Source organism: Salmo salar, chromosome 27 (genome assembly GCF_965601325.2).
Source record: "Salmo salar chromosome 27, fSalSal1, whole genome shotgun sequence".
NCBI classification, from domain to species: Eukaryota; Metazoa; Chordata; class Actinopteri; order Salmoniformes; family Salmonidae; genus Salmo; species Salmo salar.
Window position 1 is genome coordinate 17,696,542 of NC_138317.1, and position 60,948 is coordinate 17,757,489.

General features: G+C 43.5%; 1 protein-coding gene across 2 annotated transcripts; it reads right to left on the reverse strand.

The window, feature by feature from the left end:
• Positions 1–22,691: 22,691 nt before the first annotated feature.
• On the reverse strand, positions 22,692–60,239 carry LOC106588558 (immunoglobulin superfamily DCC subclass member 3). Of its 2 annotated transcripts, none has more exons than XM_014177689.3 (14): positions 59,869–60,239; positions 49,677–49,988; positions 46,342–46,486; positions 45,951–46,081; positions 45,442–45,579; positions 44,638–44,796; positions 33,436–33,601; positions 32,551–32,801; positions 32,072–32,236; positions 29,862–30,050; positions 24,387–24,500; positions 24,047–24,176; positions 23,692–23,815; positions 22,692–22,902 (listed from the first exon to the last, which is right to left on the reverse strand). In XM_014177689.3, exons 1-14 carry the CDS (start codon positions 59,918–59,920, stop codon positions 22,798–22,800), a joined length of 2,181 nt encoding a protein of 726 aa, XP_014033164.1. In that variant the 5' UTR covers positions 59,921–60,239; the 3' UTR covers positions 22,692–22,797. The 2 variants fall into 2 exon arrangements, with proteins under 2 accessions (XP_014033164.1, XP_014033163.1); XM_014177688.3 differs by having other exon boundaries at positions 23,692–23,827; positions 59,869–60,238.
• Positions 60,240–60,948: the final 709 nt, after the last annotated feature.

The window sequence follows — 60,948 nt, forward strand, 5'->3', positions numbered from 1 at the left end:
CATTTAATAGGTTTTTAAACACCTGCTTTGATCTGATCTGAGAAAAACAGGATGGCTGTTCAATTCAGGAGCACAAAAACGTACAAGGTCATTATTCTCCATATGTTAGCAGACTCCCACCTTCACTTACAATAAAATAACTTTTGAAAACAATTTGGGGTAGAAGAAAATCAATACAGTACGCTAGGGAACTCTACCTTTTAGAATATAAAACGGACTCACATCCAAGGACTAACAGCTCTTAGATAAATAGTACATTTTATAGTCTCTCTCTGTCCTCACTGGACTGGTTACATATAACCCCAAAAATTTAAAATGTTCCACAACATTTACAGAACAATTGTGAAAAACCACTTGCAGGAGATAGTGTACAACTCCTCTAGTAGCTTTTGTCACAGGCTTTCACTTCACTTTTAGTGAAGCTTATTTAAAGCAAGTCTGTTTAGTTGATGATCAATACCCAATCCTCGATTTGTTTCAACCAGGGTGTAGGGTACCATCACAACTAGAAAAATATTGTGCAAAAATAGCTGTGCTTTGTTATGACATGTCTCGGTCTCTGACAGCTTGAAAAGGGGCTTTCAGGTTCACTGACTGGAGAATTTAAATATCACATGTTGTTGGCGGGCCTTTCTCTCTGCCGATATATTAATGCCTGATATTTGCTGGTGACAGACACTAAACCCATTTGCAGATAATTGGATCCACACATAGTCGAATAATTCTGTCTGGGTGACATTCTACATCATCCGCAAATTGGCAGCGTAGCATTGATTACATTGCATTACTTACAACAAAACTAACGAGAGGAGTAGGAGAGACTGGTCAATTGTAAATGGGGGCTATGGTAACACCTTCAATTACTCCAAACAGAAACAAGCTAGAGTGATGAAAAGAATCAAGTATCTAACAAACATGAGAGGAAGATAAATTCTAAAACCTGCCTGACCTAACATTCAGTCACTTAACTTGAATGATTCTGGGTGAAAATTGACATACTGTGCCATTGATTCAAGAAGAATCTGATTGAATTAAAGTTGTTTTTGAAGCTGGGTAGAAAGCAAAAGAATCCCACCTCTAAGTTGCCATCATTGATCAAACCGTTATTGAAGCATGCTTTAGTCAGGCAATGTCTGAGATGACATTTCCTTTTCCCCAGAGATGCCTCAAGCTGCCCATCAATGGAAAAAGAGGGAGACATTCTTGCTTGTCTACAACAAAGTTGATAAATACATACATTCATTGAAGAGAAAGCTCAAACATCAGAGATGTTATAACGATTATTTACAAAGGGTTACAGTGGACAGCTTGTTTCAAGGCTTGACACAGGTGACTACAGACCTGTTCATATATGTAAAAAATCCATGAATAGTTAAAAATGTGTTTCCTTGAGGTAATCACAGATCCTAAGTGACTAGATCGGTTGCCACCCAATTGCTTTCCCCAATCAAACCAATTTAGATATGAATACTTCAAGGGAGGGGAAGAGGAAAATATGAATTTTCTCATTATTAGGACCCTGGCTTCCACAAATTAAGAGATCAGAATCTGTAGGAGAACTTAAAATGAAGACAGAGTAATTTCTTGTGACAGATTGTTCACATAAATGCTAACATCTGTCGCCATTTATGACTGAATCTGAGATATGGGGAAGGACCAGGTGGGAGAAGAATACATGTGAGACACCAGCTATTCAGACGGATCACTGTGAGATGATCAGCCCGGTGCCTCATCAAGTACTGTAGCTCTGGTAAGAACTTGTTTACGGCTTCACATGACAGCCTGTCCAATGCATTTTTTGTGTGTGTTTTATTAAGATCTACATTAGCTCCTGCCTTGGCAAAGCTACTCTTCCTGGGGTCTAATACTGTCAGAAGCTATGGAGGTGTTTTTGACATTGCCTCTGGTGTGAATTTTGGCATTTGAGGTGGCCATTAAACTCCTTTGCTTCTTCTGGGGATCTTTGATTCATCTCAGCGGGCTACAGACATGTCCGGTTGAATAGCTATGATTCTGGCACGTATTAACTTTGGTATCAAATACAAATGACATGTACAATTTCTACATAAAAGATTTATCAACAGCAGTCCTGGGGTTTGTCAATGTCTATGAACAGTATAGTCAATGGCCATGACTAGAATTTTGTTATCCTCCCTCCATATTGCATCTTCAGCTTTGTTGAAAAAAAAAGGTAAAGTGTCTGCACTGTTTCTTTCCTACACCCTTCTGCTTTCCTACGCTGTGGTACTCCTACGCTGTGGTACTCCTACGCTGTGGTACGTATACTACTCTGTGACAGGAAGGTTCAGAGACAGTCTCGACTTTACTGCACTTCACAGGATCATATCCCTAACTCAGACAAGTGTTGCACTCAGCTGTCTGTGACCGAGCTGTTCATCACTGTGACCCCATGGTGACAACCTTGTGGTACAGTGTCCATTTCAGCACATTCCTCCTAAAATGAGCACTGCACATAACATTGGTGTCTTTGAAAAAACCTTGTTTTTACATTTTTGTCAAGTTAGATTTTCCCCCGATTAAATTGTAAGTAGTCATTCCCCTGAATGTTGCATGACTCCAAGTTATTCAAAACAACTATTTTCTTGACTATGGCAATGGAGACTGCCAACTCCAAATCCTCTTTGCCAAAGCCAGGCAGAGAAGAGGGATGGCAGTGCCAATGAGGAGTGAACTAGCAAACCGAGAAAGATGATAAACTCATGCTATGTAGGATGACTGATGGAAAATGGCAAAACAAATGTATCTGGGAGGCTGAAAGAAACAACGTTAGGAATGGGTGTACTTGCTCTAACATAGCTATACCTGGGCGAATACCTGTGTAAACAGGTTGGTAACTAAAAAGCAGGGCCTCATTATAGTACACTGTGGACATGCTCCACTGATATGGGAGAGAAGTGAGGATAGGGAGAGAAGAGAGCAAGAAGCAGGGAGGGGGTAAGGGCCAAGACGAGACGACAGGACTGGAGCTGCATCACAATACTTTACAGAAGCTGTATACAGCGTACAATCTAACTTGCCTTCTTCTGCACATCTGAGTGTGTGCATCTTCTACTTGCAACAGCATTTAAATATACAGTGGGAATTGACAGAGGAGAGGAGGTGAAGTACTGTAATGAAATATTGAAATGTGCAAGGACACCTCTGAGGACATCCGTAATGATCAAATCAACCTGTTGATTGGAACAGTTGAGTCCCACATTAAGGTCTTATTATAGCCTACTTCCGCACGTAAGATCATTAATGATGCCCTCATTCTGTCATAGTGTTAACAAATACGTCCATTATTGCCACCCATTACCATATCACCACTTATTAGCTTGACTGTTAAGTTAACTGTTAATGAGATTTGCCATGTGATGAAGGAAGGAAAGATGTATACATTTCCAAATTAATTATGATGACCTCTTTCAAGATCTTCCTTACTGTGATCTCTGACAGCCCCTGTTATGGTTTCACCCAAAGCTGGTTTATTATCCACATCTGCAGGTGTGATTTGTGACTGAATAACTCACTATACTGTATGACAGCTCCCACACTAGAGGACCACAAGCCTCCTCTAACCCCTCCACCACTTTTTCCCCCCCTCCGACTGGAGCACTCTCTCTTTTGACTGAGTGGTGGAGCCACCTCATCTACAGAATGTCACAGCTCAGATGCCGAATGGTCTGACTGTGAATGCACAGCCACTATAAATAACTGCAGGTTATTGTAGACTGTATACCTCACTGTCTTTCTTTGTAGCTGTGTTTCTTTCCCTGTCCAACACTGTCAACAATAACTGCCAGATTCAATAGGGCTGTACCTAATCTCTGATTCAGGCTTGATCCTATCTACAGTCCAGGTTTTATCTTAAGACCTCAGCTTAATGACAGAGAGGAGAAAGACAATTGAGATTGCCTCAACCGGTGAAGCAGGGTAGGCAAACATGTCATGGCTAAATGCCAAAACAAAGTGGTGTATGAGGTGGCATGTGCGTTATGGCCCTAGGTTACAATCCTGGACCCGTTCTAATAAAAAAATAAGCAAGGAAAGTTTCCCACTATTTTAATACATCTTGACAATTAGTGTTTAGAAATGCTTCTGTATCTATTATCAAAATTGTTAGTTGTGTAGTGACATTCAGTTCAGTTCTGTTTTGTGTGATCAAAATGGAACCAAAATACTTTCTGTGGAGCCACACAAACTGAATGAAAGCCATGATTTAAAATCTACTGTATATTCTCAGTGACATATCTTCAGATAAACTGAATAAGAATTTTTGTTGTTGTTGTTAATATTAGTACATTAATATTTCAAAGATAGTATAACCTTGTTGCCCCATTAAGAAGATGCATGGACAAGGTGGTATTCCCATGATTTATCTTCATGATTTATGTTGATGGATTTGAGGACTGGAAAGTCATGGATGTTGCTCTATAGTCATTAATTTCCCAGTGAGGCTTATTCATGCTTTCAAATTTCATCTTCAGGCCTTGAAATGCCGAGTACATTGACATCTCCTAATTTCACCAAACGCAAACGAGTCCTTGAGCTGCACTGAACCAATATTTTACCAAAATGTTATTTAACGCTATTGTTCACTATTGCATCGTATTAAAAATGCATAGGAAGTTAATCTGTGTGAATGAGTCATAAATTATTTATATGATTGTCGCAATCAGTAATAAGAAGATTTGGTGCAGCAGCAGTGAAAGAGGTTGACATTAAGGCTTTGTGTACTTTTGTGAACTGGCTTCAATGTCAGAGATTTGGGACGGGATTCAATCCAAGGAGCATTGTTGAAGCGCGCTGCACTTGACATTTAACATTAAGGTAATTTATGCTTTAGCTGACATCCGCAGTATTTACAATGAATTCGATCTCTGAGAACGTTAGGGAAATTACCTTTTTTAAGGCGCATTGCAGTGCACTTGTCAACAATGCGGTTTTGATTGAATCCCTGCCTCAGTCCAGAAATGCATTATTGTTGAGTATGTTTAGAGGAACATGACACAGGAAGGCTTCTCTACACTTTACATTTATAAGCAGCTTTTATAAGACTATCATGTCACATTCCGATCATGGTTCAGTGCATTTAAACATTAAAATGTGTGTCCTGTGTCTACATTGTGTACGGATTTCCATTTCTAATTTAATAGAGTTCATTACTGGGGTGGCTGTCATTTTCATTATTCATTTCATAATGTTTTTCATCATTCCAAATAAGAATGAAAACATCATCATCCTCCCATGGGTAACCTGGTGGTGGAAACAGGAGAAACAACCAATCAATCAGATAACTCATGACGTGAGGCAAACTCAGCAGTGCCTGAAGTACACATTGCCTTCAGAGAACAAATACAACAATTAGCCATGCACATCTGTCATTTCTTTTTGATGGAGTGAAAGGTAGGTTGACACACGTGAAACATCCTCTGAATGAATATGAGTGTTAATCGCGCAACGTTTCACAAAAAAATACAGTATATAGTACCTTTTGGACTTTTTGATTCATTTTAATGTATACAGTATTGTGTGTGTCAGATTAATGAGCTACTGTGACTGCCAGACACTATCATTTGAATGAGGCTATTATAGAATATCAAATAATTACTCGATTTCGTCACCATTTCAGAAGAGCTTGTCTGCTTCTCTTCATGAATAGCTGGTCATGAGATGTGACTACCGTGCAATATATGATAGGCTACCAAACAACTCAGAATAACATTTTGTACTTATATTACTCTCTGAATGGTAGGCAACAGATAAGTCACAGTGGCTGTCACACTAAAATCTTAATTTGGACCTAAATCATGAGGCATTACCTCTGCATATAGAGTTCATCTCACTTTGGATTGCCTTCTAGCAGTTGAAACGTGTGCGCAAAGTTAGAATTTACAAATTCTCACACAACTGACTTCGAAAGTGGTGATATACGCACTGAAACGTCTGTGCAAGTGTTTCTTCCCCTGCCTGCTGTAAAAAAAACATGACCATTATTTTAAACAAAAACATTTACTTTTGTTTGCTAACCACTCATAACTTGTAGGTTTACCAAAAGCCTTGTAGCTTACGTCTGTCATCTCTCTCGACAATCCAGACCTACTCCACTATCCATTGGTTACTCATGGGTTGTCAAAAAAAATAAAGCGGCAGTTTTCCTATGAGGCTATTGGGAACTCACCTCATTTCATTTTACAGTTCTCCTCCCATGAAATAAGTAGGACTTATTGTAAAGAGGTTCCAGGTTAATGACGGTGGCATGCTTTACATGAGGTGGCATAAAAATTTGACATATAGAAAGCTTTTGCTTAGTTCTCTCCCCTAACATTGTAATCTGTGATTAAACACCCCAATCTAAATATTTGTGTGACTTTAATATCCCTGATAAGGACAAGCTTATTACATAAACACCCATTGCACTGTCGCTGATGTTCTCTACATCTGGAGCTGTGACAATTTTTTTCATATCCTTTTGCAAAACCTTTTTTTGCCACATCAAGATATTTGCTAATGAATAATTCTGAATAATTCTGAATAATTTATATAGGACTTTAAGGGGCTTTGTGAAGGCTTCCGCTCTATGTTTATATTGTCATCTTGGAGGTGCTATATTGTATTTTGCTAACAAATTCAACCTGAAACATGAGCTTTATGCCTTAAACGTAATGTCTCGTTAAGAGTGGTATGTAGTGCTTTGGCTAAAGGAAAGATGAGGCAGGAGAGTGCTGTACTAGCAAATAAAATAAAAAACGTGGAGAGATGTGGCGCTATTGTATCTTCCATACCTCCGGCTGCCACAGCCAATAGATGTGCTGCTGCGTCTGCTCCATACTGCAGCACTGCGGCAGCAGACACCTCTCCCCCCTCCTCTTTTTGTTTCCTTGAGCAGAGGGTGGATAGAGCGGTTAGGCAAGGGACTGAGATTCAGAAGATAAAAGACCAATGGAAATGAAACATTCAAATGTATGGTTCCTTCAGAAAGTATTCACACACCTTGACTTTTCCAAATTTTGTTGTGTTACAAAGTGGGATAAAAAATGTATTTAATTGTGTACAAAATACTCTAATGTCAAAGTGGAAGGAAAATAACATAAAAAATATATATACAGTGACCTTGGAAAGTATTCAGACCGCTTGACTTTTTCCATATTTGATAGGTTAAAGCATTATTCTAAAATTCATTGAATAGTTTTTTCCCTTGTCAATCTACACATAATACCCCATAATGACAAAGCAATAACAGGATTTTAGAATTTTTGTTAATTTATTTAAAAAAATAACTGAAATATCACATTTACGGTGGTATTCTGGTCCTTTACTCAGTACTTTGTTGAAGCACATTTGTCAGCGATTAGAGCCTTGAGTTTTCTTGGGAATGACGCTACATGCTTGGCACACCTGTATTTGGGGAGTTTCTCCTATTCTTCTCTGCAGATCCTCTCAAGCTCTGTCTCCCTGGGAAGATGGCGCCAAAGAACTTGGCTGACGTTTTACATGCTCCCAACCAATTGTGCTATTATGTTAGTTTTTTTGCATTTTGTGTAACTTATTTTTTTACTTATTGTGTACATAATGTTGCTGCTACCGTCTCTTATGACCGAAAATAACTTCTGGACATCAGAACAGCGATCACTCATCGCATACTGGAATAAACTTTTTCCTTTAACGAGTCCAACGAGAAGGATATCCTGCTTTCACTGGAACAGGCCCAGATCCCCGCCTTTTGCGTGAAGAAAAGACGCAGGAAAAGGGGCCGCAGATCGGGCAGCCTTCTGAGAATCCATAGGGAAGCGAGTAAACTCCCACTGCCATCCGTTCTTCTTGCTAACGTGCAATCATTGGAAAATAAAATTGATGACCCATGATTTAAGATTATCCTAACAACGGGACATTAAAAACTGTAACATTATGTTTCACCCAGACGTGGCTGAACGGATAATATAGAGCTAGCGGGATTTTCCATGCACCGGCAGAACAGAGACGCTACCTCTGGTAAGACGAGGGATGGGTGTGTGTGTCTATTTGTCTATAACAGCTGGTTGCGATGTCTAATATTAAGAAGTCTCGAGGTAATTCTCGCCTGAGGTAGAGTACCTCATGATAAGCTGTAGACCACACTATCTACCAAGAGTTCTTATATATTATTCGTAGCCATCTATTTACCACCACAGAACGAAGCTGGTACTAAGACCGCTCTCAACCAACTCTATAAGGCCATAAGCAAAGAAGAAAATGCTCACCCAGAAGCGGCGCTCCTAGTGGCCCGGGGACTTTAATGCAGGCAAACTTAAATCAGTTTTACCACATTTTTTACCAGCATGTCACATGTGCAACCAGAAGAAAAAAATCCTAGACCACCTTTACTCCACACACAGAGATGCATACAAAGATCTCCCCCACCCTCCATTTGGCAAATCTGACAATAATTCTATCCTCCTGATTCCTGCTTACAAGCAAAAACTAAAGCAGGAGTGTCACGTTGTTTATAAAGGAATTGGAGACAAGCGCAGGAACACACAATAGGGTTTTTTAATACTCCCAAAACAAACAAGTATACAAAAACACTGGGCTGTACCAAACAAAAGAGCGAGGGTAAACCTCGTTGAACGACACAGGACGATACCCGTAATACACAATATATAAAGCACGCAGCATAACAGCTGCACCAACGCATAGGTACTCACACGACCAACGGACATGGGAAAAATAACCGACAAAGACAGAGGGAACAGAGCGCACATATATAACATACTAATCAGGGGAAATGGGAACCAGGTGTGTGTAATCAGACAAGACAGTCCGGGGTTGATGATAATGAATCCCGTTCAGTGAAGCCTAGAAAGCCAGTGACGTAGACCTCTAGAACTGGTGAACAGAATGAGCATCAGTACCGGGGGGATCCGTGAAAAGGAAGTACCAATGACTCACTCAATACGGAAGTGGTTAGATGTTGTGAATGCTACACTACAGGACTGTTTTGTTAGCACAGGCTGGAGTATGTTCCGGGATTCATCCAATGGCATTGAGGAGTACACCACCTCAGTCATCGGCTACATCAATAAGTGCATCGACGGCGTCGTCCCCACAGTGACTGTACGTACAGTAGGTAGGGGTAAAGTGACTATGCATAGATAATAAACAGTGAGTAGCAGCAGTAAAATCAAGAGGGGGAGGGGGGGGGGGGGGTCAATATAAATAGTCCAGGTGGCCATTTGATTAATTGTTCAGCGGTCTTATGGCTTGGCGGTAGAAGCTGTTAAGGAGTCTTTTGGACCTAGTCTTAGCACTCCAGTACCGCTTGCCATGCAGTAGCAGAGAGAACAGTCTATGACTTGGTTTACTGGACTCTTTGACCATTTTTGGGGCCTTCCTCTGACAACGCCTAGTATATAGGTCCTGGATGGTAGGAACCTTGGCCCTGGTGATGTACTGGGCTGTGCGCACTATCAATCAATCAAAGGTATTTATAAAGCCCTTTTTACATCAGCTGATGTCACAAAGGGAAGTACAGAAACCCAGCCTAAAACCCCAAACAGCAAGCAATGCAGGTGTAGAAGCACCCTCTGTAGCGCCTTACGGTCGAATGCCGAGCAGTTGCCATACCAGGCAGTGATGCAACCGGTCAGCATGCACTCGCTGGTGCAGCTGTAGAACGTTTTGGGGACCCATGACAAATCTTTTCAGTCTCCTGAGGGGGAAAATGTGTTCTCGTGCCCTTTTCAGGACTGTCTTGGTGTGTTTGGACCATTCCAGTTTGTTGGTGATGTGGACACCAAGGAACTTGAAACTTTTTGATCCATTCCACTACAGCCCCGTCGATGTTAATTGGGGACTGTTCGGCACTCCTCTTCCTATAGTCCACGATCAGCTCCTTTGTCTTGCTCACATAGAGGGGGAGATTGTTGTCCTGGCACCACACTGCCAGGTCCCTGACCTCCTCCGTGTAGGCTGTCTCGTCGTTGTCGGTGATAAGGCATCAGCAAACTTAATGATGGTGTTGGAGTCGTGCTTGGGCACGCAGTCTTGGGTGAACAGGGAGTACAGGAGTTGACTGAGCACGCATCCCTGAGTGTCCCCAGTGTTGAGGATCAGCGTGGCAGTGTGGAGTGCGATTGAGATTGTGTCATCTGTGGATCTGTTGGGGCGGTTTGCGAATTGGAGTGGGTCTAGGTTTTCCAGAATGATAGTGTTGATATGAGTCATGACCAGCCTTTCAAAGCACTTCATGGCTACCGACGTGAGTGCTATTGGGCGGTGATCATTTAGGCAGGTTAACTTCACTTTCTTGGTTACAGAGACTATGGAAATCTGCTTGAAACATGTAGGTATTACAGACTCGGTCAGGGAGAGGTTGAAAATGTCAGTGAAGACACTTGCCAGTTGGTCCGCGAATGCTCTGAGTACATGTCTTGGTAATCCGTCTGGCCCCCGGCCTTGTGAATGTTGACCTGTTTAAAGGTCTTGCTCATATCGGCTACGGAGAGCGTGATCACACAGTGATCCAGAACAGCTGGTGTCGTGGAAAATTGTCTTAAAAGTATCACTCTTACAAGAACTTGTAAATTCAATATAGACTTTAATACAAAGTAGCAAAGCCGAGCTGGTCCGCGGAACAACTGACTTTCTCAGGCCCCAGCTCTGCTTTTATGCACATACAATACATAGGTCCATCCTTTATGTAAATGAAGAAAAACCTTTTGTGCTTTCTGCCACCATTATCTTTCAACCCTATGGATAACGCCCATATCTGAGGATAACGCCCACATCTGCTCTTGTTTCTAACATAATGGTGGCCAAACTTTCCTTATATGGACATAAAATTAATGCATGCATCGCATGCTTACCCTTACTTATTTGTCCTTGTTATCTTTACTTATGGTTAGGTGTTTATCTCCTCCTCCCTTCATTAATGTATCTCTGCTTTTCCTTCCCTCAGCACATTCTCTTTTCTCCCACACTGGTGCTCTCATGCATGCTTCAGTGTTGCTTGCCTCGAAGAGAGCATTAAAGGCATTTAGCTCGTCTGTTAGGCTCACGTCACTGGGCAGCTTGTGGCTGGGTTTCCCTTTGTAGTCAGTAATAGTTTGCAAGCCCCGCCACATCTGACGAGTGTCAGAGCCGGTGTAGTAGAATTCAATCTTAGTTCTGTATTGACACATTGCCTGTTTGATGGTTCGTCTGAGGGCATAGTGGGGTTTCTTATAAGCGTCCAGATTTGGCCTTGTGTTTTAGGTTATTGTCCTGCTGAAAGGTGAATTAATCTCCCAGTGTCTGGTGGAAAGGAGACTGAACCAGATTTTCCTCTTGGATTTCACCTGTGCTTAGCTCCATTCCATTTCTTTTTTATCCTGAAAAATTCCCCAGTCCTTAGCTATTATAAGTATTCCCATAACATGATGCAGCCACCACAATGCTAGAAAATATTGAGAGTGGTACTCAGTAATGTGTTGTATTGGATTTTCCCAAAACATTCAGTATTACTTTAATGACTGGTTGCAAACAGGATGCATGTTTTGGAATACTTTAATTCTGTACAGGCTTCATTCTTATCACTCTGTCAATTAGGTTAGGTTTGTGGAATAACTACAGTCTTGTTGATCCATCTTCAGTTCTCCTATCACAGCCATTATACTCCGTAACTGTTTTAAAGTCACCATTTGCCTCATGGTGAAGTCCCGGAGCGGTTTCCTTCCTCTCTGGCAACTGAGTTAGGAAGTATGCAGGTATCTTTGTAGTGACTGCGTGTATTGATACACCATCCAAAGTGTAATTAATAAGTTCACCACGCTCAAAGCGATATTCTATGTCTGCTTTTTAATTTTTATCCATCTACCAATAGGCGCCCTTCTTTGCGAGGCATTGGAAAACTTCCCTGGTCTTTGTGGTTGAATCTGTGTTCGAAATTAACTGCTTGACTGAGGGACCTTACAGATAATTGTATGTGTGGGGTACAGAGATGAAGTAGTCATTCAAAAATCATGTTAAAAACTCTAAGAGTCCACACAACTTATTATGTGACTTGTTAAGCTATTTTTTACTCCTGAACTTATTTAGGCTTGCCATAACAAAGAGGTTGAAAACGTATTGCTCAAGACATTTTAGTTTTTCATTTTTTATTAATTTGTGAGAATTTAAAAAAAACGAAAAAACAATTTCACTTTGACATTATGTGATATTGTGTGTAGGCCAGTGACAAAAAATCGACACGTAATCAATTTTAAATTCAGACCGTAACACAACAAAATGTGGAAATAGTCAAGGGGGGTGAATACTTTCTGAAGGCACTGTACCATGAATGAACTGGCATCAGATTTATGCTATTCTCAAGGACAGGAGACATGAAATGGACATAAAAGTGCACAGATAAAGAACTTTCACTCACAATGATGTCAGACTCGTGACCCGTTTCTCCTTGAACTCTTGGACAGACAAACCCCTGAGTGCTGTAAGAGTGAACTGTCAACACTAACAAATCTGCAGGGATTCTCAGAAATGGTTTCTCTGAAATTGTAGTCAGCGTTTTGTTGGTTTTATGACACTGTAGGCACTCAAAGCGCTATGACGCAAAGTGCAGAGAGCTGGAGTAATAGCTTGGACTTGGTAGTTTGTAGATGGTCCATTTTCTCCTGTCCTTGCTAGAGACTTTATGTTATCCCACTCCTCTGTGCTTATGAGACTTCTTCCACATAGTCCAGTGGATTCCACCTCCGGTCACAGTGGGAGACACAGTGGGAGACAACTACTCTTTCAAAAACCTTTCTCTCCATGCTGCAGACAGCTGTATCGGTCTGCTAATACAGGAGTAATAAAGGCCCAGTGCACTATTTTTGTCATACATACAGTACAAGTCAATAGTTTGGACACACCTACTCATTCAAGGGTTTTTCTTTATTTTTTTTTACTATTTTCTACGTTTTAGAATAATAATAAAGACATCAAAACTATGAAATAACACATATGGAATCATGTTGTAACCAAAAAAGGGTTAAACAAAACCAAATATATTTTAGATTTTAGATTCTTCAAACATTCTCTCATCCAGCTTCACTTGGAATGCTTTTCCAACAGTCTTGAAGGAGTTTGCATATATGCTGAGCACTTGTTGGCTGCTTTTCCTTCACTCTACGGTCCAACTCATCCCAAACCATCTCAATTGGGTTGAGGTCGGGTGATTGTGGAGGCCAGATCATCTGATGCAGCACTCCATCACCCTCCTTCCTGGTCAAATAGCCCTTACACAGCCTGGAGGTGTGTTGGGTCATTGTCCTGTAGAAAAACACATGTATAGTCCCACTAGCGTGAACCAGATGGGATGGCATATTCCTTCCAGAGAGACATCAGGGATTGTAAGACACTCTGTTTCACTGAAACATGGCTCTCTCAGGATATACTGTCTGAGTCCTTACAGCCATTTGGGTTCTCAGTTCATCCCGCAGACAGGAATATATATCTCTCTGGGAAGAAGAAGAGCGGGTGTGATTGTTGTAACATGGTGTGATTGTTGTTGTTTCTGGTCTCACACAGATTTTTACCAGGATAGGAAATGAAACTTCTACTGCTTATAGACATGAATAAAGATGTCTAAATCAAACAGATGTCACTTTGCATTTAAAAAATTTCAAGCCAAAAATAATTTACAAACTTTCATGTCAAGTTCATGGTTCGCAAATCACAATATTGGTGTGGATGTTGGTGTATGCTTAATGTACAATTTACGATCAAATCTAAAAACGTTTATAAATGATGTACCTGGATCCACAGCCCATGGGCTATGCACTTAGAGGGATGCAGGGAATGGATGGAAATAAACCAAGCATGACTGGTGGCCCAATGAAATTACATCCTCAGCTCACCGCAACACCAATCCATCAAACGTACTGCTCTCGCACTGCTTGCTGTCTGGGATCATTCACAATGTTAATTTGCACTTTACAGTCTAACTTTTAATAATCTCAAAGGAATGCATAGAATACAGAAGGTAGATGTTTTCAAGTGTAATGAAAATAAATGTACCCAGCCCCAGAAGATTAAATATGATTGAGAGATAGGAAGTGTTGGGTATTAGTCATTGACAGCAAATGCAGCCTTTTACTAACATGATGTTTAATAACTTTTAGGGCTAGGCGTCCCACTAGCGGGACAACTTCCGGTGAAACTGGAGGGCGCGCAATTCAAATAAATAATCATAAAAATTATGGATATTAAACATTTAGGTACATATAAGTGTTTTATATCGGTTGAAAACATAAATTCTTGTTAATCTAACTGCACTGTCCGATTTACAGTAGCTTTTACAGCGAAAACATGCCATGCGATTGTTTGAGGACGGCGCCCCACATCAAAATATTTTTTCACCGGCACAGCTTTCATAAATTCACAAACAGCGATTAAATGTTCACTTACTTTTTGAAAATCTTCTTCTGATTTGTCATCCAAAGGGTCCCAGCTATAACATGTAGTATCATTTTGTTAGATAAAATCCTTCTTTATATCCCAAAAAGTCTGTTTAGTTGGCGCCATCGATTTTGAGTAATCCACTCGTTCAACATGCAGAGAAAGGAATCCAAAAATCTACCCCTAAACTTTGTTTCAACAAGTCAAAATACGTTTCTATTTACTCCTCAGATACCCTAAAATGTAATCAAACTATAATATTTATTTAGGAAAGAAAGTATGTTCAATAGGAAACCGATTTTAGCAGGTGCGTCCTGTCTTCATGGCGCGAGCAGACACGAATTTCCAAGACTGTGTCCCTGTACTAAAACCGATATTTCTTATTCGTTTTTGAAGTTACCAGCCTGACACCTTGAACATAGACTGCTGACATGCTGTGGAAGCCATAGGAATTGCATCCAGGGAGCTAATTTTCAGTATGACCTTATACTTGCCATTCTAAGAGGATGGTCTCTCAAAAAGAAAACATTTCCGGTTGTTTTTTCTTTGGATTTTCTCCTACCATATTATTGTGTTATAGTCTCCTACATTATTTTAACATTTCTACAAACTTCAAAGTGTTTTCATTCCAATGGTACCAATTATATGCATATCCTGGCTTCAGGGCCTGAGCAACAGGCAGTTTACTTTGGGCACGTCATTCAGGCGGAAATTAAGAAAAAAGGGGCCTAACCTTAAGAAGTTTTTTAAAATGCATCATAATTTGATAACATCTTAACCTCCTTGCAAACATGCCCCTACTCAAATAAGCTTGAGAGTGACTCCCTATCTATCTACGCCTGTCTAGCTTTGGTGATATGCACTATATCACTCTTGCCATGTCAGATGCTATAACACAAAGGCAGGATTCTGATCTATAAGGACAAATATGATCAAGTGAGCCAAGGACATTAAATATTTTATCATTCCCAATAAATGGGAGTCAGTGGAATGTGCTAGGCAATGAATTCTCCGCAATGTTTCTCTTGGGCACAAAACACAATTCCTCATGCAATTAGGAGCTATTAATGTGTCAGTAAAATGTTTCACATGAATCATAGGCTACCACTTTATTTTCCACTTTATTATTGAGATGACTTAGGCTATTTATAAAATATCACTGTAAAATGTGTGGCTTGATGTTTCAACAAATCTGTATTTAGAAGCACTCAGCAAATAGGCATAATTTAAATTATATAATAATTAAAAAGCTGATACAATGGGCCTACGGGATACATAGGAGATTGTGTTGGATATGGTTTTAGAACAATCTGGAACAGAACAACACTATTTCATAGCCTAATTTCCACAAGTCTCACACAGGCAGGCACCAAAGCACCTGCATTGCGCTCACCTGGCTCTCCAAGGTCCCACACTGACTCGGCAGTAGCCTGGTCTAGTCTGAGGCATAAATTGATGGGTTTTGTCGTCAGCTCTCCGGCTCTCTCTCTTAGAACATAATTGTGTTGATATGGTAGGGTTAAAATTGTAAATTTGTTGTATTAGCCCAGGGATGGGTGGACCATGCGCCACGCCACCCTTTTGAAGGCCCTCAGTCAGGGTCTCAACTTACTGTTGCAAGTTAGAATGGTAAAATACACAAGGTGCATTTTCTAAATTTGGTTGTGCATCAGCCGTTTGTCTCTTGTTATGTCAGTCACTGATAGCCAGTCAATTAGCCCATGTCAGCTAACATTTTTTAGATCACTAAGTTAGTTTAGCACCCAGCTATCTAAACTTGTTATCATGGTCAAATTACCAGCTGGGGGGCCCCACATTGATTTTGTAAGTCAGTCTCACTCAGATATCATATTAAAAACAAACATTTCTCTCCACCCTACGGCAAAATGTGTAGAATTGCAGGAAATGTAAAAAAATGTTAAAACATTTTCCTCTCCGCCCCATTGCAAAATAAGTAGCATTGCATGAAATTAGTTGTAAAATTGCAAAATCTTCTCTCCGCCCCATGGCTAAATGTGTAAAATTGCTTTAAAATGACAACACTTTCTCTACTCCCCATGGCAATATGTGTAGAATTGTAGCCACACGAAAAAGACAAAGAAAATGACTGAACAAGTTAGTCTCTAGTTAAATGTCTTTGTTTAATTTGGTTTGGGCGCATTGGAATCTGAGCATGGAAGAAGAGAGCAGAAAGTGAAGTTAGACATATTAAAAGCCTTTTAAACAAATACATCAACATATGTAGAGACCAAGCTGTATTATCCCCTGTGATAATTCCAAAGGTTGGTATATAAATGTATGAGTTTAATGTTGAGAAAAGAGGATCTCATAAGTAGCAACGGGTAGCAAGATTTCAGTTCAGTTGTAACCTACCAGGGGGAAGAGGAGGGAAAAATAGCTGCGTTCAGCAGTCTTAGCATGAATGAGCAATGAAGACTGAAAAGAGTTGACAGACTCTTATGTCTCTTAAAATCTATCAGGCCTGTGGCAATGGAGCTCCTGGAACATTTTGTCTTTTGTTCATCCACTATGGATGACCAGAATGCCAATGAGGGTAAAGCAGGCACTGTCAGATCTCTCTCTCTGAGTGAGTAGTCTGTAAAACTTGTGTATGGGTTTTCTCTAGAGTGTTATGTGTTAAATAGTCTCAAGAAAACATTGTGTAACCAAGATGTCCGACTTGTTCTATGTTACAAGGTAACGAGATAATGGGCCAGACAGCTCAATCAATTCAACTTCTGTGTGAATAGGGTGACAGAAGCACGGCTGTCACGCCCTGACCTGAGAGATCCGTTTTTCTCTGTTTGGTTAGGTCAGGGTGTGATGTGGGGTGGGCATTCTATGTTACCTATTTCTTTGTTTTGGCCGAGTATGGTTTCCAATCAGAGGCAGCTGTCTATCGTTGTCTCTGATTGGGAATCATACTTAGGCAGCCTTTCCCCCATCTGCGTTTGTGGGTAATTATTATTTCTGTGAGTGTTTTGTGTGCACCTCAGTTGAGTCACGTTCCTTTCTGTCTATCCTGTTTATTGTTTTGTTCGGTTTCACGTAAAATAAAGGATGTGGAATTACCGGCACGCTGCGCCTTGGCTTATCTATGACAGGGAGTTTGAGGACAGTGAACGTGACAGAATTACCCACCACAAGAAGGCCAAGGAGCGTGCGCTGACTGGGAAGAGGAGCTGGACCGGGGAGAATCAGCAACGACGGAAGCACGAGAGGCAGCCCCCCCAAAGAAATTGGGGGGGGGGGGCACACGGGGAGATTAGCAGAGTCAGGGTGGAGACCTGAGCCAACTCCCCGTGCTTACCATGGGGAGCGAGTGACTGAGCAATCACCATGTTATGCGGTGATGCGCACTGGGTCGCCAGTGCACATTCACAGCCCGGTGCGCTCTGTGCCAGCGCCCTGCATTTGCCGGGCTAGAGTTAGCATTCAGCCAGGAAGGGTGGTGCAGCTCAGCGCTCCTGGTCTCCAGTACGCCTCCTCGGTCCAGGATATCCTGCGCCGGCTCCGCGCACCCGGCCTCCAGTGAGTCTCTCCAGCCTGGTATGCCCTGTGCCTGCTCCACGGACCCGGCCTCCAGTGAGTCTTTTCAGTCTGGTACGCCCTATGCCTGCTCCATGCACCCAGTCTCCAGTGAGTCTCTCCAGCCTGGTACGCCCTGTGGCAGCTCCACGCACCAGGCTGTCAGTACGTCTCCTCAGTCCGGTGAGACCCATTTCGGCTCCACGTACGAAGCTTCCAGTGATGATCCAGGGTTCGAACGCCTCCAGTGATGATCCATGGCACGAAGCCTCCAGTGATGATCCATGGCCCGGAGCCTGTAGTGATGATCCATGGCCTGAAGCCTCCAGTGATAATCCATGGTCCGGAGCCTCCAGTGATAATCCATGGCACGAAGCCTCCAGTGATGATCCATGGCCCGGAGCCTGTCGGGATAATCCATGGCAAGAAACCTGTAGGGATGATTCATGGCCCGGAGCCTGTAGGGATGATCTATGGCGCGAAGCCTCCAGTGATGATCCATGGCGCGGAGCCTGCAGTGACGATCCATGGCGCGGAGCCTGCAGTGATGGTCCCCAGTCTGGAGCCTCCTGAGACGGCCCGTAGTCCGGAGCCTCCTGAGACGGCCCGCAGTCCGGGGCCTCCTGAGACGGCCCGCAGTCCGGGGCCTCCTGAGACGGCCCGCAGTCCGGGGCCTCCTGAGATGGCCCGCAATCCGGGGCCTCCAGCGGCGGTCTGCAGTACTGAGCCTCCGGCTATGATCCGCGGTCCGGTTCCTCCTGAGACAGCCCGCAGTCCGGAGCCTCCTGAGACGGCCCGCATTCCGGAGCCTCCTGAGACGGCCCGCAGTCCGGAGCCTCCTGAGACGGCCCGCAGTCCGGAGCCTCCTGAGACGGCCCGCATTCCGGAGCCTCCTGAGACGGCCCGCAGTCCGGAGCCTCCTGAGACGGCCCGCAGTCCGGAGCCTCCTGAGACGGCCCGCAGTCCGGAGCCTCCTGAGACGGCCCGCAGTCCGGGGCCTCCAGCGGCGGCCTGCAGTCTGGGGCCTCCAGCGGCGGTCTGCAGTACTGAGCCTCCGGCTATGATCCGCGGTCCGGTTCCTCCTGAGACGGCCCGCAGTCCGGAGCCTCCTGAGACGGCCCGCAGTCCGGAGCCTCCTGAGACGGCCCGCAGTCCGGAGCCTCCTGAGACGGCCCGCAGTCCGGAGCCTCCTGAGACGGCCCGCAGTCCGGGGCCTCCTGAGATGGCCCGCAGTCCGGGGCCTCCAGCGGCGGGCTGCAGTACTGAGCCTCCGGCTATGATCCGCGGTCCGGTTCCTCCTGAGACAGCCCGCAGTCCGGGGCTTATATATGACAGGGAGTTTGAGGACAGTGAACGTGACAACGGTATACTTCAGTTCATATATGTCATTCTGTGTCTTGAAATAACTAAATAAATAAATACATTGTAATATAGTATTTTTTTTGTAACACGCTGCCTGTGAAATGATCAATACAAACACAAAGAAAATCAGACAGCTTGGTCTCCGTCTATAGCTACAGCTTTCAAACACATTATGTCAGCCTCACTTACTTAATTTCTTTATTTCTTTCTTTTATGGCCCTGAGACAAGAACACATCCTCGTCTCTAAACAGTTTAAAGCTTTAGGGTTTTCAGTTTCATATTATATACTCACCAGGGTTTCAGAAAGCAAAAAACAAACAAAGATTAAAGCATTTTTTTTTCTCATTGGTTCTAGCAATCAGTTTCTAGTTCTCTACATTTGTTTCAAATTTTACTATCTGATGGGCCTTGTGGGCAGATGGGTATCACTTTGTAAGGCTTTGATGCCAGGAAAAGCTTGAATATTATTTCATGCTCTGTTTGGGTACAACTTATCATTAAAGTGTCTTCTCAACACAATCCCCACCCTCTTGCCCAAGACCCAACATATGTCCATGTTTTTCTCTCCATTTCTAACAAACATTTGCACATCATCCTTATATTTCTACAAACAAACACATTTGGAAATAAGGGGTAAGGGTCAAATAAAACAGCAATAATATTAATATTATTAATAACAATAACATTTTTAAAAATTCACATAAAGTCTCAGTTTTGGCTAATTTTTCTGTCCACAGCAGTAAGAATAAAATGTTGAGACCAAAAAAAGGAGGAGTAGAAATTAAGTTCTAAAAAAAGAACCAGCAGTTTGTATTTAAAAAATGATACATCTAGCTTTACCACTACACAACTTCACACAAAGAAAATCTCCCATATCACAAAACTTTTTTTCTTTTGGTATCACATTCGTTTCACCCCTTTCATTTATAAAATAAGAAACGAGGATGCGAGTAAAAGTCTTTGTCAGACTTTTTACTGCAGTGTTTCTGCTTAAACCTTTAACACTCCTTCGGGGTTTGACATGAACCTTGAGGACTGTAGAGCTTTATTAAGAAACCACATATTTTGGTCCTTTTTCCTTGGAATATGGGAGCCACTGTGGGCCTATTCAAAAAAATTTATTTTGTACAAAGATACCCTGGTAAAGACTTTCATAACATTTCAGTTACATGTTTAATACAACCAAGTGTGAGCCCTAAAATAGTTATGTTCTTTGGTTTATCTGGCCATCTTCTGTTGACAATGTAAAGCTGTTTTAGATGGTTTGTGTTGGCATCTTTTGCCCTCAAGGTTCACAAACTGTCACAGAGAACACACATATACATACATGGATGATCCTGTGCTTTGGTCATGAGTAAGTGTCATAAAAAGTAAAAGGTATTTGATCACAATAGTATTTTCCATAAGACAGCTAGTTATTTGGCAATTTCAACGCTACAATTAGAAAGAGAAAACAAATACTCCTTTTTGCATCAACATAGAACATCTCCTCGAAAATATATCCCATTTTCATTTGGTTACTCTTTAAAAGTTAAAAGTTATATTCAACAAAATGTGACAGTTCCATGTCAAAAGGGGCAAGCCAAGAAAGCCATACAAAAGGAATTAAACAATGCTAATTCAGGTATCATACAATGGCAATTAAATCAAAAAAAATGTTTTTGGCTTAGGTTCAGTTAAAGCACTTCATACTGGCTACCCCTTAAAACAGGAACAACGAAAATCTGAAAACAATGGCGTAGTTTATCTCTTAAAAGAAGGTTATGAAGGAAAAAACGATAACCATTACAAATTGTACATCTTTGGATATCATTCAGCTTGGTTTTCATATAAAAACTTTTTGGGATAGGCTGACAAGGTGTTTTACAGTGGAAACTAGTGCCGTGTCCGTGCGTTCCATGTCAGTATCTCCATTAATCTCTCTGGAAAAAATATTTTCAGCAATCAACTCACAGCACCCGCAAGTTCCAATGGCAACTGATTTGGCATCTGGAGAGCCAACCAATCAGCATGGCCTAGAACAATCACCTGTTTGGCTTTGGGGAATTCCATCTCGTTTATGTGGACAAAACAAGCAAGTGACTTTAATCTTTTCTACGGATGACCAGTTCTTGTTTTTTTTTTGAGGACTCTATGAAAAAGGACTGAGCATATCTCATTTCCTTTCTAAATGGGGCAAAGGATCGTAGATACATTCTTTCAGGTCCATGTTTTCCATAAGGTACCATCCAATCACAAATACATAATTGGAGATGGACATTTGTGCAACATAGGAGGAGTTGTCGCATGTATGATCACCAAACACTTAAAAAGTCATCCCTGTATCTTGAAGGAAAATCATCAAACCTGTTGGACCACCTCAGGCTTCGAACCAGACAGAGTTGTGTTTCAGGAGGTCCCTGGTAAGGACAAAGGCTTGTGCTTGTGACAAAGAACAAAGAAGATTTGGCTAAGGCAAGTGCAGGGTGGACAGGAGATGGTGACGGTGACGCTCAGATACTACCTACGGTTTGGCTTCCCACGGCAGGCATCCAGGTGGGTACCCTGACATGGGGCAGTGGCAGTGGCTGGCACGGAACACTGGCATTGGCACAAAGAGTGAGGGGGGAGGGGGTATTAAGGGTACAGGATTTATTTTTGGGTTCTGAGGTAGCATCCAGCAGGCTAACGTTAGCCTCAACTATGGCTCGGACAATCACATCAGACTGAGGTAGCTATCTTTGGAGGTAGAATTTGGTTTGAGTGGTTTGTTAAAGGGGGGGGGGGTTGCCTTTTACGGTTCCTCCAGACCTCAACCTGTCTCAAGGCTAGTACGGTGATAAAGACAATCAACTCAATGAGACTCATACCTCCATAAGGCTATTAACAAGGCCGCTTTGTCATTTGTGTCTGTTACGAATTGCAGAGCTAAGGCTAATCAAAGGCAAACAAAAATGTACTGTTCCCTCTAACAGGAAGTTATCAGGAATTCTCAGTGGGGTTTAGTACACTTAGTTCAAACATTTCCTAAGTGACCTGGAACATATATAGAGATCCTTGAGATAAGTACAGTGCAAGTGCATGTACTGTTACCAAGGGGACGCCATTGAAAGAGAACATTTTGGTTATAGATGCTCCCCTCAGTAACATAAGAAAGCCCGACATAATAGGATGGAATCTGTCGGTGGAGGCATTTCTCAAGGCTAGCATTCTGCATTCACATGTACACCGAACATAAAGGTGTTAGACTTTGGTTTAAGAGAAGGGAGGGAAGGCGAGAGAGTTCAGTGGAAACATGGAGCATTGTCACTCAGCTACTTTGAGCTTTTGTTCGTTAGCAGCAGAAAGGTTTCAGGGGACTGATAGAACAATGGCGGACCCCTGGCATCGCAGGACACTAGGGTGGCAGGCGGGGGGGGGGGGGGGGGGGGGCTTTGGTTGGGCAGGCGGGGTGGAGGAACCATCAAGAGGCAAACCGTTGGGGTGGATAAGGGTTGGTAAAGAGGGGTTTAGGGGGTTATTGGCCAGTGTTAGCCAGTGCCCGTCCCAGGCAGACCAGACAAGTGCTGCTCGATGAGGACCTGGCATTGGGCTGGACGCACCAGAGCCCCTCCCTGAGTTGTGGAGTCACGACTCTGGAAAAGAAAGAGACAAAAGACGGAGTGTCAGAGACTATAATTTAGCAACTTCGATTTTATCTCTCCTTTTGTCCACTGATGATTACTTCTGCGTTGTTGTTGACCAATCATCTTGTTCATCATTTCTACCCCTGGACATAGTAACATCAATGTTGTTCAACACAGCTCTGACGATCCAATTCAATCAAATAAAAAATTAAAGTGCCACATTAGCCCTTTAGAAAAACACACCCTAGTCTCTAGAACACTTTGAAGTAAAATCCTTTTTGCTTGATGTGGTAAAAATGTTTCGTTCAGTGGTAACAAATCCAGGTTTGATTGACTAGAGCCCTGAGGCTTGTAACCTACAGTATCATGGGGTCAGAAATCACAGACGGATGAGATATAGATCTCAGATTGAATAGTTGGATGAGCTTGTGACAACAGAGAGACGGAATTGTGAGCATGATAGATCACTTCATACTGAGATATTGGCGACTCGAGATGTCCTGAAGGTGTCAACTTTGTTTTAGAAACTAAGTTATCCCTGGAGGCCAAACTACTGTGACATGAATGTGTGTGTCCTGGCAACCCATATCATGCAGCTCTAATGTCATCTATGATTCAATTATAAGACCGGGACATCTATTCAGTCACCTCCTGTCTGTTACAGGGATGAAAATAGCCGATGGAGCCATGGATGAACAAAACTAATGGCCACATTATGTGAGAGGTTAGCTTAGTGTTTTCAGTTTAGTGAATGAGTCAGGTTAGTCTGTCAATGTGTCAGTGCACCGGTCCTCCTACCTGAGGCACTAACTTGAGGGCGACTTCTGCCGGACGAGTGACCCCCTCTTTGGGGATCCCGTTTTGTCCCAGGTGTCCCCGGTCCTCCCCCCTTGGCACAGACCAGCTGTCCTGAGTCCCTTTACTGCAGAACAGACTGGGGACATTAATACATGTTTCAATATTACACGCATACAAGTCCACTCTAACATGTAATATACCAAAGTTAACATTCATAATCTCACTCTGCCAAGATAAATCCTGGGTGATCAGGATATATCTAAAGTTTACCTGACCTTAAAAATCCAATCTGAAAGTACAGTACTAGAAGCAAAGCTACACCTAGTAGGTCCCATCAGGTAGGGCGCCTACTTACCTGCGACGGTATCCAAACATGAGGAAGAGCACACAGAAGATGATGCAGGCCATGCTAATATGAATGCCAACCACGATACCGCCCATCGAGCCCTCGCCATCCTGTATACAGTTACACTGGTTCTCCCCACCTGCAACCAAGAAACACATGATGTGCACATCCATACACTTATTAGCCAGTACAAATACACAGTTAGTAACATACAGAAAGACATATTAGATCATAAGACAATGCACTTGAAGCAAATAGGATAGAAGATCACCAAATAACTAATACTTGTCTAGAAAATATTGTTTATTACTCAATACTGACTTGACTCTAATATTTATTGGACACTCACCACTGGTTTTGGCACTGGTGCCCTCTTCTGTCAGTGACACAAGCCTCTTGGAGCAACCGCTCTCGCCGTTCCCGTTATAGGCCACTAGATTGACTTCATACACCGCGCCGGTTTCTGCAAGAACAAGTCATAAGGTGACAGTATCACATTATAAATTCCCTTTGACAACTTTGAAGGTCAAATTTAAATGGAGAGATATTGACCGAGTTTTGTAGATTGCTTGCTCGGTAAAAGCAAAGCTATTGATTGGGCGATTGAAAGAGATTGAAATTGGGGAGCATGTCATTTTTCACTTCTCTGGCCTGGACTGTTCCTTTCCCTCCCTCCCTCCCTCCCTCCCTCCCTCCCTCCCTCCCTCCCTCCCTCCCTCCCTCCCTCCCTCCCTACCCCACTTACAACTGTCTTTCCTCTCAACTCTCTCACTCTGTCATCTCTAACTCGATACCTCCAACATCCTCCCATGTCTCCCTCTTTTAATCTCTCAATATAGATTTAGTTATTGCTACAGTATGAGAACATTTAAGCTCTAAATGCAATGACACCAACCTATCCAGTCATTTTCCACTATGTGGCTTTACATTTAACTTTATTTTTTAGAAATACAGCAAAACATGTAAGGAATTTGATTTTTAAAAGAGCGCTCTTTCACATGTCTGTGCTACAGAGGGATGTTAAGTTTCTCTTCCATGTTCATGGTAATTAACTTCATGTCACATAATCATTCAAATATGGGGTAATTGTTATTCTCTGCACCACTGCAACCTTTTAAAGCCAGCTCTGGCCTAAATCTAGCCTTATTGGAAAATCAATGTCACATTTCGTACATCACATCTTTTTCTGAATTTTCTGCAATTCAGTTATAAGACAACAACATGTTTTTTTTCCACCTTTATTTAACCAGGTAGGCCAGTTGAGAACAAGTTCTCATTTACAACTGCGACCTGGCCAAGATAAAACAAAGCAGTGCGACAAAAACAACACAGAGTTACACATGGGACAAACAAACATACAGTCAATAACACAATAGAAAAATGTATATACAGTGTGTGCAAATGTAGTAAGATTAGGGAGGTAAGGCAATAGATAGGCCATAGTGGCAAAATAATTACAATTTAGCATTAACACTGGAGTGATAGATGTGCAGATGATGATGTGCAAGTAGAAATACTGGTGTGCAAAGGAGCAGAAAAACAAAAACAAATATGGAGATGAGGCAGGTAGTTGGATGGGCTATTTACATATGGCCTGTGTACAGCTGCAGCGATCGGTAAGCTGCTCTGACAGCTGATGCTTAAAGTTAGTGAGGGAGATATAAGTCTCCAACTTCAGTGATTTTTGCAATTCGTTCCAGTCATTGGCAGCAGAGAACTGGAAAGAAAGGCGGCCAAAGGATGTGTTGGATTTGGGGATGACCAGTGAAATATACCTGCTGGAGCGCGTGCTACGGGTGAGTGTTGCTATGGTAACGAGTGAGCTGAGATAAGGCGGAGCTTTACCTTGCAAAGACTTATAGATGACCTGGAGCCAGTGGGTTTGGCGACGAATATATAGCAAGGACCAGCCAACAAGAGCATACAGGTCGCAGTGGTGGGTAGTATATGGGGCTTTGGTGACAAAACGAATGGCACTGTAAATAGACTGCATCCAATTTGCTGAGTAGAGTGTCGGAGGCTATTTTGTAAATGACATCGCCTAAGTCAAGGATCGGTAGGATAGTCAGTGTTACGAGGATATGTTTGGCAGCATGAGTGAAGGAGGCTTTTGTCATGACGTGGCCCTTTCTAGGTATAGATCGTGGCATCCCCCCTCTCTCTCTCTCCTACACCCAGGTTCTGTTATCTCAGGTCATAAATTCCTGGAGGAGACTCTCTCCCCCTGGCCATGCAGAAAGAGACACATAGAGAGAACAAAGTATTTCACATGGCGAACTCCTAAATCCCCAAAATGGGGATTTGATACAAAATGTCCACTTGTTAGAAGGTGGGAATGGTCCGTGGACACTTAAGGGACAGGTATGACAAGTGTGTTTAATTTGGTGACCTCAGAGAGGACAGAAAACACACCTAACTATATCTCTGAATATGTACATTTCTCAATTATGGGGTTTGCATCTAATTCTTGTATAAAATGAATGAATAAAGATGAAACTATCTGTGAAACGATGTAAGGTGATGTTAAACCTTTAATGAATGGTACTCTGAAGTATCCATTCTAACCACAAAATACTTTGATCTTCAGGGAAGCAAAAAGAGAGACTCGGATGAACTCTCCAACAGAAGGACTGACGATTCCAACAGAGATCACGATGACACACTGGGCGTAAATATATATTGAATGCAATTATCCCCGAATGAGTGAGCGTTCATGTGCAAAGGTTTAGCATTTCAATTAATATAATTATCAACTGTGTAGGGACTCCTTTTGTCTTTCCAGCCCTTTTCAGTCCACACCCACTTCCCTTTGTCCACCAAGCCGTCATATCGGCTTAGCCCGCTAGGGAACCTCCCCTATCATTTCCTTGTAACCAATACTGTTGTTTGTTTATGCATTTCTGTGATTATTTAGTTAGTAAATAAATGATTAAGACAATTGGTGTATGGATAATTCATAGTAAAGGCTGGGTTCGTGCAGATAACCAGCAATTTACGACATTTGGAATGAGACTAACGTGAGGTAAAGAATAATTCATTAATTAGAATTGATCAGATATTAAAATATCTGAAGAGTTATATTAGGAAAATTATAACTTTGTAATCTGAAGATTTCCCTTGGTGCCCAGACTTCCTAGTTAATTACATGTACATGACTAGTTTAATCACCTAATAATAATTACAGAGAATTGATTTGATAAAATAAGTCCTCACTTTAATGATGCCAAAGACACGACACTTTGCTGCGAAATAGGAAGCTGATTCTAGATTTAACTTTGGATTGGATATGAGTCTGGAAAGAGAGTTTACAGTCTAGCCAGACACCCAGGTATTTATAGTCGTCCACATATTCTAAGTCAGAACCGTCCAGAGTAATGATGCTAGTCGGGCGGGCGGGCGGGTGCAGGCAGCGATCGGTTAAGAACATGCATTTAGTTTTACTAGCATTTAAGAGCAGTTGGAGGCCATGGAAGGAGAGTTGTATGGCATTGAAGCTCGTCTGGAAGTTTCTTTACACAGTGTCCAAAGAAGGGCCAGATGTATACAGAATAGTGTCGTCTGCATAGAGGTGGATCAAAGAATCACCTGCAGCAAGAGCGACATGATATTTACAGAGAAAAGAGTCGGCCAGAGAATTGAACCCTGTGGCACCCCCATAGTGACTGCCAGAGGTCCGGACAACAGGCCCTCCGATTTGACACACTGAACTCTATCTGAGATGTAGTTAGTGAACCAGGCGAGGCAGTCATTAAAGAAACCAAGGCTGTTGAGTCTGCCGATAAGAATGCAGTGATTGACAGAGTCGAAAGCCTTGGCCAGGTCAATGAAGACGGCTGCACAGTACTGTCTCTTATCGATGGCGGTTATGATATCGTTTAGGACCTTGAGCGTGGCTGAGGTGCACCCGTGACCAGCTCGGTAACCGGATTGCATAGCGGAGAAGGTACGGTGGGATTCGAAATGGTCGATGATCTGTTTGTTAATTGGCTTTCGAAGACTTTAGGAAGGCAGGGCAGGATGGATATAGGTCTGTAACAGTTTGGGTTTAGAGTATCTCCCCTTTTGAAGAGGGGGATGACTGAGGCCGCTTTCCAATCTTTAGGAATCTCAGACAATACGAAAGAGAGTTTAAACAGACTAGTAATAGGGGTTGCAATAATGGCAGAACATCAGCTGTCTGGATTTGGGTGAAGGAGAAGTGGGGCGGGGGGGGGGGTGCTTGGGCCAGTTGCTGTGGGGGGTGCAGAGCTGTTGGCCGAGGCTGGGGTAGCCAGGTGGAAAGCATGGCCAGCCGTAAAGAAATGCTTATTGAAATTCTCGATTATCGGCGGTGCAGTGGGCAGCTGGGAGGAGGTGCTCTTATTCTCCATGGACTTTACAGTGTCCCAAAACTTTTTGGAATTAGTGTTGCAGGATGCAAATTTCTGTTTGAAAAAGCTAGCCTTTGCTTTCCTAACTGACTGTGTATATTGGTTCCTGACTTCCCTGAAAAGTTGCATATCGCGGGGACTATTCAATGCTAGTGCAGTACGCCACAGGATGTTTTTGTGCTGGTCAAGGGCAGTCAGGTCTGGAGTGAACCAAGGGCTATATTTGTTCTTAGTTCAACATTTTTTGAAAGGGGCATGCTTATTTAAGATGGTGAGGAAAGCACTTTTAAAGAACAACAAGGCATCCTCTACTGATGAGATGAGGTCAATATCCTTCCAGGATACCCGGGCCAAGTTGATTAGAAAGACCTGCTTGCAGAAGTGTTTTAGGGAGCGTTTGACAGTGATGAGAGATGGTCGTTTGACCGCGGACCTATAACGGACGCAGGCAATGAGGTAGTGATCGCTGAGATCCTGGTTGAAAACAGCAGAGGTGTATTTATAAGGCAGGTTGGTCAGGATGATATCTATGAGGGTGCCCATGTTTACGGATTTAGGGTTGTACCTGGTAGGTTCCTTGATAATTTGTGTGAGATTGAGGGCATCTAGCTTAGATTGTAGGACGGCCGGAGTGTTATGCATATCCCAGTTTAGGTCACCTAACAGTATGAACTCTGAAGATAAATGGGGGGCAATCAATTCACATGTGGTAGCAGTGCAGGAGTATAGGACTGATTCATGGTCCACACATGAAAGCTTGGACCCCAAGTGGGTGGATAAAAAGACAGCTATCAGGGGAAAGCAATTACAAATTCTGTATTTCACCAGGGGTAAATGCAATTTATTTGAATTATAACTGGCAGTCTTTAAAAATCATTTAAAATGTTCATTTTTTTAATCATTTAATATATTTTTTTATAACATAAAATATAATAAATGTAATGTTAATATGAATATAATATTATAATAACTTTATATCAACAACAAAAAATTGGAACACCAATATCAAGTGGATTTTAAAGCCCTTGTCATGCTCATGTAATAAAGACTTTCAAACCCTCTAATTATTTGCCTGCTTTTTTCTGCGTTATTGCTTTTTCTAATAGCATAGGAGACAGCACATATTTACCCCAGGTGTGTTTATTTGTTTTTCATTCCAGGATAAGACATTCTGCTAAATGACTCAAATGTAAATGGTTTCCTGTATTTTCTGTATTTCTTTCCTCAACTCTCTTATTATTTCAGCCTTACATCATTATTGTTACATTGACTAATGTGGTAGGAACAGTGCACAAAATATTATAAAGGTAATTACATTACTATGTTAACTGATTCTTTCCAGTGTCTAAGAGACAAATAAAAACAAACTAATATTTCTGTTGCTGGATGTGATATGATTCTGTTCTTGCATAATTCATGCATACACATTCTCTCTCTGTCTCTCACTCACTCACCAAGACGGGAGATGGTGTGGGCATTGACGTGGCAGGGGAATTGAACTGGCCCTTGGAAGTCGGTGTACGGGACCCTGCGGTAGGTGAGCCTGAAGCCCTCTGCCTTGCCAGGCTTGCTGGGGAGCTCCCATAGCACCTGGACCGCAGTGGAGTTCACCACCTTGGTGAAGAAGGTAGGGGGAGTGGGCACTACAGGAGTAGAGATGGAGATTAGGACATTGGATGTAAAAAAAAAACTATAAATTAATCAATGATTGGAAAGGACAGCAGAAAGATAGAAATAGTGTAGAGAAGGTTAGAGAGGCAGTATGAAAGAGAGGGTGTATGAATTGAATACAATTGCAGAGAGAGAAAAAGAGGGGCGAGGATGAAATTATGATAAAGCTCAAAGAGATAGTAAAACGGGGAGGATTAAACAAGGGAGTGTTTGTCAGTGACGGAAGAAGAGTGAAATAGTATATGAGGACTGACATAAGTGCCCAGGCATGGAGAGAACAGATGAGAAAAGGGGGATGTGAGATGTAAAAATTATGAAATTACATCAAAAGAGGGAAGAGAAGATAAACTCCTTCATTCGATCACAGGTTCTAAATAACCAGGCAGGCTATCAGGCCGTAGAATCATAAAAAAAGCTACATCTTACACAGGACATATTCCCAATCTTACACTATCAATCTTACACTAGTCTAGCTACATCATCCTAAAGCTCTCTGCTGTCCTCTTTGTGCAATATACTGTACATGGAGCTACTGTATGTGGGGTAGAGTGAAGTAGCCACTAGACACTGATCCTAGGTCAGCTTTACATTTTCCCCCATAATATAATAGAATCAATTTATTTGGTTATATTTAATTATAACTCTTATAAATAAGACATTAGTTATGCTTATACATGTTTAGGAATGCTTATAAATGTGAGTAAATGTTTAGAAATGTTAAATTCAAAAACACACATTTATTAATAGCATATGTACACTATAAGTATAATAGTACACTATTCATACACAGTTTATAAATGGTTATTGTTGAAAGTAATTATAAAGTGTAACCCTTTATGTAACCCTTTATGTTGCACACAGGGAAATGGTTATGTTTAGGGTTTGGGGAAGGTAACATGCTGACCAGACCGCTCGCGCGCGTGCATGTTGATTTTGTCCACCCACACCAGACGCGATCAGGACACGCAGGTTGAAATATCAAAACAAACTCTGAACCAACTATATTAATTTGGGGACAGATTGAAAAGCATTACATATCTATGGCATTTTAGCTAGCTAGCTTGCTGTTGTTAGCTAATTTGTCCTGGGATATAAACATTGGATTGTTATTTTACCTGAATATCACGTTTTAGGTATGACCCAGGTGCAGACAGTGTTGAAGAAACAAAAGTTTATTCTTTAAAAGGGGCAGGCAAACGACAGGTCAAGGCAGGCAGGGGTCAAAGATCCAGAGAGGGTGTAAGGCACCGGAACAGCAGGCGGGCTCAGGGTCAGGTCAGACAGAGGTCGGTAATCCAGAGTAGAGGCAAAGGTACAGGACGGCAGGCAGGAAAGGTCAAAACTGGGAACTAGAAAACAGGGACTATAGCAAAGGCAGGAGCAAGGGAAAAACGCTGGTAGGTATGAACAAACAAAACGAACTGGCACAGACAGACGGGTGGGCAACACCTGGAGATGGGCAGATGGGCGACACCTGGAGAGGTGTGGAGACAAGCACAAGGACAGGTGAAACTGATCAGAGCGTGACACCTGAAATGACCAAGGTCCTCTACTCCGACAATTAATCCACAGATAAAAGGGTAAAGCGAGTTAGTTTTTTGTAATCTCTCCTCCTTCAGGCTTCTTCTTCGGGTTTTATATGGCGGTTGGCAACCAACTTTAAGGTGCATTACCACTACCAACTGGACTGGAGTGTGGACCTCAGTTCATCTTTCAATCACCCACGTGGGTATATGTTCCTAAAAACCAATGAGGAGATGGCAAGTTGGTATATGCTCCTAAAAACCAATGAGGAGATGGGTAAGGCGGGACTTGCAGCACGTCAAGCTATTTTAGCGCCTGGCTACGCCAACGTTTGTTGACGCACGCGAGCAGTGTGGGTGCAATAATTGAATAACATGTATGTGTACATTTATTTTGCAACTCACGCAACGCGAGCAGCGTGGTCAGCATGTAAGCTGGTCATAACATTAACATGTTCCTGGTGACATACCGCCCCCTAGTGTTGTGGCCACCACAGTGCTGGACTGCTGGCTGGCGCCCAGTGGGGAGTAGGCCTTGAGGTAGATGGAGTAGGTGGTGGCTGCCTCCAGGTTGATAAAGTTGTGCTGGAAGGTGGTTTTACTGACTGCCTCCTGCAGCTCTCTGCTGTCCGGCTCTGGGGGGAACAACAAGCAGTATTATCATTAGTTGTTGTGGCAGAAGAAATATAAATTAGGGTTAAGTTCCACTGCAGCAGGCACACTCAGTCAAGTGCAACTAAAGTATTTGAAAGAAAACAAAATGCTATCTCAATTGCTTAAAAATCTGTCCTTAGTAAACTGGCCAGCTTTCACCAGGCCAGTTCTTTTAGATCAGCACAATGAAGGACAGGAGGCTAGGAGAGGACAGATTTTTTGAGGCAATTAAGAAAGAGCTTTCTCCTAGCTCTGCTTTGAACGCTGATAGATTATCACACAGACTCTCACTCACCTCCGATCTTGCGGCTGTGGAGCACATAGCCGATGATGCCGTCGGTGATCTCGGTTGGCACTTGGATCCAGGCGAGCTGCAGGGCGCTGGGGGAGAGGGCTGTGGCCGTGAGGCCCTTGGGGGAGTCGGGCAGATCCTTGGCCAGGGGCACAGCCAGACGGGCGCTAGCCTGGTTGGTGCCTGCCATGTTCTCAGCGATGCACTGGTAGATGGCCTCATCCTCCGAGGTGATGCGCGTCATGGCCAGGGTGCTGGATAATGGAGATTAAAGATTAGATACATTTTTTGATTGTTTATTTGAGTTAGGACAGATTAAAACATTGATATATTGGGTAAACAACATAAAAATGGGTTGGTTGTATGTATTAAAACAAATATTCAGATATACAATGGAATTCTTTGTGATAAAAAACATAATCATTGATTCCCATCCTCTCTTGCTCAGTGTAAATACAGAGCTTCAGCCTACTCAGAGGGAGATTTCAGCCACTATCCAAAAATGCCACCTTGTGGTGAAATATATGAACTGCTCTTCTGTAGGTCCACTTGGAAAATAATCTAGGGGAAGTGCTGATTTTCGCAGATTTAGCGTACATTTCGACGAACATTTTACTTGCAATGATTTTGATATGTTTGTTTTACCTACTTAAGTTGAATGCACCGACTATAGGCCTAAGTCGCTACAGATAAGACTTAGTGTCTGCTTATATGTAAACCCAGCTGTGTATTCATTACCGTTTAAGAACCAAACGGAAGCAAAGAGAGCAAAACAAGAGTTTCTATTGGACAAATTCTGGTAGGTCCCCGTTTCATTCCGTTTGCTTCCGTTTAAGACACGTTTTGCAACAGAATCGGCGGAATAAATACACCCCTGGTGTACAGTACCTGTTGTTGTTGGTGAGCTTGACGTTGTCGCTGGGCATCAGGATCTTGCCATTCTTCAGCCAGATGAGGTGAGGCTCGGGGACGCCCTGGGCCACACAGGTGAATACAGCACTGCTCCCCGCTGGTTTCGAGACAGACTGCGGCCACTGCATGAACTCAGGGGGAGCTGGTTGAGAGAGAATGATGTATTTGTTGTAAGTTTATTGTGTATGTAAGTGATTAATCCTTGTATTACTGTGGGGGAAATTCAAGCTACAATTGCATTCGCTTGTGTGACCTGACCAGGGAACACTTTGTCCCTAGTTATAGTAGCCTATAGCATGCTGCCCACATTACATATACCTCAATGTTAACAATTGCAGGTGTATCAATACATACAAACATCCCTACATCTACCACAACAGATCTATATAAACATTCCTCTCCTCTTCCTGGAGCTTGAACTTAACATAGGGAGAGACTTCCAGAGGACAGCCTAACATAACCCTAACCCCCACTTCGCTATCCCCTTCTGACCCTTCCTGGCTCTCCAGTGTCCCCAGGACAGATGCGGGGTTCACTGTCCCGCCTGACACCAAGTTCAATAGCACACAATGGGACATGCATATATGTAGAGACCCCCCAGCCCCTCTTGCCCCCTAAGCATCTCATTGATTTATTGACACTGACACCCCCTGAGCCCCTGCCCTCTCCCCTCTCTGGCTAAGGCCCAGAGAGACTGGGCCTGGGAAGAGAGATAAACAGGGTCTAAGGGAGAGGTAGTGTGAGAGCAGAGAGAGCGAGAGAGAGAGGAGGAGCGAGTGCGAGAGAGAGCGTGAGAGAGATAGAGATGGAGAAAGAAAGTGAGAGAGATCGAGGGATGGAGGAGGCATGGATTTTATATTCCCCAAGGTGCTTTCTCTCCGTTGGACCCCAATTTCTTTAAACGCCAATACAGATCCCCAGGATCTAAACAAGACTTGAAGGTGTTGTTGTTAAGCAATGGCCGTCAAAGTGTCTTTGGTCTTTGGCTTGTTTGTTTAATCGGTAAGAGGAATGTTGAGGAAGATGTGAGGACATAGAGATATTGAGAGAGATTGAATTGCAAGAAAAATCAAATCAAAGTTTATTTGTCACGTGCACCGAATACAACAGGTGTAGACCTTAGAGTGAAATTCTTACTTACAGGCTCTAACCAATAGTGCAAAAAAGGTATTAGGTGAACAATAGGTAAATAAAGAAATAAAAACAACAGTAAAAAGACAGTGAAAAATAACAATAGCGAGGCTATAAAAGTAGCGAGGCTACATACAGACACCGGTTAGTCAGGCTGATTGAGGTAGTATGTACATGTAGATATGGTTAAAGTGACTATGCATATATGATGAACAGAGAGTAGCAGTAGCGTAAAAGAGGGGTTGGTGGGTGGTGGGTGGTGGGACACAATGCAGATAGCCCGGTTAGCCAATGTGCGGGAGCACTGGTTGGTTGGGCCAATTGAGGTAGTATGTACATGAATGTATAGTTAAAGTTACTATGTATATATGATAAACAGAGAGTAGCAGCAGCGTAAAATAGGGGTTGAGGAGGGGCACACATTGCAAATAGGCCAGGTAGCCATTTGATTACCTGTGCAGGAGTCTTATGGCTTGGGGGTAAAAACTGTTGAGAAGCCTTTTGTCCTAGACTTGGCACTCCGGTACTGCTTGCCATGCGGTAGTAGAGAGAACAGTCTATGACTGGGGTGGTTGGGGTCTTTGACAATTTTTTGGGCCTTCCTCTGACACCGCCTGGTGTAGAGGTCCTGGATGGCAGGCAGTTTAGCCCCAGTGATGTACTGGGCCATACGCACTTGCGGTCGGAGGCCGAGCAATTGCCATACCAGGCAGTGATGCAACCAGTCAGGATGCTCTTGATGTTGCAGCTGTAGAACCTTTTGAGGATCTCAGGACCCATGCCAAATCTTTTTAGTTTCCTGAGGGGGAATAGGCTTTGTCGTGCCCTCTTCACGACCGTCTTGGTGTGTTTAGACCATTCTAGTTTGTTGGTGATGTGGACACCAAGGAACTTGAAGCTCTCGACCTGCTCCACTATAGCCCCGTCGATGAGAATGGGGGCGTGCTCGGTCCTCCTTTTCCTGTAGTCCACAATCATCTCCTTAGTCTTGGTTACGTTGAGGGATAGGTTGTTATTCTGGCACCACCCGGCCAGGTCTGTGACCTCCTCCCTATAGGCTGTCTTGTCGTTGTCAGTGATCAGGCCTACCACTGTTGTGTCGTCTGCAAACTTAATGATGGTGTTGGAGTCGTGCCTGCCCATGCAGTCATGGGTGAACAGGGATTACAAGAGGGGACTGAGCACGCACCCCTGGGGGGCTCCAGTGTTGAGGATCAGCGTGGCAGATGTGTTGTTACCTATCCTCACCATCTGGGGGCGGCCCGTCTCGAAGTCCAGGATCCAGTTGCAGAGGGAGGTGTTTAGTCCCAGGATCCTTTGCTTAGTGATGAGCTTTGAGGGTGGTGTTGAATGCTGAGCTGTAGTCAATGAATAGCATTCTCACGTAAGTGTTCCTTTTGTCCAGGTGGAAAGGGCAGTGTAGAGTGCAATAGAGATTGCATCATCTGTGGATCTGTTTGGGCGGTATGCAAATTGGAGTGGGTCTAGGGTTTCTGGGATAATGGTGTTGATGTGAGCCATTACCAGCCTTTCAAAGCACTTATGGCTATGGACATGAGTGCTACGGGTCTGTAGTCATGTAGGCAGGTTGCCTTTGTGTAATACATGTTGGTATTACAGACTCAATCAGGGACATGTTGAAAATGTCAGTGAAGACACCTGCCAGTTGGTCAGCACATGCCTGGAGAAAATTGATTAAATTTAATCTGAATTTCACTTCAGCCAGTCTGTAACTGCTTGGTTTAGTATGTCATTAAATCTAAGGCATTGCCAGCTATAGCATTGAGCATTGTAGCTTTTAGGTTAATGGCCTTCGAATATGTCTACACTATGTTTTTGCCATTGTATTTCTCACCAATTTCTCACGGAGCCCTAATGGATGATGTAAAACAACTTGAAATTGAGAGTGGCTAGATCATGTCACTAACCTGATGACCTATAATTTAATAACTGCTGTTGATAGCATGCACTGCTTTCATACACCCACACTGTTGTTGTTCTGCGAATAAGTTGCATTTGTGTTTAGGGTTAGGATAGATGATGACGACAGGGGGGGACTGTTGAGGGATAATTATTGGGCCGATTGTTGGATTGAATGGAAGGGGCGACTGGAATGGACGTCTGAAGCACAAGGGGGGGTGTTTTGTGTGTGTGTGGTGTGTGTGTGTGTGTGTGTGTGTGTGGTGTGTGTGTGTGTGTGTGTGTGTGTGTGTGTGTGTGTGTGTGTGTGTGTGTGTAGGGTTTTATTACATGCTCGCTTCAACCATGGAGGTGGAGCCAAGCAGAGCCAAACAAAAATGCATCAGTCTGCCCAATTATAATGACCCCGGTCAAGGTTGAGTGGCAATCCTATGTTCAGGATATATCTCTTTTGGGTCTAGGGTCCCTGAGCCCTCACTTTGCTCCGTTGCCACAGAATCAAACAGTGGTCATGAAATCAATCACATTTATCTGTGATGTGTCTACACTGAACACAGAGCTCATAACCTTGGATACTGGTCAGTGGTCAGGACTAGTTCAAACACTGAGTCATATCGAACTAAGTGCATACATACAGTACATCTACCCAATTTACTTATATATCCTACACCCAGACTGTTGTTTGTGGTCAGTAGTTGTCACGTCCTGGCCAGTATATAAGGTTAATTGTTTTGTAGTTTGGTCAGGGCATGGCAGGGGGTATTTGTTTTATGTGGTTCGGGGTGGTGTGTTTGTGTAAAGGGTGTTTGATTTAGTAATTCCGGGTTTTGGTTTATGTTTAGTTAATTCTATGGTTAGTCTAGGTTGTGTGTTTCTATGTTTGGTTGATTGGGGTTGGGACTCTCAGTTGAAGGCAGGTGTTGTCTATCTGCCTTTGATTGAGAGTCCCATATATTAGGGTGTGTTTGTATGTGTGATTTGTGGGTGATTGTTCTGTGTTTCGCCTTGTGCCTTACCAGACTGTTTTTGTTGATCGTTCGTGTTTTGTATGTTCGTTTTGAAGATAATTAAAAATCAAGATGAGCATTCACGTACCTGCTGCGTATTGGTCCTCATTCACCGACAACAACCGTGACAGAATCACCCACCACCAAAGGACCAAGCAGCAGAGGAAGGAGCAGACGGAGTTCGAGTTGGACTGGCGGGAGAAGTGGACTTGGGAGGAAGTTCTGGACGGGGCCGGACCCTGGCATCAGGCTGGGGATTATCGACGCCCGCAGGGGGAAATTGAGGCAGCCAAGGCAGAGAGGCGGTGGTACGAGGCCAAGTACGCGCTGAAGGAGAAGCACGAGAGGCACCCCCAAGAAAATTTTGGGGGGGGGCACACGGGTAGTTTGGCTAGGCGTAAGAAGAGCCGGAAGCCAGCTACTCGTGGTTATATGGAGGAGCGTATGGGGTGGAGAGCGCTATGTTTCGCTGAGGAGCGCACTATCTCACCCATACGCACGCACAGTCCGGTGCGCGTTATTCCAGCCCCTCGCAGGTGCCGTGCTAGAGCGGGCATCCAGCCTGGTAGGAGGATGCCTGCGCAGCGCATCTGGTCGCCGGTACGCCTCCGAGGACCAGGCTACCCAACTCCCGCTCTACGCACGGCTACCATCAGGCCCCTGCACAGCCCAGTCTGCCCTGTACGAGCACCCCGCTCGTACAGGGCTACTAGTTCCATCCAGCCAAGGCGGGTTGTGCAGGAGGTAAGATCTAGACCGGCTGTGCGCCTCCATAGCCCTGGGTTTCCAGCTCCTGTCTCTCGTGCGGACCCGGAAGTGCGTCAACCCAGTCCGACTCGTCCTGTTCCCGCTCCCCGCACTAGCCTGGAGGTGCGTGTACATAATCTGGTAATCCCAGTACCAGCACCACGCACCAGGCTACAAGTGCGTCAACCCAGCCTCGCCAGTCAACAGTCTTCATCAGAGCTGCCCGCCAGTCAACAGTCTTCATCAGAGCTGCCCGCCAGTCAACAGTCATCGTCAGAGCTGCCCGCCAGTCAACAGTCATCGTCAGAGCTGCCCGCCAGTCAACAGTCATCGTCAGAGCTGCCCGCCAGTCAACAGTCATCGTCAGAGCTGCCCGCCAGTCAACAGTCATCGTCAGAGCTGCCCGCCAGTCAACAGTCATCGTCAGAGCTGCCCGCCAGTCAACAGTCATCGTCAGAGCTGCCCGCCAGTCAACAGTCATCGTCAGAGCTGCCCGCCAGTCAACAGTCGCCAGAGAGGTCAGACTGCGCTGAACTGCCGGAGTGGCCAGACTGCGCTGAACTGCCGGAGTGGCCAGACTGCGCTGAACTGCCGGAGTGGCCAGACTGCGCTGAACTGCCGGAGTGGCCAGACTGCGCTGAACTGCCGGAGTGGCCAGACTGCGCTGAACTGCCGGAGTGGCCAGACTGCGCTGAACTGCCGGAGTGGCCAGACTGCCCTGAACTGCCGGAGTGGCCAGACTGCCCTGAACTGCCGGAGTGGCCAGACTGCCCTGAACTGCCGGAGTGGCCAGACTGCCCTGAACTGCCGGAGTGGCCAGACTGCCCTGAACTGCCGGAGTGGCCAGACTGCCCTGAACTGCCGGAGTGGCCAGACTGCCCTGAACTGCCGGAGTGGCCAGACTGCCCTGAACTGCCGGAGTGGCCAGACTGCCCTGAACTGCCGGAGTGGCCAGACTGCCCTGAACTGCCGGAGTGGCCAGACTGCCCAGACTGTCCCGAATTGCCAGACTGCCCAGACTGTCCCGAATTGCCAGACTGCCCAGACTGTCCCGAATTGCCAGACTGCCCAGACTGTCCCGAATTGCCAGACTGCCCAGACTGTCCCGAATTGCCAGACTGCCCAGACTGTCCCGAATTGCCAGACTGTCCCGAATTGCCAGACTGCCCAGACTGTCCCGAATTGCCAGACTGCCCAGACTGTCCCGAATTGCCAGACTGCCCAGACTGTCCCGAATTGCCAGACTGCCCAGACTCTCCCGAATTGCCAGACTGCCCCGACTGCCCCCCGGCGAAGCCAGAGTGGCCCGACAGCCTGGAACGGACGGCAGCCACCCTCCCTTCCCTCCCTTTAGAAAAGGGGACTTTTTGTTGGTGTTGCTTGGCGTTATTTTTTGTTAAGGTGCTTCTGGGGTAGCACCTTTAAGGGGGGGGTACTGTCACGTCCTGGCCAGTATATAAGGTTAATTGTTTTGTAGTTTGGTCAGGGCATGGCAGGGGGTATTTGTTTTATGTGGTTCGGGGTGGTGTGTTTGTGTAAAGGGTGTTTGATTTAGTAATTCCGGGTTTTGGTTTATGTTTAGTTAATTCTATGGTTAGTCTAGGTTGTGTGTTTCTATGTTTGGTTGATTGGGGTTGGGACTCTCAGTTGAAGGCAGGTGTTGTCTATCTGCCTTTGATTGAGAGTCCCATATATTAGGGTGTGTTTGTATGTGTGATTTGTGGGTGATTGTTCTGTGTTTCGCCTTGTGCCTTACCAGACTGTTTTTGTTGATCGTTCGTGTTTTGTATGTTCGTTTTGAAGATAATTAAAAATCAAGATGAGCATTCACGTACCTGCTGCGTATTGGTCCTCATTCACCGACAACAACCGTGACAGTAGTTATTACTGTAATTTGGTCAGAAGTTATTTCTATCATTTGGTCAGTAGTTATTACTGTAATTTGGTCAGAAGTTATTTCTAACATTTGGTCAGTAGTTATTTATATCATTTGGTCAGTAGTTATTACTGTCATTTGGTCAGTAGTTATATCCCACTTGTAAGGGCAAGAGTAAGAGACAAACCACATTACATTTATAGCAACATAATTCATTATGCAATTACGCACAGCTAGAGGATATGCTACAAACACAAAACATCCTTCCAGTTTGGTTCAGTCTATTTCAGAGTCTATTTTAACCTAATTTCAGGGCTCCAGGCGGTCGCTAAGGCAACACAGATACATAACCAAATCAAATAGGGGGGCTTTATGTCTTTTGTGGTAGGACTACATTTTGAAACATATATCACTTATGTTACGTTGTTCCTAGTTATAGTTTCATAGATCATGTGACTAAGAGCTATATAGATATCCATATATAGCTTGGATATGACCCTCATCTGTGTAGTATATTTATCAAAAGGTAACTGATCTATTTCTAACACAATTGATTTTGTAAATGGAGTTTGTTTCATGCTGAAACAGGAAAGGGCCTTCCACAAACTGTTGCCACAAAGTTGGAAGCAGAGAATAGTCTAGAATGTCATGTATGTTTTAGCGTTAAGATTTCCCTTCACTGGAACTGAGGGGCCTAGCCCGAACCATGAAAAACATCCCCAGACCATTATTCCTCCTCCACCAAACTTTACAGTTGCCATTATGCATTGTGGCAGGTAGCATTCTCCTGGCATCCGCCAAACCCAGATCATCCGTCGGACTGACCGATGGTGAAGCATGATTCATCACTCCAGAAAACACGTTTCCACTGCTCCAGAGTCCAATGGCAGCGAGCTTTACACCACTCCAGCCGACGCTTGGCATTGCGCATGGTGATCTTAGACTTGTGTGCGGCTGCTCGGCCATGGAAACCCATTTCATGAAGCTCCAGACGAACAGTTATTGTGCTGACGTTGCTTCCAGAGATAGTTTGGAACTCAGTAGTGAGTGTTGCAACCGAGGACAGTTGATTTTTACACGCTACGCGCTTCAGCACTCTGCAGTCCTGTTCTGTGAGATTGTGTTGCCTTCCACTTCGCAGATGAGCCGTTGTGGCTCCTAGACGTTTCCACTTCACAATAACAGTACTTACAGTTGATCGGGGAAGCTCTAGCAGAGCAGAAATTTGATGGACTGACTTGTTGGAAAGGTGGCATCCTATGACGGTGCCAAATTGAAAGTCACTGAGCTCTTCAGTAAGGCCATTCTCCTGTCAATGTTTGTCTATAGAGATTGCATGGCTGTGTGCTCGATTTTATACACCTGCCAGCAACGGGTATGGCTGAAATAGCCAAATCCGCTAATTTGAAGGGGTGTCCACATACTTTTGTATATATAGTGTATGTTCTACTTTCTGACATATATGATGTTTGGTTCTGACACTCATATCTAATGTGAAAAAGACCTTCTCAGTAAGCCGGCAGCTGTGGGATCTGCATTTTAAAGCCTTTCAACGATTCCAACCTTCTCCACATTTTTCAAATGAAAATGTTCTACCCCAAAGAAGGCAGTGGATGAGGGGGATGATTTAACCGGCCCTCCATTCAGAGAAAGCAGTCATCACACAATGCTCTGCACCCTTTGTGTCCCCCCTCCCTCGGTGTCCCCTGAACTCTGCCCCCACCGCCTGACATCCAGCTGTGACGAGTACAACTGTCCCCCCTCCTCACTCACCCAAAAACCGTAGTAACAAATGACAGGGTATGGGGACTGGTCACCCTCCTCTCTCTTTGGGGGACACATCAATCTTACCCTCCTCCACACCAAACCCCACCCCCTTCTCTCTCTCTCCTTACATATCTGTCCTGCCCGTTACGGTGTTCCGCCCTCTATTCCCCGACTTCGACCATTTTCTTAGGACAGGGTCAGGGGTAAGGGGTCACAGATTAAAGGTGAGAGGTGATCCCTCACTCCCCCTACCCCACACACAATGACCGTCTGCACATCCTGCCCCTTATTTCTCACTTGTTCTTTCTCTCCTCTCTCCATTGTCCAAATGTCTGGCCTTGCATCTGTCCTGTCCTATCCTGGCTGTCCCCCCTGTCCCGTCATATCATGACCATGACTGGAATGTTTAAGCAGAAGGGTCAGGGAAACGGACTGTCTGTCAGGAGGATAGAGTGTGTGAAATAGCAGACCTCTATGGCCTCCAATAACCTCCTTTACAGTGCACATATCTAATGGACTCCAACTGCAAAGTAGGACTTTGAACTTGAGTGGTGTCTCACATATTAATAGCATGATATCTCAAAGTATTTCATATTATTCTATATGATTAGACTTGCCTTATTGGCAGGAATAGGGAACATGTGAGAGCTAAAAATAGGTGAAGTAATTAGTCTCATGACCATTGCTATTCTATATGATTTGTGCCTAACCAATATCTTTGTATTGTTATTATTGGATGCAACATGGCAAATTTAAGTCCATACTATGGTGGTGGATTGTAGCCACTTTTTGAGAACAGTATGATAGACACCTTTTGAAAACAGTATCAAGTATCAGCAAATATTGAGCGGACATTGTAGCTGAATATACCTCCAGTATCACATTTTAAAAGGGAATTGGGGGATTTTAGGTCACTTTTGGCCTGTATTTGACATTAACAATGTCCATGAATCAATAATTTCACCCATTTCATGTGACCGCCATCCTAAAAAGCTCTTTGTTCTTTTTTCTTTAACAAATAGAGAGAAATCAATCAATAAATGGATGAATACATTAAAGACCACGTCCTCCATGGCCAATCCACTTGTGAAAGACTGATAGGGAGAACTATTGATTGACCAGGTCAAAGAGGCTGACACAACATGGATGGGGAGAGCCTTAACAGCTGGGTGCAAAGTAGAGTAATTTAAATGGATTATAGGGGTGAAGGGATATATGGAGATCTATCTAGTTTACAGGTCATATTTTCTAGCTAGGTATTAGGTAACATTTTGTTGCTATAGGCTACATTTTGTTTTGGTATTAGGTAACATGTTGGTAGCTAGGTATTGTAACAGTTTGCTAGCTACTAGCTATTGTAACTAAGTAAGCAAAACTTGCCCAAGCCAGAACGCCCATAGGGGCAGGAGCTTGAGGCAGCTTTATGTACAAGTACACCCACTGGACAGGACGCTAATCTATCGCAGGTATTGTAACTAGGTATTGTAATAAGTATTTCAAAATAGCTATATTTGGCTAGTTCATTAAGGAAAAGCTAAGGATATTTCAATATATTGATTGACTTTGAAAGTGCAAATGCAATGTTAGATATATTACATCAACATCAATATGTTGCACATATCAGTTATATATTCAGTGCCGATTATCGCTTCTAGAGAGGCAGGAGAGCAAACACATGATTACATTCTAATATAAACCTATCAGAGGGGTTGGGTTAAATGCGGAAGACACATTTCAGTTGAATGCATTCAGTTGTACAACTGACTAGGTATCCCCCTTTCCTTTCCATAGTTGTTTATGGTAGGGCCATATTTTTCCCTATGTTTTTCTTATGTTGTTGGTCTCACATTAACTAGAGGTGTCGTGACCCTTGTGTGGTCCTCAGTATAATGAGAAACACTTAGGATAGCCAATTAAAATGCAGGTAATGACAGTTAGAAATATGAGGAGGGTGAACGTATGGACAGTTGCTGGGTGATGGATGGGCTTTGTCACTGAGGTAGTGGCAGCAGTGGACACACACACAAAGTCCAGCTGGAGACTAGCGTCAATGCTTAATTACAAGTGGGAGCCCGGGGTCTTTATCACGCCAATAGTGTCACCAAAAAAAACAACCAACTCCCATCCCTACCTCACCTCCCCCCCCCCTTCAAGCTCTAAGGGGGGCAAAGATGAGGGGGTGGAGCTTTGGTATCAACTCCTCTCTCAGAAACCCACCACTTTTCCTTCCCTTCCCTGGCAGAAGTCATGGCCAAATTCAATACAGGTTAATGTGATGGGGTCAGCCAGTCCCAAAAGCCCAAAGCCTACACCCACACATCTCCACCCCACCTTCCGGACATGAACCCCCCTCCCCCATCCTGCGATCTTGTGTATCCGTCAGTGTCATGGTCAGTTGTCATGATCATTGGCTAAGGCTCACTGTGATATGGAAAGCCATTCTTGGAGGATATCACTTACTGTTTAATAAATTCCTAATTAATTATTGAAAATTTACTTTGATTCAGCCTTCAGGCTCTGCCTTTTAGTGAGGTGAGGCAGGTACATTATTACCATTTTCAGACTCTTGTGTTGACCTAAACCGTACTCTGATGGCTCAGATATTTTCTTTTCACATCACTGTGCCAGCAACACTGGTGGATGATAAACCAGGCCAGCTCAGTACAGCTTGGCTCGGCTTACTTCTGCACAGTAGTGGGAAAATGGTATAAGTGTTTGGAGGGAGCTCACATTGAACCACCAGTCTTCCCAGCGCGGTACGCCTCATCCTGGTCCCGGGGCGGTTGGCGGCGCACACGTACACCCCCGAGTGCTCCAGCGACACGTCCGAGATCATCAGGTTTCCAGTGCCCAACACCTGGATGCCCTCCACCCCGATGGAGCGCCCATCTGGAGAGAGCACACAAATGTACACACACAAGTTCACACACAAAGGAATAAGACATAGGCCAACATAATACAAAAAACACAGGGTTCATACAATAAAAATCAAGTTTGTTTAGCAACAAAATCGATGCATGCACAACTATGGGGCAAAACGGGTTTGGCTTAGATTGTTGACAAGAACTATACTATATTTCGTCTCCAATGTTTATTAAAAACATAAATACATTTGCACAATGAGCACTTGTCTCTCAAGTACATTGTTACAGCGGCTTGCTAGCAATTTTTTGTCATGTTAGCATAGACGTGACATCAGTCAAAACACCTTAAAACAAGGCATGGTACCAAGAACAAGAAAAAACTAACTGAAACAAGCCATTACGATTCCACACATAACAGCTTCTTGTTATTGTTGTTAGCTATCTGGCCATACAGATTCGCAAAAACAATGGCCTTCTGCTCCATTGAAGCATGTGCATAGTTTTCGTGACGTTCTCAGCTAACCCGTCTATAGAGCAACATAGTGCATAATACACAGAATAGCTGATACAGAGATCAAATCATTGTTTAGCTGCTAGCATTAACTCATCTGAGTATGGTAGAAATTAAGGCCATTGTACGCCATTCTGATTGCATGAGAACAGTCATTACCCAGCCTGCTCCAGGACACGATGGGCCGGGGATTCCCTGTGGCGATGCACTCCAAAATGGCTGTCTGGTGGACAGTGATGGTCAGGTTCTGGGGCCCAGAGAGGATAACTGGCTCCTTGTAGATCCTGGAAGCCCCACCTGTAGAGAAAGGAAAAGGACACAAATGCACACACACAAAGAGAGATAAGACACTACCGTAAGACCGTTTCTTCAGCTGAATAAGACCATGTTAATACTTTGGCTTAAGCCTATAGGACTTTTAACACAATTTGTGTGATTAGCATAGACGTGGTCAGTTTAGTATTCTTTAGAGAGTGTCCCAAACAACAAAAATTATAGATAAAAAAGCAACATGAACAAACCCATTGGAACACTATTACCAGGTCCCTCTAATTATATGATCTATATTGTAAGGGCTGGTTTCCCAGACACAGATTAAGCCTCGTCCTGGAATAAGATGCGCTATCAATGGAGAGTCGCCATTGAGCAGTGGGGTCATTCCCACTCACCGGTCACATTGAGCACAGCCTCGTGGCTGAAGCGCGTGTTGGCGATGTTAGAGGCCACACAACGGTACACCCCAGCGTCCATCCGCCTCACACCAGTCACCTGGAGGATACCCATGGGCAGGAGAGTGTACCTAGACAAGTGAGGGGGAGCGGTTGAAAAAGGTGTTAGTGCCAACATACAGTAGATGTGACATCTAGTTATTCTGAGAATTTAAATGTTAGCTACTTTTCAAAATGCCTATCTGCAGCAAGGTACCTACACAGCTAATATGGCAAACTCTCTTGCAGGGTGATGGCAAGCGCCAAGTTCATTAGCAATCATCCAACAATAACCCATTTTTTTAGGTGTGTGTGAGTGGGTGTATAGGCCTATATATTAGTATGATGATACCTGTTGTCGGTGGTACTGAGTGGGGTTCTGTCCCTCTCCCAGGTGATGTTGGCCTCAGGCACACTGTTGACCTGGCACTTGAAGCGAGCCACACCGCCATCGTCCACTGACATGGACTCTGGGTGGGTATGGAACTTAGGGAGAACTGAGGAAGAAAGAACAACAAAACATATATCCCCATTTAACATTCATTGACTCAGGTTAGTCTCATTGAGATAAAATCTCTATTTTGCAAGAGGAGACCTGGTCCAAGATAAGCAGCAGAGTCAACAATATTACACAGAAATATACACTGAGTGTACAAAATATTAAGAACACCTTCCCCCCACTTTTGCTTTGATAACTGCCTCAATTTGTCAGGGCATGGATACTACAAAGTGTCGAAAGATTTCCACAGGCTCCAATGCTTCCCACAGTTGTGTCAAGTTGGATTGATGTCCTTTGGGTGGTGGACCATTCTTGATACACACAGGAAACTGTTAAGCGTGAAAAACCCAGCAGCGTTGCAGTGTGTTTATCTTAAATCTTGTCTGAACATTATATGTTTTGTGTGTGTATGTTTTGTGTATGTCCACATGTCAGTACACTTAGTGGGGTGTACCATTCATCACCCACAGTGACTCAAATAAACAAAAGAGATGAAAGAGTCTGAAGTGGTCTCAAGTTGCAAGGTATGCAACTAAGGTGTTCTCAGCATGGAGCATCATTTATAACAGAGTCTATAGAGTCCGAGGGGGTCTTGGGTTGCCAGGTATTTTTATTTAATTTTTTTATTTCACCTTTATTTAACCAGGTAGGCAAGTTGAGAACAAGTTCTCATTTACAATTGCGACCTGGCCAAGATAAAGCAAAGCAGTTTGACACATACAACAACACAGAGTTACACATGGAGTAAAACAAACATACAGTCAATAATACAGTAGAAAAAAAGTCTATATACAATGAGAGCAAATGAGGTGAGATAAGGGAGGTAAAGGCAAAAAAATGCCATGGTGGCGAAGTACATACAATATAGCAAGTAAAACACTGGAATGGTAGATTTGCAGTGGAAGAAAGTGCAAAGTAGAAATAGAAATAATGGGGTGCAAAGAAGCAAAATAAATAAATAAATAAATACAGTAGGGGAAGAGGTAGTTGTTTGGGCTAAATTATAGATGGGCTATGTACAGGTGCAGTAATCTGTGAGCTGCTCTGACAGCTGGTGCTTAAAGCTAGTGAGGGAGATGTGTTTCCAGTTTCAGAGATTTTTGTAGTTCGTTCCAGTCATTGGCAGCAGAGAACTGGAAGGAGAGGCGGCCGAAGGAGGAATTGGCTTTGGGGGTGACCAGTGAGATATACCTGCTGGAGCGCGTGCTACAGGTGGGTGCTGCTATGGTGACCAGCGAGCTGAGATAAGGGGGGACTTTACCTAGCAGGGTCTTGTAGATGACGTGGAGCCAGTGGGTTTGGCGACGAGTATGAAGGGAGGGCCAGCCAACGAGAGCGTACAGGTCGCAGTGGTGGGTAGTATATGGAGCTTTGGTGACAAAACGGATGGCACTGTGATAGACTGCATCCAATTTATTGAGTAGGGTATTGGAGGTTATTTTGTAAATGACATCGCCTAAGTCGAGGATCGGTAGGATGGTCAGTTTTACGAGGGTATGTTTGGCAGCATGAGTGAAGGATGCTTTGTTGCGAATTAGGAAGCCAATTCTAGATTTTACTTTGGATTGGCAATGTTTGATGTGAGTCTGGAAGGAGTGTTTACAGTCTAACCAGACACCTAGGTATTTGTAGTTGTCCACATATTCTAAGTCAGAACCGTCCAGAGTAGTGATGCTGGACGGGTGGGCAGGTGCAGGCAGCGATCGGTTGAAGAGCATGCATTTAGTTTTACTTGTATTTAAGAGCAGTTGGAGGCCACGGAAGGAGAGTTGTATGGCATTGAAGCTCGTCTGGAGGGTAGTTAACACAGTGTCCAAAGAAGGGCCAGAAGTATACAGAATGGTGTCGTCTGCGTAGAGGTGGATCAGAGACTCACCAGCAGCAAGAGCGACATCATTGATGTATACAGAGAAAAGAGTCGGCCCAAGAATTGAACCCTGTGGCACCCCCATAGAGACTGCCAGAGGTCCGGACAACAGGCCCTCCGATTTGACACACTGAACACTATCAGAGAAGTAGTATGCGACAAAGGTGTTTGCAGTATGGAGCATCATTAAGACCAGACTCTATTGCCTGTTTTGACAGAGAGGGGACTACATTTAGTGATCTCCTATAGATACAAAATCCATGCTTTGACCTCCACAGTTTTTATGACTGCTGTAGCCTTACCCTGGTAACATTCGCTGCTGGTTCTCTCTAAATCACATTCAGAAGGGAATATTATTGACTAATCATGTGTTTGTGTAGCCAGGCTACACATTGAACATATTACTAATTGTAAAGCCTCGTTCACATTACCCATAAGCAATCCGTTACGTTGCATCGGATGTCATGCATTTCAATGGGGACGTCCACAACAGAGTGGGATTGCAACGTAACTCAACAAAACATGTATTATTACCTGAAACAATATATTTATGCTGTTTTGAATGAAAAGGTCATATTTTGCAATCTCCCAAAATAAATCTCTGACGAGATGGCTCTCCACCATCTTGCGTTACAAACACTACACTTGTTCGTTCAGTAGCGGGGCAAGACTCCGTCAAGATGACGTATAGAGTAATGAAATACGACACAATGTGTACGGGGCATAAGAGTGTTGGCAAACCACACTCAAACATATGTGATTATTCAAGGCTACTCTAAAACTATGTTTTATGTACTGGGCAATAATGTATATGTATTATGTAACTCTTATATTTTTCCCTTGACATTTGTAAAATGGCGCCTCGGCCATAAGTCAAGATGTGTAATCTTTGTATTGATATAGTCTTTAAAATGAGTTACTTAGCTACTGTATTAGCACCAGTAGTGGTTGGCAGGTGGAGAACAACGATCCCAGCAAGTGCAAATTAACAATTTCCCTTAATACTCAATACTATGCTATCTTGTGTTGTGTATAGATAGATAGATAGATAGATAGATAGATAGATAGATAGATAGATAGATAGATAGATAGATAGATAGATAGATAGATAGATAGATAGATAGATAGATAGATAGATAGATAGATAGATAGATAGATAGATAGATAGATAGATTAAATGTTTTCTGTGTATTGTATGTACGTTGAGTGTTGGACATCCCCTCTACATAAGTGACTGTTATGTAGGCGACTGGTACATACTGTAGGTCACCATTACATAAATTACACTAGGTTAAACAGTATGTAAGGGAGGGGAACTCACATGCAAGCTGAACCCGGGCCTTGCGGCTGACCAGCATGCCAAAGCGGTTCTGGGCGGCGCAGTCGTACTCTCCAACGTCCGTCTCACTTCCATCTCTCTCTAGTCGTTTCTGGAAGCTCTGAATGAAGAGGGTCCCATTGGGCAGCACCTGTACCCGCTCCTCCACAACCATGGGCACCCCGTTCCTGCGCCACGTGATTGAGATGGTACCCTCACCCTCCACCCGGCAGTCCAGCATCAGCGGCCGATCCCGCACAGCGATGACGTCACTGGGCTCCAATAGGAACGCCAGCTCCTTGGCACCACATACATCTAGAAAAGGGGGGAAGAAGATCATTGGCAGTTAGGGTTGAGAACATCAGTGTTGGTTCATTTTGTAGACCAGTACAGCGGGGAGAAATTATGTCATGTAGTCCAGGATGATGAGGATAATACTGTGTTTATTATTGTGAACACCGGTGATGCAATTGCATTTGTTTATCTAATCACCCACTATAAGTATATTCCTAAAGGAACTCAATGTTGGCTATATAGTTTACCCATAAAGTACCTTTCAACCCAATCACTATAAGATGAGGTAAGGAGGACGGACCAGTAAGGGAGCTTGATAATCGGACCTTATGGGACAATCTAGTAAATGAAAGAATTCAAACTACACCTCACAGCACTTTGTACTGGGGCACTGAGCATGTCATGGCTGGAGCCTTGCCTGTCTCTAATCCATTCATACACCAAGTTTCCCGGCCTATGCCCTCTGTATCTGTGTTTACAAGCAAAGACGTAGACACAACAACACAGAAGGGGACCAGAATAGAGACGGACAGCCACGTTCGCCCCAGGGGCGAACTCTTCCAATCCCAAAAACTGCATTTGACACTCTACACCGGCCAACTGATTGATGGCTGTGTTAGTTCTGCGTCCACAAGACTTTTACGGAAAGCGGACAGAATAATAGGGCCAAATGCCGGGGAGTCATTGAGCCAAGGAGGGTAGGAACAACGGCCGAGACGGAGGCAGAAGACTAGCAAGGGTTAGTGGGGTCAAGTTAGGAGAACTTCTATTAAACCAAGCGCAGACTGATCCCTAAGAGGTTATTAAACCAAGCGCAGACTGATCCCTAAGAGGTTATTAAACCAAGCGCAGACTGATCCCTAAGAGGTTATTAAACCAAGCGCAGACTGATCCCTAAGAGGTTATTAAACCAAGCGCAGACTGATCCCTAAGAGGTTATTAAACCAAGCGCAGACTGATCCCTAAGAGGTTATTAAACCAAGCGCAGACTGGCGACAATGGCGCAGTGACGACACTCATACTTGTTCTTACCCCACCTCCCCACAACCCCTAGAAATTCTCATCACCATAAACCAACACACCCCTCTATGGGGGCCATCTGCCCCTCTAATTCCCCCCCGCATCCCTGCATCCCTTTCACCAAGGCTCCGGGGTGACTTTCCCATGCCACTGAATCACCCCATTCTCCTCTCGAAGTTGACCCCGCCGACACGGCAAGTCTTCCCCATTTTCTTCATCTTTTTGGGGGAAAACAGATTCAAAAACCCCTGCCCCACCCTGACCCCTCGAGATGGCCGCTCCCTTTCTCCCAGCTGTTGAGGTGGGGAGGAAAAAAGGAGTGAGAAAGTGACACACCCTCAAAGCCCCATGCTCTTGAACTTGCATGATGAGACGCACCATCAAGTTAATGGAGAACTTTTGCATCCATTTATCAAAACTATAGCGAACCCCCCCTTTCTTCTCATCTACCCCCCCTTTCTTCTTATCGTCCCCTCTGACCGCCACCACAATCACATCACACCTTCACACCCTTCCATACAGCACCTGGCAAAGCTGAGGTCTCACATCCATGACTTTTGCCCTTGACTTTAATTGTAATAACAATGTTCTCACAAATCCTCTCTTCATCCTCTTCATCCTCTTCTTTCTGCTGACCACTCCACTTGATTAGTGTCTCTGTGCACCCTAACTTACTTTTACAATTTCATACAGAATAAAAATATTACAAAACACGCATCCTGGTAGCCTGGCAGTTAGGAGCGCTGGGCCAGTATCCGGAAGGTTGATGGATTGAATCCCCGAGCCGACAAGGTCAAAATCTGTTGTTCTGCCCTGGAGCAAGGCAGTTAACCTCCAACAACTGCAACCTGTGCATTGATGAAGTCAAATAAAGCATCCCGCTCTACCTCTCTGATTCAAAGGGGTTGGGTTAAATGCAGAAAATACATTCAGTTGTGCAACTGACTATGTATCCCTTTTCCCATAAGGCACTAAAGTTGAACTTCAATTTTTTTTACTTTATGTCCTGAATACAAAGCATTATGTTTGGGGCAAATCTAACACAACACATCACTGTGTACCACTCATCATATTTTCAACCATGGTGGTGGCTGCATCATGTTAAGGGAGTTTTTTTTAAATGAAAAGAAACGGAATAGAGGTAGGCACGGGCATATCCTAGAGGAAAACTGGTTCAGTCTGCTTTCCAACAGACACCTTTCAGCAGGACAATAACCTAAAACCTAAGGCCAAATATACATTGGAGTTGCTTACCAAGGCAACATTGGATGTTCCTGAGTGGCCTAGTTACAGTTTTGACTTAAATCGGCTTGAAAATCTTTTAAGAATAATGTGTATTGACTCAGGGGTGTGAATACTTATGTAAATAGGATGTTTCTGTATTTATTTCACAATACATTTGCTAAAATGTCTAAAAACGTTTTACTTTTGTCATTATGCGGTATTGTGTGTAGATGGGTGACAATTTTTTTATTGAATACATTTTCAATTTAAGCAAACAACAAAATGTGGAATAGGTCAAGAGGTATGAATACTTTCAGAAGACACTATATCAGTATAATAGAGCATAATATTTTAGATATATGGCTCTCTAAGATGTGTTCAAATTGCTAGGCCTCAACCCAACTTTGCACTGAATAGCCACGATAATAATATGCATCTCTATAGCCTTTCTGCATTAGACATTGCTTCTTGACGCATCAACAAAGAGATTGATCAAGGGTCCCCTTCTTTTGTATGCCAATAAACGCATTCACATGGCCCTAATCTGGGTGATATGATGCCTTCAAGGCAGCAATGTAATCACTATGGCCTTGGCTGCTACATATTGCTAGCTAGTGACAAGGCAATAGGGTACTAGATTAAGGCCTTTGAAGTTTGCCTACATGTGCTCTCTCTCTGTAAGATTACCAAATGTTGATCCAACTATGCTAATCATCCACTATAACCTACCTGTTCTTATATTGATGTGGGATGGAGTGCTCAAGTTAGAGGATTAATCCAATTTCAGAGGTGGAAGGTCCGAAATTATTTTTTTCTTCTTCTGAGCAGCAGGGGATCCCCCACCCAGTCCCCACCCTGGAGGATGCGACCCTAACCCTTCAGGGGCCATGAGTGAGTTGGAGGAGAGTTGATGGAAGGGGGGAGAGGGGGATGGAGGGGACAGCTTGCGTCCGGCCACCAGGTCTGCCCCGAACCCCCACTCACTCGGGAAACCATTGTCTCCTAGGCCATTGGCCCTGAACTTTACAGGCTATTGTAATGGCGGCCAGGGATCATCTTAGCCAGCCACCCACCCCTCAAAAAGAGTGGGAGAGTGAGTGAAAGGGGGTCCTGAGCGCCTGAGCGCCCGGGATAAGGCAAAACCTACGCAAATCCCCTCATTGATTGCGTTACGCCTTCCTCTCACATAGCCTTACCCCGCTCTCTCTTTATCTATGTTTGAGTGGCAGCCAGCTACAGCTGCACTGTGACTGAAGAACCAGTATATTAAAACTGAGCCCTGGACCAAACGTACATACAAAGTGCTATAGGCTTTAATAAAGCAATAAACAATCTATTGAATGGACTTGGATGGAGGGGTTGCCTGAGAAACTCATACTTTACAGGGCTGTTAAAGTGCAATGAAGTGTTGGGGCAAGGAGAGAAGATTTGGTCTCACATTAGTAATCATGTGGCATATTCGAGGGAAGAAATCTACTGACAGTATTGGCCTATGTTTTATAATCAATAGTGCATCAACATGTAGGCTGCACTTGTGCTGAAATGTCTAAAAGTAACATTTTTAAAAAGTTTGGTAATGCTTGACTTAATTAACAGACTCCGGGACAGTTGTTAACAGACTCCGGGACAGTTGTTAACAGACTCCGGGACAGTTGTTAATGTCTGCAGGCATAATGCTTTATAACTTGATATAACTTGTTATGAGCTTTTATAATGTCTGATAATAAGTCTTGCAATATCTTATGGTAAAAAAATGCTAATTTAAGAAAAGTGCATTGTGACTTTCTTTGGCTACTTGGTTCACAACTGATTATAATTTCAATTTCTGTGGCCAAAAAATTATTAAAAAACGTAAGAAAAGCTATTGAAACTCCATCCTTCCTATCTAAAAAAGTAAACCAGGGCTTTTTGTGTGGGATTACAAATGTATTATACTGTGCACCTCCAAAAATTCCTCCCCTCCCCTCTTCTCCCCCATTAGATCTATTAAAGCAGTGGGGGATCCGGAGTAAACAATGGCTGAATGCGGAGCTAGGGAGCTATGGCGCTTGGGGGAGGAATCCTGAAGGAACAGGGTGTGGAAAATGGGAATCGCTGGGAGGCGTGAGACTCAGTGCCCTGCGGTTCGCCCCTTTGTCTCGCTAATGGGAGTTAAACTCTCTCCCTCGCTCGGAGCCCGCCGCCTTCTTTTAGTGCTTATGCAAACATGCTATTGTAGCGGGCTACGAGCTTGCGGGGAGGAGGGGGGGGGACACCCAAGTCGCCTAAGTCTTTTGTTTAAGAATTGATCGTCATTAGCTGGCATATGCCAAGTTCAAAGTGGAATAAACACGACATCACTGTTTCCGATGTTGAGGAGGAAGCTAAGCATGTGCCACCCATGTTTGAACTCCTCCCTTATAAATGGCAATGGGGGGGCAATTAACTAACACTGCATGCAAATTACTGCACTGCTTTTGATTGTAATGGACACCATATTATCCATTCATCCAGTTCATTGGGAGAAAAAACAATGAATCAGCTATTTTTGAGCTTGGCTTTCTTAGTTCTGGGATTGTTTTCATGCCTGGAGACATTAACACATTTAACTGGCAGCCTTACATTTCAGGCTATTTGTGTGTTTGGATCAACTACAAAATCCAATTTAAAACACCTCCACTCCACCTCAACACAAAGAGCCATGAAAATTTACATTTTTTGGAATTATTGATCCTCATTTCTGATTGATATCACCGGAGAAGGTTCCCAGAGGTCAAAAAGCAGAATTGACCATCTGCATTTGTAGATGGGATTGTTTCTGATGGGGATGGACAAACACACAGGTCTTAAAAGGACCTGAACAAATTTCTGCCTACTCTAGACCCCTCTTAGGATCAATAAGAAATAATCTCCAATGCGATGGGGAGGAGACCTTACTGCATGCCCTCTTGTTTTTAATCACTGGGATGTGGGTAAGCAGAAGGGGACACAGCCAACAAGGAAATCTCATTAAACAAAGAAAGGCATTGTGGGCCATGGTGGGTCCTCCTAGGGCATAACACAATAATCTACACAAAGGCCATATCTTGTAAGGTCCTACCACACTGGGCTTAAAGGCTTTCGACAAATCAATCTACTGGTATACCTGCAGTATCTGGGTGGTGTTCAGCAGGGCACACTGTAGAAAAATGCTTTGCAACGGAAAACAAAAACCAGCTTTTCTTATTGGATGAGTTCAGATAGTTCCTGAAAGTTCGACCCAGAGTTCGAAAACTATTGTCTGATCATTGATATGGTCACTAATACTTCTACTCGCCTTCTCCATGTCTGAATGTCTGTTTGAATTGGACACCGGCTAAAGTATTTAGAGCCTCTATGGTAATTTTGAGTATAATGTCCTCCGTTTTGGGTTTGATACCACAGTCACGACCACTGGATATGGTTTCAGAAAATTGCACCAAGCAAGGTACACTGTTGGTACCACTACAATTGTCATTGACAAGTCTGTACTTTATTTACCAACACGATGGGTTGGGACTTAATGAAAACCTACAATGATGCAGCCTTTTAATTAAAAACACCAGCTCCTCTGTAAAGGTTACCACACACTCGGTAATCACCAGAGGGTGTTTTAATTAAAATAACAAATGTGTGTAGTATACACTGGCGCTCGGGTTAAACAACGAGCGTTAATACGAGAGAGGATTAACTAACCAGGTGTTCGATCAGGCCGCTATTTGTCTGGCGGTCTATTGATAAACACCCATGCCAAGAGCGATATCCAATGTCCCAGGTGCCCTTGATGATAAACACACGGAAGGAAGCCTTACTGAAACCATTGGAGTGTGTCAGACAGTGTTCTATGTTTGTCATCAACTTCAAATGACTGTCTGTATCTCATATCCGCTGCAGTTCTGTATAGCAAGCCTGTTATTGTCTCATTAATTGCCCACAAATAGCAAATGGTACAGTATATAACTCTCTGCAGATAACGGTTTGGATGACAAAGCTGTAAGAATACAATAGCATGTCCCAATGGTGCTTACTGCTTGTGTAATTAGAAATGTCAGTAGCATCAATTAGCAGATCATGACAGGGACTCCTCTGTCCCCATCATCCCATCAGTGAGTGTCAGTGAACACAATAGTAGGAAAAGGGGATACCTAGTCCGTTGTACAACTGAATGCCTTCAACTAAAATATGTCTGAATCAGAGAGGTGTGGGGGGGCTGCCTTAATCGACATCCAAGTCTTCGGCACCTAGGGAACAGTGGGTTAACTGCCTTGCTCAGGGGCAGAACGACAGACATTTACCTTGTCAGCTCGGGGATTCAATCCAGCAACCTTCTGGTTACTGGCCCAACTCTCTAACCACTAGGCTACCTGCCACCGCTCATGCAGCAGCCAATCAAATGGGAGCTGCTCTGGTACACAGGAAGAGTATATTGAACCTCTGTTAAGGCCAGGTAACCCTTTAGTAGCCTAGGTGAACTCACACTATTAAACACACCATTTAAGCACCTACAGATGTAGGATCTTAATTTGACCCTGTTGCAGGAGAATGTTCATGCTATGCAGGAAATGTTTAACTTGTAGTGTATTTGAGGTTTAAAAAGGCTTCTGATGTTTATAATTTTCACTTTGAAATATTAGACTTAATTTTCCCTAATGAATCAACACCTATAACAATGTCCCTTGATCATAATCCACATAATAATTCACATTTCCTGTTGCTCCAGGATTATTTTCCTGCTGTAGCAAATTGCCTCAAATTAAGATCCTACATCTGTAGGGATTGTGATATGCTAATATCATCCAATACCATTCCGAATGTATCTGAAAAATCACACTAGGTTATGTTTTGAGTGGAACATTCTTTTAAGAGATTAATGGAACTGGTTCTACATCTGCTTTACACAACACAGTGGTAAAAACCCACACACCATGTCACAAGCACGCTATCAGTGTCTCTGTGTCAGGTTTCCCACGAGTTGTCCCGCATGCATGGGTTCTGGGGTCAGATTAGCTCCCTCAGACTCATGCTGCGATATGCCTGTCACATTGGCCCCCATAATTGTACCTTCAGCAGAGAAGATCTGCCATGTATTACTATAAGCTCTAGGAGGATAGAGATGTTGCCCTCTTTTAATGCTGGATGGAGGGATGGAGCAGTGGCCCAGCACAGGGCTATTGTCCACGTGTGGATTAAACCAATGGGGTGTCTTGTTGGACTTGGAGGGGTCCTATGGTGTTATCCCTATATCTAGCTACCTCTGGACAGTGTGTGCGTGTGTGTGTGTGCGTGCGTGCTGGTGATGTGATGTGGACATGGTCACGGGCAACTGTGGGAGGATTACCCTTGACGGACACACACACAGCCTTTTTAATAAGGTCTCAATCTGCGCCAGATTCACAGAGAGGGAGCGCGGGCCTGTGTTATGGAGATGAGGGTGTGTGAAGGTCAGATCACAACTGGGGCGGGGTGAGGCGCCTAGCCATTGTCTCCTGGGCTTTTCTTGTCCCCCCATCACCAACCACTCCATTGACCAGGAGGGGGACCCCAAAGGTTAAGTCCCCCACCCTACCCCACCCCCGTAGGTCACAACAGCCCCCTCTTTCTTCCAGAAAGGTCATATGTCCCTCCCTCGACCCCTTTCTCCAGTCCATCTCTCCCAGAACACCAGTTCTGCTCCTTCAATGAGTTGTTGTTTGGATGGGATACTATATGAGGCCTGATTTGATTATAATACAAAGGACCGCAACACACTGGACCCTAAACATTAGGCCTAGAGCCTATTTTAAGTTAGGCCTTAACTTTCTAAAGCATATGAAATGTTACAACTTAGTTTCTTGATATTAACTTTTTATATTAGTTGTTAAGCTTATTAATTTCTTAGTTTGTTACAAGAGGCGGTGATTGTTTTGGTACTGTTCTGAAAGGAGCTGAAATTAACTTGACTTTGGTTTGGAGAGTTGATCATCACATTCAAGGGTTGAAGAAAATTGTTCCTATCTGTAAATCCTGTGTTGTGTATGTGCTAGGCAAATTATGTATAGGCCTAATCAAACGACCCCTGGCCTCTTCAACTCATTTGATATCGCCAGACTTGGCCTCGATATTTATCATTGACTTGAAAAAAGGTAACACAAAATAGCCTCTTCTTTTTAAGTTTGAGTTGGAAGATGAACTCTACATCAGCAATGGATGGAAGGGGAAGGGGTCAAATTATAAAGGTTGTATCCAAACAGATTTCCATATAATCACATAGGCATACCCTAACTCCAAAATAAGGCACACACACGTGTGTGTTCAATGTTCTCTGAAAATGAACAAATTGAATGTTATCCTGAAAAGAGCAAAATTGTTGTAAAATGATTAACAATACATTAATAGATAATGTATATATCTACGTGTAATAGAACCAGTTTATGAGAAAGGCAAGTAAAACTCTTCTGACGTGTATTTCTCAACAATCTTATATCATTGATAGGCCTACTCATCATCCAATTAACAAACTGACAAGGGTCCCAACCAGAACAGCTGTGTAAACTGGGCTCACACAACGCTCCACTCATGTTTATGCACGCCCGCTAACAGCCTCATTAATTAAGCCTAATCAACCACGTCGTTTCCCAGGGGGTGGCCTTCGGAATACAAATGTAGGCCTACTGTTTTCAATTGTAATTAACCGAGTAATATGAAATAAGCCCCCCCTCCATTCAATATCCTCAAATCAATACTGTTCGCATTGTTTTTATTAAAGGGAGGGAATGCACACTGCTTAACACTGGTATTGATTAGGCCTAATGGGTGTGCTGATGAATATCTGAGTTCTATAGCATGATTTCAGGTCATTCTCAGCCATCCATTGTCATTGTGGATTCACTGATATACATAGCTATAAATTATTTCGATGTACATTGGTTTATTTATCACTTTCCTGATCAGATAGGTTTGATTTGGGTTTTACTATCAAAACGCAACATCCAAAGTTCCACTTGAACTTGACGTCTTCGGTCAACACTTTATTTCAAGTTCCAAAAACATATTGCACCTATATGATGCATATTGTTGATTCAAAGCCATACAATCTACATCATAGCAGTTAAAATCGATCACATATGTCCAATTATCTTGATTAAACCCGAATCGAATCGAATGGACCATTCGTTCGTGAGCAGGTGCTAAATATTAGCTTGCTGTGCATCAGATGAAAAGAAGTTGGCATGTCTTCTTCCTAATACACAACCATCAATATCTGTAGATATCGTAAAAGCTGGTGGTACACATCCCATAAACTTTGACTGGTCCTATAAAACTTTAATTGAAGCTGACAAAATCCATATTTAACTAGGCCTACCACTATCAATTCAAATCAAGAGAGATAAATACTGTGTAACAAAACGTAGAGCCGACATAAAGAAAATGCATATAGGCTTACACACGCCTATTGAAACAGAATAACCAGATTTTGTTCAATTATACAAACTAAACAATGAACAAAAACATTCGATTAGAAACCATGCAGTTTCTATGAATTATAGGCCAACTGTTACACACTAACTTCGTGAACCATTGTTGCCTGTCAATAGATCCCCAGTCCCCCACTACAAAGTTGTTGTGCAAAAACAACAAACCCATATAACCACATAAATAATATAATAAAAAGCATACTTACTCAAACAGATGAACGCCGCCAAACAGGCGAGCAGCATCCTTGGCCGGTTCATTTTTTACTAATAAAGAAAATAGTATTTTGGCTTTGCTGAAATGTCTTCTGGCCCCCCCAAAAAATCGAAATATATTTATTCTAATTGCTGAGACGAGTCTTCTTTGGAAAGCTTTTGCTGAGATGTCTTCTTTGGAGACCTTACAATAAACGTGATTCACTTTTATTAAAAAATGTCTACTCTTCTTTATAATCCATTGTCCAGCGTATTGGCCGGAGCTGGCAACTGGTCACGTCCAAAGCTACTTTAAGAATACTGTTTTGCCTATTCAGGACCAACGGAAGGGACAGCGGACATTAGGTATGCAGCGTCATTGTTGTCCCTGCTGACACCCGCGGTCAGTGAATGGACATTGACACAACAGCTTTCACCGGCGCTGGCAGGTTGGTCCCGCCCAATGAACCAATCACATAACGCGGCGCTTCGGAGGCGGAGGTGCGTTGTGCCTCAGAGGCATGATTGATTTTCATTTGAATGGAGCCCCGGCCACTTCTCCGCTCCGCTGCTCCGGCTTGATGTCACATACACATACCATAATCACTACGGACAGCTGTGGTCAACCCGGAGAGCAGTGACGTCGCATGCTCTCTGTTTTCTTCAGGATAAAGTTGTGGGACTATGAAGGCAAGGCAGGTCTTGGTTTGTTGACAATATTTTGTGAGAAGTGGAGAGAGACATGCAGTTGGTAACTCCTTATTTTAAGCCTGCAGATGTGCATTTATGATGTGGTTATAATGCATTGTAAGACTTATACAATATATGACCATATTGCAATATGTAATTAGATAAAGCTCATGGGTTTATTTTAATTTGTGAAAAACCGTATCAGAAAGATGAATTTTTATGCAAAACTAGGCTATCCATATTTATTGACCCCTTTCACATAATCCTTTTTTATTTTATCCATTGTCATCACAAGCTATATGACCTTAACCAAGTCCTTTTCAGAGCAGTTCATGTTACATAATGGTCATACAGATTCATATCGAGATATATGTCCTATGGCAAGAAATTCCATGACTGTGTGC

Excerpts from the sequence above, each read along its gene's own strand:
- LOC106588558 (XM_014177688.3), bottom strand. The coding sequence starts at position 59,920 with ATGAACCGGCCAAGGATGCTGCTCGCCTGTTTGGCGGCGTTCATCTGT. Across the intron at positions 46,082-46,341 it reads CTCAGTACCACCGACAACAG|GTACACTCTCCTGCCCATGG; the intron begins GTATCATCATAC and ends TCACTTGTCTAG. Across the intron at positions 22,903-23,691 it reads CCCTCAAGTTAGTGCCTCAG|AGTCGTGACTCCACAACTCA; the intron begins GTAGGAGGACCG and ends TTTCTTTTCCAG.